Source organism: Cajanus cajan, chromosome 11 (genome assembly GCF_000230855.2).
Source record: "Cajanus cajan strain Asha chromosome 11, NIPB_CcT2T_4, whole genome shotgun sequence".
NCBI classification, from domain to species: Eukaryota; Viridiplantae; Streptophyta; class Magnoliopsida; order Fabales; family Fabaceae; genus Cajanus; species Cajanus cajan.
In genome coordinates, this window is record NC_138527.1 from 25707641 (window position 1) to 25779729 (window position 72089).

General features: G+C 33.6%; 4 protein-coding genes across 4 annotated transcripts; 2 read left to right on the plus strand and 2 right to left on the minus strand.

Annotated features, from left to right (window-relative positions):
- The first annotated feature begins 13602 nt into the window (after positions 1-13602).
- On the plus strand, positions 13603-14052 carry LOC145953473 (uncharacterized). Its single transcript, XM_083067432.1, has one exon. The coding sequence runs from the start codon at positions 13603-13605 to the stop codon at positions 14050-14052; it is 450 nt and encodes a 149-aa protein (XP_082923558.1).
- A 6465-nt stretch (positions 14053-20517) lies between these two features.
- LOC109797613 (cytochrome P450 85A) lies at positions 20518-27626 on the minus strand. Its single transcript, XM_083066592.1, has 9 exons — positions 27403-27626; positions 23065-23383; positions 22823-22972; positions 22065-22310; positions 21875-21961; positions 21663-21741; positions 21438-21547; positions 21217-21341; positions 20518-20798 (listed from the first exon to the last, which is right to left on the minus strand). Exons 1-9 carry the CDS (start codon positions 27585-27587, stop codon positions 20708-20710), a joined length of 1392 nt encoding a protein of 463 aa, XP_082922718.1. The 5' UTR covers positions 27588-27626; the 3' UTR covers positions 20518-20707.
- Positions 27627-44000: 16374 nt separating this feature from the next.
- Positions 44001-51920, minus strand: LOC109796264 (cytochrome P450 85A). Its single transcript, XM_020355947.3, has 9 exons — positions 51493-51920; positions 49209-49527; positions 48883-49032; positions 48248-48493; positions 48063-48149; positions 47852-47930; positions 47573-47679; positions 47354-47478; positions 44001-44608 (listed from the first exon to the last, which is right to left on the minus strand). Exons 1-9 carry the CDS (start codon positions 51675-51677, stop codon positions 44518-44520), a joined length of 1389 nt encoding a protein of 462 aa, XP_020211536.3. The 5' UTR covers positions 51678-51920; the 3' UTR covers positions 44001-44517.
- A 14294-nt stretch (positions 51921-66214) lies between these two features.
- LOC109797305 (cytochrome b5) lies at positions 66215-71352 on the plus strand. The gene is made up of 3 exons (XM_020357301.3): positions 66215-66372; positions 70693-70759; positions 70875-71352. The coding sequence occupies exons 1-3, from the start codon at positions 66286-66288 to the stop codon at positions 71096-71098; spliced, it is 378 nt and encodes a 125-aa protein (XP_020212890.1). The 5' UTR covers positions 66215-66285; the 3' UTR covers positions 71099-71352.
- The last annotated feature ends 737 nt before the right edge of the window (positions 71353-72089 follow it).

The window sequence follows — 72089 nt, forward strand, 5'->3', positions numbered from 1 at the left end:
ATTATTTACGTCGGACCTCCTAGGGTCTGACATAAATTTTAACATCTACGTTGGCTATGCATTGTGTCCGACGTAGATGTTAAAATTTACGTCAAACCCTACTAGGGCCGACGTAAATAATCCACACCCATTAATTAAAAGGAAGTTCACGCAATGTAGATTTCAAAAATTTAAACCCAAACTCATCTCCCGCGCGTTGTGCAATGGAGGCCAGCGAGAAATCCTTCCGCCTCCTCCTCAAATCGTGGCTCTTCCTCACTTATGTCTACTTGTTCATCTACATCTTGCTCTCTTTCGGCGTCATTTTGTACAACAAGGTACCCATTTTCCCTTATCTTCGTTTTCTTCACTTGACAATGTTTTCTCACTGAAAAAAATGGATTTTTTTCATGTCTTGGGGCAGTGGGTTCTTTCGCCCAAATACTTCAACTTTCCCCTCCCCATTACGCTCACCATGATCCACATGGGGTTTTCTGGGGCGGTTGCATTTGTCCTCGTGAGGGTCTTTAAGGTAACCCATCTTCTTCTACTTACTACTTTCTTTGTGCATTCTGAGTTTCTGAAGCTGGAGAAGGAAGTGGCCAAGTTCATGTTGTAGCACGGGCCGTTCTGGTTGGAGAACGGGCCGTTCTCCATGCAAAATGGGTCATTCTGCTTGGAGAACGGGCCGTTCTCCAACCAGAATGGCCCGTTCTGCTTGTAGTCATTTTTATTTTTTATTTTTTAAAATTTTTTTATAACTTTTTACGTCGGACCTTGTAATGTTCGACGTAAATTTACGTCGGTTTTCGCACCCCGACGTAAATTTACGTCTCCCGCTTCGACGTCGGTGGTTTTTCCGACGTAAAATCCCTAAAATAACTGACGTAAAATGTATATTCTGTACTAGTGATTGTTCATTTGTAACTAGTATACAATATCAATTGATCATGTTATAATTTTTGGTTTCATTTTGCATTTAAAAAAGATTTAATTTCTTAATGTATTTTTATAATTAGGCCAATTTGGCCCGATGACCTAGCACAGGTCAGGTTAGACCCAAAAGTGACAACTCAAAAAGAATATAGGTCAAGCAAATCTAATCGAAAATAAAATTTGGTTCGTATAAATTAATTAGGCTAAACTAGATCAACTTGACTCATTTAACATCTCTATACGTGGCTATACAAAAATATCTCTTGTAAATGAATCTTTTTCTAATTTAATTTTTTTTCCACCCAAAAGAAAGTATGAATTAGAATGTATTTGACAAAATACTAGAAGAACTTGTTTGATTAAAATAAATTTATTTGATATACAAATTTATTTTAGTATAATTATTAACTTATTTTCATAAGTTACTTTGACTAATGAAAATAATTAAATTAATTAGCTTATAAATTATAAATTATTAGTTTTTATTTTTTATTTTTTTTTTATTTTTATTCTCATTAATTTATTTTAAAAAAATTATCTCAAATAATTAAATATGTCATTTTACATTTATCACTTAAAACTTATCATTATTGTAGCTTTCGGTTTAAGCTTATAACCTTCTGTTAGCTTATACACTAGTTTTTACCTCTTAACACATCCTAAATAAAAAAGTAAGATATAGATATAAATAATGTGTTAGGAAAGATATTAATTGGAGGAGCATATAAGTTTGATTGATATGCAGTTTTATTTCAATAGCTTATTTTTATAATAATAAGACTTATAAACAGTAACGGTTCCAAAAATTTTAAATAGTAAAAATAATACTTAAATATTAATTTATAATATTAAATTTATAATTTAACAATTTTTTTACAGATAATTTGTAAATTTTTTAATTAAAATTTAATAACAAATATAAAAAAAAATTAAAATAATTTTAACATCTCAATTTAGAAGTTTTCTCATCAAAACTTTTCCACCATTAAAGGTAGATATCACTGTTGAACAGTTTATATCCATAAGAGCTTCTTGCAAATATGCAAAAATGCAACTACATGTCCACTGAATGTGTAACCCCTTGAATAACTACCCTAATGGAAATGGATCCCCCGACTTTATAGAGGAAAAATTATGGTAACTTAATACATTTAAACTATTAAATTTGTAATAATAAATCATATTGTGACACGTGTACATTTACATCAAAATATATATTATACCATATGGGCCTGAGACCGAGTCGACCGACCCGACTGAGCCAACCGAACACCCGTATCCAAGGACGACCAACCCAGTAACCGACCACACCGACCACTCGTGCAATAGAACGGGTCGGTGTGCTCGGCCCATCCTCAGAACTCCTCCAACACGATTACGAAAGGATTAATTTAATAGTTAAACTGGATTAACCCCCTAACTTTCCGGGGCCCAACTCCTAATCACGGCCCAATAAGGAACACTATAAATAGACCCCCTTCGAGGTATGTAATTAACTTTCAACTACCACATTTATTACGTTGAGCACTTGCTTGAGCGTTGGAGTGTCTTTGCAGGCATACCCCCTTCACATCGGACTACCCGGATAGGAACGAGCAGACCGAGACCCAGGATCAGACCCGCTACAACAAGGATAATTGGAGTGTGTCCTAACACAGGAACATTTGGCGCCCACCGTGGGGTCGAAGAGATGTTTTCAGCCCCTTTTAACTCTACAACTAAGACCGAGATATGGTAGTAACACGCAAAGGACCATCAACATCGACTCAACCGATCCCCAACCCCGAGAACAATCTCGTCATGACCGGCCAAGAACGATACCCATACGGAATGCCTTAGACACAACCGGAGCCTGTGATACAAGAGGTTCGGCCAAACACCGATCCTTCCCAGCCCGACCTCCACGATGACCTGCGCGCATTGCGCGAAGAAATGGACGCTATCCGAAGACAGAGAGAGGCCGACGCCAGGGAGTTGGCCGAACTACGCCGCCAGAACACCGAGCTTCGAAGCCTTAACCAGACATACGTGTCGTCAACTCCTACTCTCCAGGAGGAGTCAGCTTATCATGCCCCGACCGACCACGTAACTCGAACGCCGATCACCTCTTTGGTATTCAACAAGGCTGACACCACTACTCACTCCCTAAGGCACCCGTTCTCTCAAAGAATAATGGAGGCAACCCTACTCGACCATTGGAAGAGTATACCAATCGAGAAGTACGATGGGTCAACCGACCCCGAGGAACACTTGAATGTTTTCTTGACTCAAGCAACCCTCTCCACTCAAGACGACTCGGCTTTGTGCCGAATATTCCCCACTCGCTAAAAGGAAGGGCTTTGAGTTGGTTCACGAGGCTACCAAGCTCCTCCATAGATTCGTTTAGCGAGTTATCGTCCCAATTCACCCTGCAGTTCGCGACGAGCAAACCGTACAGGACGACCTCGCTAGCCTTGGCGGGGGTTCGTCAGGAGAAGAAGGAAAATTTGAGGAGCTTCATGGACCGATTCAACAAGATTGCCATGGAGATAGGCGATCTTAATCCGACTGTGGCCTTGGACCGGCTGATCACCGCTCTGAAGCCGGGGGCATTCGTGAATAGCTTATGTAAGAAACCACCAATCGACATGAACGATCTCCGACGCCGAGCCGAGAAGTATATGCAGATGGAAGAGATTGCGGAGACCCGAAACCAAGCTAGAGCTGAGGAGACCTACAGCAGGAAGGAGCCAGGCCGAGAGCCAATGAAAAAGACGATTGCCAAGCCCTCAAACGCTCGCCCGCTGAGAGGACCGCGCTACACAACGTATACTCCCCTCAATGCGAGCAGGGCTAAGGTATTGGAGCAAGCCCTCGCATCCGAAATAATGGTGATGCCCAAGAGGGCGAACACACCTCCGAGAGCCGACAAAGTTAAGACGTGCCGATTCCACCAAAACCGGGGCCATTCAACAGAAGAATGCTCGACATTAAAGGATAAACTTGAGGACCTCATCAAGCAAGGGCACCTCGGAAAGTTCGTAACACAACAAGATCACCAGGCAAGAGGGAGAGATCAACACCCCCGAGAAGCGCCACGGTCGAAAGACCGACGCCACAGGTCTCGATCAACGGAAAGGAGAGATCACACACGAAGTTCCCGAGAAGACAACAATCGGCCGAGGAAGATAATAAACACAATAGTCGGAGGCTTTTGCTGGGGGAGGTTCCACATCTTTCGCGCGGAAAAGACATCTCTGAGCGGTACGATCAATAAATAGCGTGAATCAACCAAGAACACCGAAGATGCCGCCGATCACCTTCTCCGACCGAGATTTTTGAGGCGTCGATCCCATCAAGGACGACCCCATGGTGATTTCTGTGGAGATGCATAATTGCATTGTGAAGAAGACTTTGGTCGACCAGGGGAGCTCCACCGACATCTTGTACTGGAACACATTCAAGCAGCTCAGGATCCTAGAGGAAAGCCTAGAGCCATACCACGAGCCGCTAGTGGGATTCTCCGGCGAAAGGGTAATGACCAGAGGATGCATTGACTTATACACTCGTTTTGGATTCGACCAAAAATCCTCACGAGAGATCAAAATCCGATACATCCTGGTGCACCTGTTGGGCCGACCCTCCATTAATGCCCTTGGGGAGATTGTCTCGACCCCCCACCTGTGCATGAAATTTCCGTCGAGAGATGGACAAGTGATAACTGTGCATGCCGACCAAAAAATGGCAAGAGAATGCTATCTCTCCAGCCTTAAGGTTCAGCCACTGGCCGACTCCTCGAAGACGAAGGGTGTGAATGTAGTAAGGCAGTAGACGGCGGAGGACATCGACCTCGACCCCCATTTGGGTGAAGAAGAACGAATCGAGCCGGCCGAGGACCTCATGCCTTTTCAATTGGGCAGAACACCCGAACAAGTCACAAACATAGGATCTCAGTTGAGCGGGACCGACTCAAACCGAGTCAAGTGTGTAGTCAGGGATAATCGAGACCTCTTCGCGTGGACGGCGTCAGACATGCCAGGAATAGATCCCAAGTTCTTATGCCACCGACTAGCCGTATGCCGGGACGCACGACCAGTCGCACAAAAGAAAAGAAAGATGGGGGACGAGAAGCGAAAGGCCGCGAATGTCGAGGTGAAAAAATTGTTACAGGCCAAATTCATAAGGGAAGTCACGTACACGACTTGGCTAGCTAACATGTTTCTGGTCAAAAAGTCGAACGGAAAGTGGAAAATGTGTACCAACTACACCGACCTCAATAAAGTGTGCCCTAAGGACGCTTATCCACTCCCTTGCATCGACCGACTTGTCGATGGAGCGTCCAGGCACTCTATCTTCAGCTTCCTCGACGCCTACTCCGGCTACAACCAGATAAGAATGCACCCATCCGACAAGGAGAAGACGACGTTCATCACTGAGAATGCCAACTTTTGTTACCGAGTCATGCCATTTGGACTGAAGAATGCCGGGGCGACCTACCAGAGGTTAATGGACAAAGTGTTCCAGAAGCAAATTGGCCGGAACATCGAGATTTATGTGGACGATATGGTGGTCAAGTCCAATTCTCTCATTGAGCACATAACCGACCTGGCCGAAATCTTCGGCGAACTTCGCAAGCACAACATGAGACTCAACCCCGAGAAGTGCACCTTCGGGGTCAAGGGAGGCAAGTTCCTAGGTTTTATGCTATCAGCGCGAGGCATAGAAGCAAACCGAGACAAATGTCAAGCCGTGATAGACATGCGAAGCCCGAGCAACCTCAAGGAATTGCAACGTCTTTCAGAAAGATTAGTCGTATTGTCCCGATTCCTCCCGCGTTTGGGAGACAAAATTAGCCCAATGACGAAACTCTTGCGGAAGGCCTCGACCTTCTCGTGGAATGAACCATGCGAAGAGGCCTTCGTGGCATTGAAAGCAACCTTGGCGACGTCGCCGATCCTAACGAGACCCGATCCATCGAGCCCGCTCTTGGTATACTTGGCCGTATCTGACGAGGCGGTCAGGTCGGTCTTGGTGCAAGAAAAGGAAGGCACCCAAGCCCCCATATATTTTGTCAGCCGACTCCTGCAGGATTCCGAGACCCGGTACCAACTGCTAGAAAAGGTTGCACTCGGATTAGTGCACACCTCTCGACGCCTACGGCACTACTTTCAAAGCCACCAAGTAGTTGTACACACCGACTGCCCGATCTCTAAGGTCTTGGGCAAGCCCGAACTCGCCGGGAGAATGATGGCCTGGTCAGTGGAGCTCTCACAATTTGACATCACATACAAGCCGAGAGGGCCGATCAAAGCTCAATGCCTGGCGGACTTCATAAATGAGCTACACCCACACGGCCACTTTGAGGAGCAATGGTGGACCCTCCATGTGGACGGCTCCTCAAACTGCCAGGGGAGCGGGGCAGGAGTGATCTTGGAGGGACCGAAGGGGTTAACCTTGGAACAGTCATTACGCTTCTGGTTCAAAGCTTCGAACAATCAAGCTGAATATGAAGCCCTACTCGCCGGCCTAAGACTGGCCGAAGACATGGGAGTGTCGAGAATTAAGTGCTTAACCGACTCTAAAGTGGTGGCCGAGCAAGTAGGCGGGAACTTCCAAGTGAAAGATTGTAGACACCCAATTTCGTTTGGGGGGCACACAAACAAAGAAATGGACCTCCATTACGAAGGGAAGGGGCTTCCGAAGTAGGCAAACAACAAGACAAGACATCAGAAGGCCTAAAGGCCAAATAAGGTGGTTTCAGTAGCCCGGAACGGGCCGTTCCAAAACTCAGAACGGGGCCGTTCCAAAATCGGAACGGGCAGTTCTGAACCCGGAACGGGCCGTTCCAATATAAGAACGGGCCGTTCCAAACAAGGAAAATCTGGAACGGGCCATTCTGGAAGAGGAAAATTTGTGTTACTTTCTACTCTGGAACGGGCCGTTCCATTTTCAGAACGGACTGTTCCAGGGTATGAAATTTACACATAACTGTTGGGCCAGAACGGGCCGTTCCGAAATCGGAACAGGCCGTTCTAGCCCATTCTGATTCCTATAAATTGAAGCCTCGGGCACAGTTCTCAGGGCGGCCAGAGAAATTTCGAATAAGACTCCTGTGAGCACGAAAATTCTCTATCTCTCTCCCTTCTATTATATTTTTTGAGATTTGTGTCGCATCTCTATATTCTCTCTCCCTCCTATTGTATTTCTTGAGATTTGTGAGGCATACTTTAGTGTGAAAGGTCGCCAAAAAGCACCTTTTTCCATATTTGAAGATTAAATAAAGCTTGTTCAAGAGGTATTTCAGCTAATCTTATTCTCTTCCTTTTATTTCTTATCTTTATCTCTTTCTTTTTTATAATAAACGTCATAATGTAGATATTTTAGGGTTAATCGCTTAATTTATATTTTAAGCATGATTTATATTTTAAGCATGTAAATAAATATTAATAAAGGGGATTTAATATTTAATTTATTAATTCTTATAATGTTAACTTCATCATAGGGTACCAATTGAGGGCGCTGTAGGGGTGCTTAATACCTTCCCTACACGTAACCGACCCCTGAACCCAATTCTGGTTATCAAGGCCATAGTTGGATCTTTAAAAAAACCTTTTCTTTTTCCAATGTTTTGAGTAAAATATTGGTGGCGACTCCATGAACCTATTTTCAAAAACCATTAATTAAGGATTAGTCTGGTGTCCGGGCATTCCTTAATTAATGAGACTTTTAAAAGGATGTATAAACCATACGTCGCGAGATCGGAAATTTTCGGGTTGCGACAGATGGCGACTCCGCTGGGGAAGTTTAAAGAGGGTCAAGCCCATTTAATTGATGAAGTTAATAAAATAAAAATAATAATTTAAATATTTTTCCCCTTTACTTTATTTGTTTTATTTGTTTGGCTTTAATATATGTTTGTTTGTTTAAATTATGCATCTGTTTGAATTAACAACTGCACACAAACCATAGCATACAACAGTTCCCCCTACACCCGGGGGCATGAGGGTATTAAACATAGGGAGTGGTTGACGTACGACCGGTCCAAGTTTGGCCTTGGAGCCTGCGAGCCTTGTCGAAAATCACACTCAAGGTGATAACCGGTTACTCTAGCCTGAAATACTGCGACAGACCTTAGAGTTTGCCAGGTGACGGTGACAGAGATACTGGGTCCCTATAATGGGGGCACCTTGGGGACCTTAAGACCAAAGTGAGGATGATTAGAACCGCCCTATACAATGCACTTTTCTTAACAGGGACCACAGACCATGGATTTATACGCGACTGCTTGTGGATTGTATAAACACATGTTTGTTGCATTTTATTTATTCAAACCATTCATTTATTTTTATAGTTTCCCTAAGGTAAAGAAAAACACAAAATAAAAAAAATAAAAATGCATTATCATGCGAGAGAAAACCTAGTGTGAAAATAAAATCTGTGAGAATCATACATCCCTTTTTTTTTTAAAAAAAAAAAGGGGGGCATCATGCATTTTCCAAAATAAAAAAAATATAAAAGAAAGAGTAAAGAGGAGGGACATGCATTCTACATACATTCCTATGATCACAAGGAGATTTCTCACAAAGACTGATGAACTCCAATTAGTGTGACCTTTGTTACATCGTAAAAAATTACGAAAAGGGACACTTTGATCTCATGTTCAAAGGAGTGGCTACCAAGTCTTTGTTGAGAAACCTCCTTCATGCATTATCATTTAAATAAGCTTAATAGGAAATTATCTTATCCCTTAAAGGTGGCTTTTCAACATTCCGTACTCACACGAGCTCAAAAGATAAAAGCTATGGAAGACCTAGAGGAGAGAAATCGTGCCCTCAATGAGGAGCTCGGACAGCTCAAGGAACAAATGGCTAGAATGCTTGAGGCCATGAACAAATTGCAGCACGACAATAGTACTAGCAATGTTGGTAACGCTTCCAAAGATCATCTGAACGACTTGGAAGAAAGACTGAGAGTTGTGGAAGGCCACAGTTTTGATGTTCAAGAGGCTGTAGACATGTGCTTGGTGCAAGACATCCAATTCCCCGCCAAGTTCAAAATCTCTGACTTCCAAAAGTACACTAGAGCCAGTTATCCAAAAGGACATCTAACAATGTACTGTAGGAAGATGGCAGCCTACGTGGATAATGAAAAGCTCCTGATACATTGTTTTCAGGAAAGCCTTTTAGATGTCGCTCTCAACTGGTACATGCAGCTGGATGGAGGGAGGACCCAAACATGGAAACAGTTAGCCGATGCTTTTCTTCGTCGATACAAGTATAACATCGACCTAATTCCTGATAGGTCTGATTTACAAAGCTTGAGCAAGAAGGGCGACGAGTCCTTCAAAACCTATTCACAGAGATGGAGAGAACTGGCTGCGCAAATAGAGCCTTCATTATTTGACAAGGAGATGGTGACAATGTTCATCAACTCTTTAAGTGGACCCTATTATGACAAGATGATAGGGAACACGTCGACCCTTTTTTCCGACATAGTCACTATAGGTGAAAGGGTTGAGCAAGGCTTAAAAAGCGGGAAGATAGGGAAGGCTCCGACGAGTTATGACCCTAGGAAGATCTATGAAAAGAAGAGGGAAGAAGGGGTCCACGCCGTCATCTTTACTCCAAAAAGTCAAGTCACACCACAAGCAAAGCCTAGAGACGACAAGGTAGTAGACAAAATCCCTATCACATACACAGAGCTACTACCCCAACTCCTAGAGGCTTCAATGATAGTTCGACTTCCTCTAACGAAGAAGATGGACCCCCCTTACCCGCCGTGGTACAAACCTGAGGAAAGGTGTGACTATCACTCTAACTCTTCGGGGCACTCCGTGGAGCGATGCAAGGCCCTACAATTCCGCGTGCAAGGACTTATAGTCGCTTGGTGGTTGAAATTTGACACCAACACACCTAACATCGACAAGCACCCATTGCACAAGCATGACGAGAAATGACCTTGGAGTATAAGATTGAGAAATTACTAGAGTAGGGGACTCTCTTTTTTTCAAAAAAAATAATAAATAAATAAATAAATTTAAATTCATGCTCAAAACTCATGACCTTCGCCCATGGTCACGAGTTCAAAATAAGGGCTTGTATAAGTTTTTACATTTATCAATAAGATATGTCATTCCTACAAATCTTTGTTTCATTCCCTTTTCCCTTTTATCACTAAAATCTAAAACAATCATAGTGCCCAAATACCAAAAAAAAAAAAAAAACAGACATGACTAAGGATAATAAAATTAATCAAAGCTTTGAACATCTACGACACATCATCTGAGTCTATGGAGATCACTTCCTCGAAGCATAAAAGGATAAGAAAATGATAAAATGCAAAATCATGAGATTCTTATTGCACAAGAAGAGTCTTACAAAAACATTGACTCAATTTGGTTGATAGAGGAAGCACAAATCTCGGTCCATGAAAGAACTCTCAACACCTGTAGGCCAGGGCAACATCTTTCTCCTTGGTGTACGGACGGGGGCAGTGTTAATCACCAAAGGCACTAGTCCTCCCAAATGCAGACGGTAGGAGGTTTTGTCGAAGCGAAAAAGTCACTTGCAAAATATCACTGGGATGAAAAACCGCAAAGGGCGTCCTAGGCAAAAAAAAAAAAAAAAAGAAGATCAAAAGTTCCCGCTAGGATATGTCCTAGGCAAAAATTAGGGATCTAAAAAGATTAAAAATAGCAAGTGACGATTTTTCAAGTTGAAAACCAAAAGGCGGCTTGAATACTCCTGTAAAAGGCCAAAACTTTTTGAAGACTCTGCCCCAAACTCAGATATGTAGTCCAAGACAATTAGAAGAATGATTATAATAATTATCCAAAGAAATGTTTGTTTAAAAACTTAAACACTGACTTACCTCAACCACATATCTATTCTAAATCATCAGTTTTTCCTTTCTGTCTTGTCCCATCCTAATGACATATATTGTTGATGGTTGTCAAAATTTGGACATGTCTAAAAAAATGAAAATGACCCGCTGGGATGAAAACCCGCAAAGGGCATCCTAGGCAAAAATTAGGGTGAAAAAAAAAGGAGAGCAAAAATAACCCGCTAGGATACATCCTAGGCAAAAGTTAGGGTGTCTAAACAAAAAGAAGAAAAGAGAGAGCCCCAAGACGGTTCAACACATCAAACGGCCAATACAACTAAATGTTGTGCATCAAGCAAAGTAATTTATTCGTGAGAAGGAGAAAGGGGAAGCCACTTCTAAAAACTAAAATCAACATGCATTGCATGCATCCAAAAACATTTCACACACTTAGAAAACTTTCTTTATCCATGGGGTATTATTCAAAAATAAATAAATAAATCTTGCATAAATAAGCATTCAACATTTCTGCATCCCAACAAGAAAAGCCAAGCACAAATTCCAATTGACAGCATCTGAACAAAAGACAAAAGCAACCTAAATTAGAGGCATCACAACACACCTCTTGCCCAACATCCTTGGGACAATATCTACCACAATTCAAGCAAACCAATGAGGGCATCGACAGTTTCCTCAAAATACAACAAAGGTCTGGAGAGACTGTACTCGCATCCCAATCCGGTATACGACAAAGCCGCGAGGGAAAGGTCTGGAGAGACTGTACTTGCATCCCAATCCGGTATACGACAAAGCCGTGGGGGAAAGGTCTGGAGAGACTGTACTCGCATCCCTATCCGGTATACGACAAAGCCGTGAGGGAAAGGTCTGGAGAGACTGTACTCACATCCCAATCCGGTATACGACAAAGCCGTGAAGGAAAGGTCTGGAGAGACTGTACTCGCATCCCAATCCGGTATATGACAAAGCCGTGAGGGAATGGTCTGGAGAGACTGTACTCGCATCCCAATCCGGTATATGACAAAGCCGTGAGGGAAAGGTCTGGAGAGACTGTACTCGCATCCCAATTCGGTATACGACAAATCCGTGAGGGAAAGGTCTGGAGAGACTGTAGTCATCTCCCAATCCGGTATACGACAAAGCCGTGAGGGAAGCTAAGCTACGAAAATACTCCCTCTTTAACAAGCTACAAATAAAAAGAACGCACTATCACAAGAGACACAATGGAGCATCTACTTGAAGATCGAAGATCAGGTGTACAGTTTGTTAGCCTTGTTACCCAATAGAGTATGCAACCAACACTCAACTACTCTAAAGGGCGAGGACACGAGCAAATACACCTATCCAAGAGAAGGAACGTAGAAGCGCCAACACCAAAGAGAAGAGGAGGAGACCCAGATGAAATGTCTACGTCTCTACTTGCCTTTGGAAAAGTAACACATAGCTACTCCAAAGGACAAGTAAAGAGGGGCAGCTGTAGGCACCCAATTTCGTCCAGGGGGCACACAAACAAAGAAATCGACCTCCATTACGAAGGGAAGGGGCTTCCGAAGTAGGCAAACAACAAGACAAGACATCAGAAGGCCTAAAGGCCAAATAAGGTGGTTTTAGTAGCCCGGAACGGGCCGTTCCAAAATCAGAACGGGCAGTTCTGAACCCGGAACGGGCCGTTCCAATATAAGAACGAGCCGTTCCAACATAACTAAAATCAACTAAACATTTTGGGTGGAACGGGGCGTTCCAATACCAGAACGGGCCGTTCCAAACAAGGCAAATCTGGAATGGGCCGTTCTGGAAGAGGAAAATTTGTGTTACTTTCTACTCTGGAACGGGCCGTTCCATTTTTAGAACGGACCGTTCCAGGGTACGAAATTTACACATAACTGTTGGGCCAGGGCCGTTCCAAATTCGGAATAGGCCGTTCTAGCCCATTCTGATTCCTATAAATTGAAGTCTCGGGCACAGTTCTCAGGGCGGCCAGAGAAATTTTGAATAAGACTCTTTTGAGCACGAAAATTCTCTATCTCTCTCTTTTCTATTATATTTTTTGAGATTTGTGTCGCATCTCTATATTCTCTCTCCCTCCTATTGTATTTCTTGAGATTTGTGAGGCATACTTTAGTGTGAAAGGTCGCCAAAAAGCACCTTTTCCATATTTGAAGATTCAATAAAGCTTGTTCAAGAGGTATTTCAGCTAATCTTATTCTCTTCCTTTTATTTCTTATCTTTATCTCTTTTTTTGTTATAATAAACGTCATAATGTAGATATTTTAGGGTTAATCGTTTAATTTATATTTTAAGCATGATTTATATTTTAAGCATGTAAATAAATATTAATAAAGGGGATTTAATATTTAATTTATTAATTCTTATAATGTTAACTTCATCATAGGGTACCAATTGAGGGCGCTGTAGGGGTGCTTAATACCTTCCCTACACGTAACTGACCCCCGAACCCAATTCTGGTTATCAAGGCCATAGTTGGATCTTTAAAAAAACCTTTTCTTTTTCCAATGTTTTGAGTAAAATATTGGTGGCGACTCCATGAACCTATTTTCAAAAACCATTAATTAAGGATTAGTCTGGTGTCCGGGCATTCCTTAATTAAAGAGACTTTTAAAAGGATGTCTAAACCATACGTCGCGAGATCGAAAATTTTCGGGTTGCGACAAAAATCACAACATGATTAAATACTACCATGCCTATCAAAAGTTAAAGGCAAATTTCCAAGAAGTACTGGTCGAGCAGATACCACGTGAGGACAACGCCCAAGCCGACCAGTTGGCTAGGTTGGCTGCGACCAAGAAGTCAGGCCAACTAAGAACAATCATTCAGCAGGAAATCAGTCACCCAAGCGTGGAGGACTAAATGGTAGCAAATGTTGATGTCGACCACCCCGGACAGAATAGCCCACCTGACTGGCGAGACGAAATCAAGACATTCATCAACAATGGTGTCGTTCCCGCTGACCTGAACGAGGCCAAACGGTTGAAAACTCAAGCTAGTAGCTATGTTGTCATTGCCGGACAGTTATATAAGCGTGGTTTCTCTACACCGCTTCTCAAGTGGCTAGACCTCACCGAGGCCGATTATGTGATGAGGGAAGTACACGAGGGGATTTGCGGAAAGCACTCGGGCGCAAGGACAACCGTGTCAAAGCTCCTGCGAGCAGGCTATTACTGGCCGACCATGAACACTGATTGTGTAACCTTTGTAAAGAAGTGCCGACCAACCAGCCGAGCAGTTGCATTGCATCCCCCCCGCATGGCCGTTCGCCACATGGGGGGCCGATATACTCGGGCCCTTCCCGGTTGCTAAGAGGCAATGCAAATTCCTCATTGTAGCCGTGGATTTGTTTACAAAATGGATTGAGGCCGAGCCCTTGGCGTGCATCTCGGCTCACCAAGTCCAAAAATTCTTGTGGAGGAATATCATAACCCGATTCGGCGCCCCGCACACCCTGGTGACCGACAACGACCTTCAATTTACTGACCGAAAACTAAATGAGTTCTTGGCCGGCCTGGAAATACAACACAAGGTTACATCGGTCGAGCACCCACAGACGAACGGCCAGGCTGAGTCAGCCAATAAAGTCATCCTAGCAGAACTGAAGAAACGGCTAGGGAAAACCAAGGGAATATGGGCCGAGCAGCTTCCCGAGGTACTCTGGGCATACCGATGCACGCCCCAATCAACCATGCAAGAAACACCATTTCGCCTGGTCTATGGATCCGACGCAATGATCCCGGTCGAAATAGGAGAACCATCTTTCCATCGAGCCTACTTCGATGAAGCAAGCAACGAGGCCGAACTCCGAACAAACCTAGACATGGCAGAAGAAATGCGCGACCAAGCACTGGTCGTGGCCGAGGCCACCAAGCAACGCTACAAAAGAAGATTCGACAGCAAGGTGAAGTCTAGAGAATTCTGAGAAGGAGACCTGGTTTGGAGAGCTACAGGCGAGGCGAGAAAGGATCCGAGACAAGGGAAGTTCGCCCCAAATTGGGACAGACCATTCCGAGTCCGACATAACCTGAACAACGGAGCATACAAACTGGAGCACTTATCAGGAGAACCGATTCCGAGAACTTGGAACTCCTCGCATTTGAAAGTGTATTATAGTTGATGTAATAGTGCACTCTTTTCCTTGGCCGACTATTTTTTCCCTAAGGAGGGTTTTGGGTCAGCAAGGTTTTTAACGAGGCACTTTAATAATAAAAACTCCAAATTTCGTCATGTTATTTCCTACTATTTATTGTTGCTTAGGTCGCGCATAAACCGAGCACTACGCACGAAAGCTATGACGCCGAGCAATACACGGCCGAACACAAAACGTACACGGTACTCTTTTCCTTGGCCGACTCTTTTTTCCCTAAGGAGGGTTTTGGGTCGGCAAGGATTTTAACGAGGCACTTTAATAATAAAAACTCCAAATTTCGTCATGTTATTTCCTACTATTTATTGTTGCTTAGGTCGCGCATAAACCGAGCACTACGCACGAACGCTACGATGCCGAGCAATACACGGCCGAACACAAAACGTACACGGTGCACAAACACCCACGCTGCCGAGTAAACCTCGGACGACCCCCCATATGGTGCACTCGAGTCCGACAGGTTTCCCTCCCGAGTACCCTCCTCGGCTAAGGACGCACCTGGACCGAGTAACACACCCACAAGATAAGGCCGAGCAAATCTCAGCCGACCCCTCATATGGTACACTCGAGTCCGACAGGTTTCCCTCCCGAGTACCCTCCTCGGCTAAGGACGCACCTGGACCGAGTAACGCACCCACAAGGTAAGGCCGAGCAAATCTCAGCCGACCCCTCGTATGGTACACTCGAGTCCGATAGGTTTCCCTCCCGAGTACCCTCCTCGGCTAAGGATGTACCTAGGCCGAGCACTACACGCTTACATATCGACACCGCGCAACTCTCGGCCAACTACTCGAACATACAAATCTACAGCCTAGCCCTCCCTAAACCGAGAACTCTCATGCGCTCCGCACTCCGCGTATCGAATCAAATTCAAGCCGAGCCCTCTCTAAACTGAGAATTCTCATACGCTCCGCACTTCGTGTATCGAATCAAATTCAAGCCGATGCCTCTCTAAACCGAGAACTCTCATGCGCTCCGTGTATCGAATTAATTCAAGCCGAGCCCTCTCTAAACCGAGAATTCTCATACGCTCCGCACTTTGTGTATCGAATCAAATTCAAGCTGAGCCCTCTCTAAACCGAGAACTCTCATACGCTCCGCACTTCGTGTATCGAATCAAATTCAAGCCGAGCCCTCTCTAAACCGAGAACTCTCATACGCTCCGCACTTCGTGTATCGAATCAAATTCAAGCCGAGCCCTCTCTAAACCGAGAACTCTCATGCGCTTCGTGTATCGAATTAATTCAAGTCGAGCCCTCTCTAAACCGAGAATTCTCATACGCTTCGCACTTCGTGTATCGAATCAAATTCAAGCCGAGCCCTCTCTAAACCGAGAACTCTCATGCGCTCCGTGTATCAAATTAATTTAAGCCGAGCCCTCTCTAACCGAGAGCTCTCATGCGCTCCGCACTTCGTGTATCAAATCGTGTTCATACCAAGCACTCTCTAACCGAGAACTCACACACGTCCCACCGGGTATCAAATCACTGATTTCGAAGCCGAGCATCTTAAAGTCGAACACTATAATGAAACAATCATACCACGCTTAAATCACCGAAGGAATCGCGACATTGGCCCCCTCGGCCAAGTAAGAAGTCGGTTTATTTTAACCCATTCGTAAAAGGGAGAAATTTCATTAATTATGGCCGATCAAAATGGCTACCTCTCGGCCAAGTAAGGAGTTGGTTATTTTAACACCCATTCGTAAAAGGAAAAGAAATTTCATTAATTATGGCAGATCAAAACGGCTACTTACAAAAAACACAAAAGCAGTCTATGCACTAACACTAAAGGCCGAGCTTACAAAAAGGCGCTGACGGCCCGGTTACAAAAAACAACCTACCCTAGCTTCATTACAAAGTCTGATCCCTATTTAGCCGCTTGCTCCGTTGGATTCCCGTCGTTGACTACATCTATAACCAGGTCCCCCTCCTCGGTTGACTGCCCAGGAGCCCGGCTAGACACACCTTGACAGGGAGCTTCGGCATCCGGTTGAGCCCCTTGAGGAAACTCAGCATAGCTCATAAACTTACCACCTAGGAAGTCTCGGCTAACATCAAACTGAAAGTCAGCCAGGACATCACAAAACTGGTAAGCTTGTCGAACGGCGTGCTGGAAGCTGGCATCGTGCTGGGAGAGGATTTGCTCGGTTGCTTCGGCCTCGAACTGCACAGCCGCCTCTTTCAGTCGGGTGATCTCACTTGCAGCAGCGGCAGCTTCGGCCTTCATCTTTTGCATGGCCAACTTCAGGTCGTCGGCCTCCCTACGATAGGAGTCAGCCATCTTCTTCAACTCCTCGGCCGATTCTGTTGCCTTGGCGTTAGCACTCAAGGCATCCTTCACCGTCGCTTCGGCATCCTTCAAGCGGGTTTGGAGCCTCTCGGCCGAGACCGCCGACCTCATCATTACATGTTTTGCCACGAGGGAGGTCCGAGCATTAAGCTCACAGAAGAGCTTATATTCGGCCTCTATTGACATTCCCTCTAAGTATTGGAGTCCCCCTCCGGTGGTAAGGTCAAGACTGACCAAATTCTCGACCTGCACGTCCGAGGCCAAGAAGTTAGACCCTGCAACAACAGCGGGAATGGCGAAGGCCCCGCACCCTGCCTGCTCCAATGATAATTGCTTTGGTCGCTTGGATGAGGAGCTCGGACGTTCCGGCTCTATATTTTGTTCTGCAGCACGCACCCGAGACGTACTACCCTTTTTCTTGGGGTCGGCCAAGGGAATTAGCACTTGAGCAGGCTTATCTCGCGATACCTTGAGGGCCGACCTCGCCGGCGGAACCTTCCTGCTTTCTTTGGCTTCCTTCTCCCTCTTGGCGAGCATAGCTGTAACGTCTAACTTGCCTCCGGCCATTAAACCTGCAACAAAGCAAACCTTAACATCAATTCAAAACACTGCTAAACTACCGAAACCTAACATACATACCTAGCAAAGCCATCTCAAAATGAGACGTCTCAAAAATGTCCAATAGGCCCCGACAGGCAAACCCTTCGGCAACTCGTCTAGGAGGTTGACGATCTCTCTGTCCTCGGCCGGGAGCTTTGATAGGGGGATCGCCTCAAAACGCGTTGGCCGCCTCGTCCAATAAAAGGGGAATAACAGAGAGTTCTCTTGATCATAGAAGCAATCGTTCATTTCCGATCCCCACCGAAATTTAAAAAACCCACTTTTAAATCCCTTATAAGAAGAGGTGAACGCCCGAAGAAAACCACGCTTCGGTACTCGGGCTAGCGAAACCCACTTCACCGGTTTGCTCGGACGACATATATAGTAATACAAGAAAGCTAACGACCGAGGATTGAGGCCAAGGCACAAACACAAGTTCTGAAATGCTTGCATGGCTGCCCAAGCGTTCAGATGCAGTTGGGTCGGCGCCACGTTCAATGTTCGGAGAACTCCCATTTGAAAGTCGTCGAACGGGAGCTCTACGCCGAGGTCCTCGAACCAACACATATATACATAGAAGTAGTCGTGTTCATCGGGCTCCGATTCCAAGAACACAAAATCAGTGTTCGGCCCGTCATCTTCGCACGCCTCGGCAAGAAGTGGAAACTCCCCCTCACCACTCCCGAAACATTTTTCTAATGACACAAAGGTGTCCAATAACGACTGGTCAGACAGCTTCGAGAAATATATCCCGACCTCTCCGTCCACCCATTCATATCCGGGAATCTCAACCGTGCCATAATCAATTTTGGCCTTGGCCCGACCACTAGGCCCAACCACGCCTTTACCCCGATCATCCTCAATAGCCCCTACCTCGTCTCCACTGCCTTCAACGCCACCGACCTCGGCAATTAGGCCCTGTTGATCATTTTCGCCGAGGCCTCTACAATCCACCTTGATAGCCCGTGCCAACGCGAAACCCTACGACATCGACGGCGACACCTCTACAACCTCGTCCCCACTATCGCTAGGCTCGGGATGATCGGAGGGGAACACCACTTCACATTGTAAGGGAGGCAGCCTCGATATCTCACTTGAACCCGACCCCTCTTGATCAGACGCAGCGGCCGACGCCTCTGAAGATGACCAGCTCTTGGCCGAGGAGTAACCCCTATCCATTTATTACCACAAAATAAAAAAAATACAAAATTATACCTTTGATCGGTAAGCTCGGCTAAAACCTTGAACTCAAAGACCTCAGAGAATTTACAGCAAGTGAATTCTCAAAACACCCCCCCTATTTATAGGCAAGGTAAAAGGGGGAGGTGAAAAGACGCCCCGGAACCACAGCCGTTTGATCTAAACCATCCAACGGTCCAGATTAACTAACCGTTGGGTCCGTAACCTCTAGGGCCAACGTGGCACTCAACAATCACCTAGGTCTCGGCCTTTGACCCCAACGTTCACCTTACAATCATCGAGGTCTCGACCATTATCTCCAACAGGTAAGGTCTCGGCCATTATCTCCAACAGGTAAGGTCTCGGCCTTTGACCCCAACGTTCACCTTACAATCATCGAGGTCTCGGCCATTGTCTCCAACAGGTAAGGTCTCGGCCATTATCTCCAACAGGTAAGGTCTCGGCAAAGAACCAACGATCACCGAAGTCTCGACCTTTGTCCTCAACAACCAAGGTCTAGACGAAGACCCAATACTCGAGGCCTCGACACAAACCTCCGGTCACGCTCTGCCTTAAAACACCGCCTAGTAGTGGTCAAACTCATCCGTTATACTGAAGTCTTGGAGACGACCCCGTTAGACGGACATCTTACCACCAAGGAGCCATTACCTAGCCTTCCGGGTCGAACCATAATATCAAATACCTTTAAATCGTTTTCGTCTTTGGCATCCTCAACGCTGCGGGGGTTGTATACCATATGGGCCCGAGACCGAGTCGACCGACCCGACTGAGCCAACCGAACACCCGTATCCAAGGACGACCAACCCAGTAACCGACCACACCGACCACTCGTGCAATAGAATGGGTCGGTGTGCTCGGCCCATCCTCAGAACTCCTCCAACACGATTACGAAAGGATTAATTTAAGAGTTAAACCGGATTAACCCCCTAACTTTCCAGGGCCCAACTCCTAATCACGGCCCAATAAGGAACACTATAAATAGACCCCCTTCGAGGTATGTAATTAACTTTCAACTACCGCATTTATTACGCCGAGCACTTACTTGAGCGTTGGAGTGTCTTTGCAGGCATACCCCCCCTCATATCAGACTACCCGGATTGGAACGAGCAGACCGAGACCCAGGATCAGACCCGCTACAACAAGGATAATTGGAGTGTGTCCTAACACAGGAACATATATTGTACACGTGTCACAATCTAATTTATTTTTATAAATCTAACGCGCGGTTTAAATGCATTAAGTTACCATAACTTTCATATCTTAAAGGTAGAGAATCTGAATCCCAATCTTATACACTTTAACAACCTTATCACCAAGACGTGCCTCATGGTCGAACATATTTCTTCCTATAACCACTCACAACTGATATTAATATTCCACGATCGAAGTTCTCCGGCTTCAAGAATCGCATTCACGCTAATTTCACACTATCTCATTAAAATTAATATTAATATTAATTTTAAAGTTTGTAATTAATAAAATAATTATTTTAAATTTAAAATAAATTTATTAATAAATTAACCTTTTAAAATATCTTAAAATATATATAATAACTTTTTAAATATCACCGGTTTAAATAGTTCACACTTATTTACCTAGCAGGTTCATATGTATTATTGGTAGATACCATCTCAACACATGTTCATTTATTACAAGAGTTTCTATTATTCATGACATGGTATTGATCAAACATTAGAGTTTTGTAAGATCAATAACTTTTTTTCCCTAGTACTTTGTGATCTTTATGTTTAATCCATCTGGTGCCAACACTCTCGGAAATTTTGCTAGCTTTTTGTTTCCCTTTGCTTCCTCCCACCTAAAAAAAGAAAAGAAGAAGACAAACTTTTAGCTAAGAGGGAAACTATCCAAATTTAGATCACTTTCTAGGATGCAAAAATGGGAGGGAAACGAAAATAAGAAGAAGAAAAAATGTTCAATCAAGGGATATTGAACCACTTGCAAGGAACTTATCTGATCAAGTGAGTCAAATTGAGACACACACAAAAGATCCTATATAATTAAAATTGCATTATTTCACAATTTATATAGTCACTCCCAATTATGACCAAGATTATACAGCAAGAGACCTCTCTAATAACCACTTGGCAATCCTTTAATTTGAATATCATTACTCTAACTAAATTTAAAACTATAGCTTTACTCAACATTGAAAAATTAGGATATAAGATAATAGAAAAAGGAAAAAGAAAAAGAAATTATATTAAAAACTCTACCTGTATCTAGTCACAAAGTAGTGAATGAAAAGACTGACTTTAAGCATGCCCCATTCCTTTCCAGGACACACCCTACCTCCTGCTCCAAATAGCATGTTGTGATTATGAGACTCCAACCCTTTCTCCTACATTACATCATATTTTATATTCAGTGTCAAAGTGTTGTCATTATAACACAAGAAGAATTTTAAGGTTTAATTTGTTATTATGAAGCAACTGACCTGCAGCCATCTCCATGGATTAAAAGTAAAAGGTTCTTGATAGAGTACAGGATCAAAGTTAGTCTCCCTTGTGTATACATAAACTCTCCATCCCTTGGGAATGTTAAACCCTAACAAGTGATATATAGACATAATCAATGTTAGCTAATTGAAATTAAAATCCATGTGTCAAAAAAATTAATTGAAGATCTTACTAATCGATTTGATTTAAATTTGAAAACGTACCATTCAATTCTATATCATTAGTGGTCCTCCTCATCACTCCAGCAACAACACTTGCCAATCTCATGGTTTCAAGTATTACCTGCACACAAAAGAATATTTTCATATTTTTTATACCTTTGAAAATTTGGGTACGTATGCAATGAATTGAAATTTTATAAGGTCTTCATTTCATTTTCATTCTAAAACTATAGTCCATATAGATAAAAGTATACCGCACGAGTTAGCCTCATATTCTTGTAGTCATCCCAAGTGATCTGTTCCTCGGGCATTTTCTTTTGTTTGATTGCAAAATGCTCTTCCTGTGGAATATTTTAATTAGATAAAATCATAAAACAAGTACTTAAAATTTAAACCATGGTTTTAATAGCAAAGAGGATAATCAGATAGAAAGTCATAACATACCCTTATTTCCTGAAGAATGCTTGGGTTATCATGTAGGTATTTGATAGCCATCATAGTAGTAGTTGATACCGTTTCATAACCTGAATACAAGATTGTGATGATTTGCTCAATTATTTCATCATCATCTAGTTTGTGTCCACCATTCTCAGTTCTCATAAGTTGATCAAGAATGTCACCATGAGTAGCCGAAGAAGCTCTTCTCTTGGCTAAGAGCTCTTTTAGCATTGGAATCGCTTTTTCCCTAGCCTGTAATAAACGAAAGTGCTCCAATGTGAACTTTAAGTGAAATAAAAGAAAAAGTAGTTGAGTTTTAAATTGCGGCCACAGTTAAAGGTTTTTTTTTTAATGATCTTTAATATTATGAAAAGTTGCAAATGAATGTGAGTAATGTAATTCCAATACAACATTGGAAACTCTAAATACGTTGAGGTTGAAATCAATATAAGAAATTTAACATATAGTAATATAAAATGTTTAAATTTATTTGATATATATTTACACATAATTATAATGCTAATTTTAAATAAGATATAATAATATATATTATATATTATTATAACTTACGTTTACAATTTTTAACAATATATATTCACGTATGTTATATTTATAATATAAGTAAAAGTACTTTTTAATGATCAATATTGTGTCATTATATAAAATGTGTTATTATATAATAGTTTTTTTTATTCAATAGTAATTATAGTCTTAAACCATTCCTTAATACCTTGAAAATATGTAAGTATTCAAGACATAGATACCTTTAGTCCCCGATAATAATTGGTTCCTGGGAATTTAATTGGCAAGGATATTGTTGCTATTGCCATCTTATCAAATGTGGCTTTAAAGGACTCAAGGAAAGAGTTTGGCTCATTTTCTACAACCGCTTTCAAGGAAATAAAGAATGACATCTGAATAGAAAAAAATAAATCAAAGAATGGTTTCAAAACATTAGACCAATGTAGGGTTTAATAAACTCAAGACTTATATGATTATTACGTACCTCAACAGTTTTTTCTTGAAGATCAATTATTTTACCATCCCAATTGTCAAGGTAAGACCTCATGAACTCATCAACTTCTGGCACAAGTCGATCCTTAACTGAAGTTGGACCAATGAGAGATAATAGTGAGCCTCTAATTCGTTTATGTGTAGCACCATGAACCTCAGCAATGTTAGTCCCTAGAATGTTCCTCATGGAGTCGGGGTAGCCAGGAACTAGGCCTTTTGCTTCATTCACGAGTATGTATCTATTGGCATCAGGATCCATGCTAACAACAATAGGAGACCCTAATGCGTGAGTTTTGAAAAGATTTCCATATCTGCAAAGAAGACATACGCCAACAGGTTTCACTCTATCAAATATATTTAATATCGAATTTTGATTAAAAGTTCAATTATAAAAATAGTAAATATAATGCAACTATTTTCAATTATAAGGAAAAAAAATAATTAACCACGATTATAATGTTGTTGAAATTCGTATATATATAAAAAATGAAATTAGCATAGTAGACATTTCCATCCACTCTGTAATAATGAAAGTTGTAATAATATCTTCTGCAACTATAATTTGTCTTTTAAATTAAGTATTAGAAAAAAGAACATCTTGACGTTTCTATTGTATATGATATTATTACATAATAATTGACATTGATAATTTAAAAATTATATTTAATTATTGTATGTATATATCAATGATTTTATTATGGGAATACATTTTACTAAATTATCAGTTAAAAATAATAAATAATATAGTCATTACTATTAATTTATAAACAACAACAACAAACAATATTAATATTAATTGTAAGAGATTAATCGATAGTTTGAAATTACATTTAATTGGTATATATATATATATATATATATATATATATATATATATATATATATATATATTAAGAAGAATATAATAATATAGTATTTAAACAAAACAGTATAATAATATATAAAATAAATATAGCTCGAAAGACAATATAATAATTTTAACGATTAACTCTTGTATATTTAATATGAATTAAATATTTTAGCATGAATTAAATATTTTCAACGAGAAGGTTTTTGAAATATTTTATTTAATTTAATTTTTATCTATCATAATTATTTATAAATTAAATAATAATATTTTAAAATAAATTATAAATAAATAAAATATTTTTTTAAATATAAATTATTTATCATAAATCTAAAATATAATTTATATATTTAAAAATATTTATATGAACTAATTTTAAATATAGTTTATATATTCAAATATCATATTTATTTATATATAATTTATCATAAAATTTAATTATATAATAAATATTATTGTATATTTTACATGATAAAATACTAGTTAATCATTATGACATAGCATGTAAAAAAAAAAAATATAAGTTTAAATCGTAATTATATTTAAATGCAAAAATAAAGTTAAGTTGAAAGTCACACATGTAAAATGATGAAATTATTCAATTAGAACATTTCTATATTTAATGGTGCTTGAATTCATTAAATAATGAACATAAATATATATAATTTTTAATACAAAAATTTATATTACTATTAGTTGAAAAATAATATATTAAATAATATTTTTTATGTAATTAAATTTTGTGATTTATAATTTTTTTTATCTATTATATTTAAATTTATATTAGGATTGTAATTAATAATTAATGTATATATTAATTTTTATTATTTTTTAAAAATACAATGACTTATATATTTTTTTCCAAATGTGTAGTGTATATTAATGGTGTATTTGGTTTTAGAAAATATTTTGTTTTTATTTTTTAATTTCATTTTCAGAAAATAATTTTTAATTTTAAAATTTAAAATTTTAAAAACGTGTTTAGTGTAATATTTTTAATAAAAGTTCATAAAATATTTAAAATATAAAATTTATAAACACATGTTGAATAATATTTTTATAATATATATTTAATATTATTTTTATATAATAAATAGATAGATATAAATATAATTAATATTACATCTTAACTTTTACAAATAAATAAATAAATATATATATATATATATATATATATATATATATATATATTTAATTGATATTGTTTATCTTTAAAAATAAAGTAAATTATACTCTCATATTATGAGAGATATCAATATCACTTTATTTTCTTTTCTTACGTTAAAAATTACAATCTTTGACCTTAACAAATTTCAATATATGGTACTTTATCTTTTTTTTTATAAATAAAAATTCATTAAAGTTCCTTTAGCTTATATATTACAAAAAAAATTATTTCCAAAATTTCATTTACCATTAACATCCCCCAAAGATGTAAATATTATACCATCATTCCTCAACAAATTCAAATATATTATACTTTAACAATTTATCTCTCAATTTACATATTTAATTATTATTTAAAAATCATTATGAATTTTTCTAAAATTAACTATGTATCTTAAAAAAAGATTTTTCAGTATCTTTACAAAGTATTTTTTAAAGATATATCAAAATAAAAATAATATGTTTGTATAAGTAAAATAAAATCAAATATAAATTTTAAAATATTATTAATTCAATGTATTTAATATAATAGTTTTATAAACATTTAAATAAAACAGTATTTTTATTATATAGTTAACGGAATCAAGACACTTTATATTTCTACATGTATTTTATCTTAAGTTGTCTATTGGTATAAATAAGTTTACGTTGTTTATATAGTTTTTTTTTTCATTCTTCATTGATTAAATGCATATTAATTATAGTGTAATGTTGTAAAATTATAAATATTTATTTTCATTATATAATATTAATTATATATATTAAAGATAATATATAAGTATTATGATATTATATAATTGATATTAGTAATTTAATATTTTAATAATATCTAAATAAACAAGTATTTTATGATAAAGTGTTATTTTTATATTTAACTAAAGTAATGCTAAAATATGTATATATAATATATAATTTTAAATAAATATATTTATATTAAAAATATATTATTAAATAACAAAATTTTAATGAGTTAAATTATTAGTAAAATAAAAAGATTGCAAAGATAAAGATGAAACAGTTCAGTTAAATTATTATTAAAATAAAGAGATAAAAAGGTAGTTTTAATTCTATCAAAAGAAAGAAAAAGAAAGAAAAAAGTAGTTTTAACTTTTAAGACAGTTATCAATCGATTTGAGAAAAAATAGGAAAAAAGTTGGTAGGAAAAAAGAATCTGATAATTACCGTGATACCACTGCATTTTCAATTAATTGAAAATGAGATTTTTATGTTTTCAAAATTCAGCTGTTTTCTATAGTAATTTATACCTATTAAACATAAATATTAAACATATAAGTTATATTTTTATTTATGAAAAATAATTTTTATTGCAATAAAATATTATTTTTATTTACTAATAAAATATTTCAAAATATTAATATTTAATTCATAAATAATTGTAATAAATAAAAAATAAATTAGATAAGAAATTAAAATTTTCTATAAATTCTGTCATCGAAGACAAGTCACTAAAAAATAATTTCATGAAAATAAAAGTTTGTGTTTAATATATATAAAAGTTGATATATATATATATATATATATATATATATATATATATATATATATATGAAATAACGTAACTAAAAAAGTATATGAAATAAAAAAAATTTAATGAGTTAAATATAGCAAAATAAAAAAATTTGAAAAGATAAAGATGAAACGTTTCAGTTAAATTATGATTAAATAAAGAGATAAAAAGGTAGTTTCAATTCTATGAAGAAAAAAAGTAATTTCAAAATTGTCAGTTTGCGAAAAAATAGGGGAAAAAGTTGACAGAAAGAAAAAGAATCAAATAATTACTGTGATACCATTGCCTTTTCAGTCGAAAATGAAGTTTTTATATTTTAAAATTCAATTGTTTTCAATTATAATTTATACTTGTTGTAAAAGAAATACATACATACAATTTAGTAAATTATAAGGGCTGGGTTTGTGTCCATCAAATAATTTCAATGGTTAATAACTATGAATTACTTCATGTCTAACGAAATTGGAGAAAATAACAAAATGATTTTTGTTTTGGTTGCCTTAAAATTCCTTCACCATTTTTCACATTAACACTTGAGATTGTGTCCAGAAATAATTTTAAAAAAAATCGCTGCAAAACTATTTTATTAAGGACATAAAAAAGAATGATTGATCAAAGGAAAATAAAAGAATTTAACAAATATACTTTGGAAAGCCTACCATTTTATGATAAATAAAAGAAAAATATGTTGTACAGTGACATTTACAATATCATATGATTAGGAACTATATATCATGTATAATAAATATATAAATTTTTGACAAGAAATATGAATGTATGGTACGTACCTTGATTTGCGACCTTTCATGAAATCTGGACCATGTTTGAGAAATTTGAGAGTCTCACCAATGAAAGGCAAACCCAATGATCCAGGAGGCATTCCTTTCTTTGAGTACTTCATGTTGTTCCATTTCAGCACTACCAAGAATGCACTTATCGTCAAAGCCACTGCATAATACAACACTGTCAACATTATGTTCACCACACAGTATATGGAACACTACACAAGATTAATATATCATACACACATATGTATTATATATATATATATATATATATATATATATATATATATATATATATATATATATATATATATATGTGAGAGAGAATGCAAAAGTGTATTTAATTTGTGGAAAACACAAATATTTCCAGCATTAATTAGGGATGAATATATATTGCATTTATTAATAGAGTTAAAAATTTATCAAAAAGGAAAAAACACTTAAATGTGCTTTGACTTTTGATTCCTTATAGTTGTAGAATTTTATTTATTCAAATTTTAATTGAACAATTTTTATCTTTCAAGTATCGATAATTGATCAGATTTGGTTTCTCATTAGATATCGTAATTATGCGATTGTAGTTTCTCTATCTAAAAATCTAATGATTTTTGTTGATACAATGCTAATGAGTGATATATGATGTATCAATATTTCTAATCAATTTTTTTTAATGTATTTATCTTATCTAATATGTTTATATTTTTGTGTTAATTTATCTATGGATATAACAATAATACTATTGATACTACAAAAAATGTTACATAATATTTGGTTAGTAAATGAGAATGCATATTAATTTATAATTGTCATCTTTGGAACATTGCAAGGACTATGTCTTATAGACAAAAAAAAAAAAAAGAAATATTATATATAATGACATACAAAAAGTGTCACTATAAATACAATATATGTATATAATAATTTATTTGATAATTATACATAATTTTAGTACTAGTATTGATTTTGAATGAGATTTAACAATATATATTATGTGTCATTATACCATATACTTAATTTTTTTAACAATTTACCAACATATATTGTATTTACAATATAGGTAAAAGTGATTTTTAGTGATAACTATTATGTTACTATAAGGTGTGTGTCATTACACATGACAATTTTTTTTTTTGTAGTGTGATATTAATTAATCAATAATATTATAAAGCTAATGATATATATAAATTTTATTTATTAGTAATAATAAATATATATCATTTGATATATGAATTAAAATTATAATTTATGTAATTTAATTAAGATATTTAATATATTAAAATTAATCAATTAAAACTTAAGAGATAAAAATCACACAATTAATACTTAAAGAGATAAAATTACTTGGGACCAACATTGCACCATCAAAGTATGGACAAAAATACAATTAAACCAAATAAAAGAAAAAGATTTTATTATAAAAAGAAATATTATAATAATGACAAATGGAATTGAATATATGTGTACCGAATCTCTAAAGAGAAAGATATTAAAAGAATAATAAAAGCAATATTCAATACAATCGTTAAATGAGATCGATGTTTTTTTCTTCCAGCTTGCATGCAAAATAATCTTCCTCTAATTTTTTTTCACACAAAAAAAATGAAAAACATATGAATTAGAGTGTGTGACAAAATAAGAAACTTTTAATTTCATCAAAGTAAACTTATTCAATACGTAGATTTTTTTTAGTATAGTTTTTAATTTATTTTCATAAGTTAGTTAAATTTTTTTATAAATTACTTTCACTAGTGAAAATAATAAAACTAACTTATAAGCTATTAATCTTATTAACATTTTTACTTTACTTAAAATATTTTTTATCTCAAATAATTAAATATTTCTTATGTTGTTTTACATTTATCATTATCTAACTTTTAAGCTAATTTTATCAAATACTTTCAATATAATCAATCAACTTAAAAGTTTTTTATTTTTCAACTTTTAGTTTAAGCTTATAATGTTAGGAACTGTCATGGTCTTACACTAAACTAAATCAACGACTAATGACAAAACAACTAATTACTTAAGATTTTTGTATATAACAATACCTAAATATATACACAAATAAATGTGTGTGTGCATATGTGTTTGTGTGTGTGACAATTCAACTACACTAGTCACATTAGAGTAGCCCTAAAAGTCTCAACTCTGCCATCAACTATAGCATGGCCTCAAAACCTGACACCAAGTCTCTAGCCCAAGCTTGTCATGCTCTCATGTAAACATAATCATCGAAGTTCAATCATTAGAAATATGTAAAGATAAACTAATGTTTAATAGAATGAACATACAACAAGTATAGAAATAAAAGCATCATACTACCGACTAACATGTAAACCATACACATATCACCTCATGGTCTACAACATAGCAACCAACAAACATCTCAACATGAAATTCAACAATCTTACAAAAGTAAGCAACTTGCAACATATGATATTTCATATTTCACCACTTTAATGTCATTCAACAATCAATTCACATAGCACATGAACACATTAAAACAATACATTATAAGCACACGCCTCAACTACATGCATTGTCACACATTCACCTACAAAAATCGTCTATAACAAAGATAAGTAGTTTAAGTAGTTTAACTCTATCGAACCAATCAATCTTTTTACACCTTCTAGATCAATTGTCAATTGGGATACCAATCCCTACAACATGATTTCTAGGATGTCGTCACTTAAATTAGGAAATCTAGTCCTACTGTTAGATATAACAACTTGGATATGAGTCTACCATGACATTGACATGCATTAACCAAGTCACTTATGGATTCAACTCGCTAACTATCATCGCGATACCGTGCACTTTTCTAGTAATTAGTTAAGGATTTTAACTTTCAACTCCATACCTTATTCCAATATTAACAAAGTACCTAAAAGAGACTCAATACCTCACTCCAAGAGATAATGCCCACTCAAGAAGAGTTTTTCAACAACTAGGTTTGTAGAGTACCACATCAATATTCATACTATAGGATATCCAACTTTAAAAACATCTCTTACTCTATAAGTTAATCAACACCACATGCCTAAATGTCTTAAGCACTCTCAAAATCATCGCCTTAACATTCAACAATTATAATCATCTAGATATATTATCTCAAATCAATATATATAGAACCAACACCTTTCAACATAAAACATGCAATAAATTCATCTAACTTATTTATGTTCATCATATAATCATTCAAACAACAAGTTTTCATAAAGCAAACCACGTCTAGCGTTACACACCTTGCGCCCAATGCCATTGAGACAGGGAGCACTTTGTCTCGCTCATGCTCGTTGTCATTTAGTCCATGTCTGACGTCATGTGCATCACTCCATTAATGCCATTACTATATTAATGCCTGGCACCAATTTAAGTAAAGACATTTCTTTCACCTCACGTACGACCCACTCAAACCACATCAAACATTATCAATTCAGAGATTTTTCTCTCTACTCACATCCAACACTACCAATCATAGTATTTAACTTAGTGATTTACTGATATCACTCGTCATCATCTCTTGTACACATAAGACTTGAACCTCCTCCTTGCAAAAATAACCTCCTAATATACCTACATTTAACCTTGCCTCCCAAACCCCTAATATTATAAGACATGATTTTTATGTATTAACTTCATTCTCTCCCTCGTTATCAGCTAGGTTCCTGTTTCCCTATTGATCCCTTTTCTCCAAATTGACTAGCCTTTTTAAAATGTCATTCTCATTCCCCGAATAAGTTACCCCCTAATGACACCCTCTCAACTTCTATAGTTTCTTTGCCTCAATTGCCTTGTTCTTCCATCAAAGCACATTATTGTAATTTCTAATATTATTATCAATAAGTGAATTGCTAAAAGTTTGAAGTACCGGTCTTACCTCCTTCCTTTTGCTTGCTTTTTTTGTTTGTTGTGTTGGATCTTTGTTCCTTTGGACATTTGAATTATTCGATTTGTTGGCTCATGTTGATGTCTAAGATTAATCTGCTCCATATCTTCCACATTAGAGGTTTGAAACCTGCCTTTTTTTTCACCCATCTTCTCCTAATCTTGACCTTTGAGACATTGATATTGGTGCAAGATAAGAAATTGACCCTCCTTATTGCTGCTACTATATTTGATCATGCTTTGTATGCTCTATCTCCCAAACGAGCTCTATCTCCTCACTCACGTCATCTCTAGAACCTTCTTCTACCACTACATCACCAAAAGATTTATCCTTGCACGAAATGGGTCGACCCAAAGTGAGATTTGACCTTTATCTTGTGCACGTCATCTTTTCCTTATTCCTCCTAAATTCAGCTCTCGGTATAACCTTTCTTTTATTCTCACACTACTTATATTTCTCCTCCATTAGTCGCTCTTATACCTTGGAATGTTGACATACATTTTAGACTGTACTCCCTATGTGTATCTTATCTAATTATTGCTCCAACCTCTTATCATCCATAACACCCTTAAATCTGAAGAATCCATATTTATGCCCCCCCTTGTTCCTTCTATTGGGATAAATTTCTTAAGCCAAATAGAAATTATCCATTAATCGATATTAAGAACCGTTGTCTCAGATTACAGAGTTAATGTTAATAACACGTACCTGTATCCATTGACGTTGATCAAAAGGGTGCAGCGGAATAATCTTTTGGTGCAATAATCTTCCTTAGCCAAATCATTGGATTCTTTGATGAGACTTGATGTTACTCTTCTGATGGGGAGACAGAGAGACGTGTGTTTCTGATTTGGCATATTGGGGACCATGACCATCTTTACGATTTTAAACCTATTAGGGTTCCCATTAACCCCTAACGGGCCAAATCTGGATTTCACTTATTTGAGCCCATATCAGTTTTTTTCTTGTTGGTAGTCTAAAGGCTCACTAAAATTAGATCACTTTTATTGACCCCAACTAAATGTAAATAACTAATATAAATACTACAAATAATATATGTAGCCCACAATAATTATTAGAAATAAAATTTCTAACAATCTCCCACTTGGGCTTTATATTCATTTAAGTATTTATATCACAAAAATCTTTAAGCACGAAATCGTATGTTATTTACTTTTAGACTCCCCTTAAACAATCTGGTCCATCTCATACAATAACAGGGAACCACTGCAACTTTCATCATTATCTAATGTGACTAAACCACAATGATCACCACAATTGTATGCACTCAATGACATAGATCAAATATGGATAAGTGGCATGGAAATTACATGTAACGTGATCTCAGTCATGTCTATTTCCAACTGGTCCAAACTTTATTCTTTATAGAGATCCATTCAAAACGCAACATATATATATATATTGCACAAAACAAGCTCAGAATAGAATTATCAACTTTATTTCTGTAGAAAATCCAAATAATACAAATATGTAGAAAAATTAAAAATAAAGAAGACACAACATAAATGAGACTCCCACTAAACTAAGGTACTATAAGGAATTACACCCATATGAGCAGTGTGCTCATGAAAGACTTTAGGCACCAAACCCTTAGTAAGTGGATCAGCTAGCATAAAATTAATCCCTATATGTTTTATAGAAATTTGCTGATTCTGAACTCTTTCCTTAACAACCAGAAACTTTATATCAATGAATTTTGACTTGGTTGTACTCCTATTGTTATTGGAATAAAGAACTGCAGAGTTATTATCACAATAGATTTTCAATGGTCTTTCAATGCCATCAACCACACGTAAATTAGTGATAAAATTTCGCAGTCATATCCCATGGTTGGATGCCTCAAAACAAGCAATGAACTCCGCAGCCATGGTTGAAGAAGCTATAATAGTCTGTTTAACAAACTTCCAAGAGATAGCTCCTCCAACCAACATAAAGATGTATCCAGATGTGGAGTGTTTACTATCTTGACATCCGGCAACATCAGAGTCTGAGTATCCAATGATCTCTAAACTGTCAGGCTTCTGATAAGTGAGCATATATCCTTTTTTTCTATTCAAATAGCGCATTACACGCTTTACTTCCTTCCAATGTTGCATCCAAGGATTACTTAAGTATCTGCCCAAAACTCCCACTATAAATGCAATATCGGGACGAGTACAAACTTGAGCATATATTATACTTCCCACAGCTGAAGCATAGGGAATCTTTTGCATCTCATTTCTTTCAAGGTCATTATTAGGGCACTGTTTGAAGCTAAATTTGCCTCCCTTGGCTGTAGGGGTATCTCCTGGTTTTCTATCTATCATGCCGAATCTATCTAAAACTTTATCGATATAGTTCTCTTGTGATAACATGATACCATGAGAACGATCTCTTAGTATCTTAATACCTGATACAAAAGAGGCTTCACCAAGATCTTTCATTTCAAAATTCTTTGTTATAAATCTCTTGGTTTCTTGTAATAAGCCTATATCTCTGCTGGCAGACAGTATATCATCGACATATAACACCAAGAATATATATTTACTCCCACTAAACTTATGATAAACACAATCATCAACTATATTTGCCTCAAACCCATATGAGGTAATAACTTGATGGAACTTGTGATACCATTGACGAGAAGCTTGTTTAAGACCATAGATGGATTTCTTTAGTTTGCATACCATAGACTTTGAGTCACTAGACACAAAATTTTCTGGTTGCATCATATAAATCGTTTCTTCAATGTCACCATTTAGAAACGCAGTTTTAACATCCATCTGATGGAGCTCTAAATCATAATGAGCTACGAGTGCCATTATTATTCTAAAAAAATCCTTTGAAGAAACTGGGTAAAGGTTTCTTTGTAATCAATGTCTTCCTTTTGAGTGAAACCTTTAGCAACTAAACGAGCCTTATATCTCTCGATATTACCTTTTGAATCCCTCTTGGTTTTAAATATCCATTTACAACCAATAGGTTTCACACCTTCAGGTAATTCAACGAGATCCCGAACATCGTTGTCTTGCATAGATTTCTTCTCATCCTTCATGGAATCAATCCACTTTTAAGAGTTAAAACTGCGCATAGCTTGACAGAAGTTGATTGGATCATCCTCTGTTAAACCAATACCATCCTCATTTTCTTGGAGAAACATAATGTAATCATCTGAAATTGCACTTTTCCTTTCTCTAGTGGATCTCCTTAATGACACTTCTTGAGGTTGTTGAGCTTGCTCTATAGGTATTTGAGGGAGAACCTCAATATTGTCTTGTCTTGGGACAATGTCAGGAATAACTCCATGATTGTGACCTATTACTGGGGTAGGTACTGGAATAGTAATAGGCACGAGGACTTGATCACTGTCAATGACAGGTTCTTCATCAAAGATAATATTTCTTATGTTTTCTTCCTTCCCAAATTCAACATCCTCAAGGAATCTTGCATTCCCCGTCTCAAAGAATGATTTAGTAGTGAGATTGTAAAATTTATAGCCCCGAGAGAATTCAGGATAACCAACAAAATAACAGCTAACAGTCCTTGACTCCAGCTTGCTTTCATGCGGCCTATAAGGACGCGCTTCAGCCGGACAACCCCAAATGTGTAAATGCTTTATACTTGGCCTTTTACCCGTCCATAGCTCATAAGAAGTTTTGTTAACTGCTTTACTTGGTACCCTATTTAGGATGTAAACTGCAATCTTAAGGGCTTCTCCCCACAATAACTCTGGTAAAGAAGAATGACTAATCATACTTCTCACCATATCCTTAAGAGTCTTATTTCTACGTTCTGCAACACCGTTCATGTTTGGTTTCCCAAGCATAGTATATTGAGGAACGATGCCACATTCCCTTAGGAAAAGCGCAAAAGGCCCTGGACGTTGTTCACCTGATCCATCATATCTACCATAATATTCACCACCACAATCATATTTGACGGCCTTAATTTTCTTTCCAAGTTGAAGCTCAACTTCAGCTTTAAAAGATTTGAAAACATCTAGGGATTGAAACTTCTCATGAATTAAAAATACGTAGCCGTACCTTGAATAATCATCTATGAACGTAATGAAATATTGTTGCCCATTCCAAGATGCCACAGGGAATGGTCCACAAATATCTGTGTGAATTAATTCCAAAACGTCCTTAGCCCTTTCGACACCTAATTTTCTAGAATTTGTTTGTTTACCCTTAATACATTCAACACAAACTTCAAAGTCTAAAAGGTCAAAGGGTTCAAGAATCTCATCCGACACAAGCCTCTGAATTCTCTGTTTAGAGATATGGCCTAAACGCTTATGCCATAAGGTGGTTGAGTTCTCATTTATTTTACGCTTCGTACCACGAGAATCAATGTGAAAATTTTCTTTATTGGAACTAACTACATCTAGTAAGTATAAATTATCAATTAAAGAACCAGAACCAACAATATTCGAATTTTGATAGAGGCTAAATTTATTATTTCCAAATGAACAAGAAAAAACAAATTTGTCCAAACTAGAAATAGAAATTAAATTTCGCCTAAAAGACAGTACAACAAAAGTCTCAAATAAATCCAAATGAAATCCAGTTTTTAACTATAATCTAAATGTTCTAATAGCCTCCACTGTGACCTTGTTGCCATCACCCACATAGATAAATCTTTCATTATCACTTGGCGGTCGACTCCAAAGGCAACCCTACATGGATACACTAATGTGAGTAGTAGCACTAGAATCTACCCACCAAGTATCATATGGTACAAAAGCTAAATTAACTTCAGAACAAACAAAAGAGAGAAAATTACCTTTCTTTACACGCCAAGAGGCGTACTTAGGACACTCTTTCTTCATGTATGTTAAGTCTCAATTTTACTTCTTTTTAGATGAGACTTATTGAACAATTCCACTCATCCTCTGAACCATTGCAATATAATTGTTCTCCTTTTGGTTCATTTTGTGTGCAGATATAACTAACCCGAATTCATCTAACAATACCTTAATCCACCTCATTTTTGTGTAGGTATTGAGTGAAGAGTGGAAAGTTGAAGATCCCTTGGATTGGAAATATAAGAAGCTAAGGAGCAGAGCAGGGTGGCTGCGTCGGGCGCAAGATGACCCGCGCCGGGCGCAAGATGACCCGCGCCGGGCGCAAGATGACCCGCGCCGGGCGCAAGATGACCCGCGCCGGGCGTGATCGAAACAGAGAGTGATTCAAAGTCTCTGGAAGACATTGCGCCGGGCACAAAAGGAATTGCGCCGGGCGTGTACTGAGGCAGAAAATGCTTAACTTTTTGAAGGCCCTGCGCCGAGCGCTACGTTATGCGCCGGGCGCGTAAACCTTAATCTGACTCCCAAACTCGTATTTGAAGGAATTTTCGGGGGTTTTCTTCCTCATTCACGCGGGGGCGCCTCCTTGGAGCGGTAGAAGGGATTCACCGAGCTTGGGAACGTTCGTGTGTGGATCTTTCCTTCGGTTCTTCACTTCTCCTTTCATCTCTATTTTGTATTTACCCTCATTGTTGAGTGGTTCCACCCATTTTTGTGGGGTTAGATGTAACCAACGTACTCTATTGTAATCCTTACGTTTTTAATGATATATATATGTATTGTTTCATTCTTTGTTGTGTACGTTTCTACGCTTAATGCTTGCTTTGGATTGATCACCCTTTGCATGATTTAAGGTTCCATTGAGTATTGGGAAATACCATTGAAACTAGTTCTGGAACATATGCCTAGTAGAGATTGTATCTAGGGATAGAGCTTGACCCATTAGTAGTCTTAAACCCTAGCCCGTAATGCGGGTGTAGATATTGGGTACTCAAGGGATTGATAGTCAATGTCCGCACCTAGACTCTTTCTCTAAGAGATTAGGTTTGAGTAAACTTATGGGTTGACTAAGCAATGTATGTAACAAGAGATTAAGGATTCATTAGTCTGACGTTTGGTGAAATCTAACCCCCACAACCTCACAAAACCATTATACCATTTCTATCCTTTTCCACTCACAAACCAATATTTATTTATAGCTTTCATTCCAATAGTCACAACTTTGAATTCACATGACAAACTATGAAATTGGAATTATTCTTTAGTCACGAATAGTCAATAAATGCTTATTTTACCTTCTAATCCCTGTGGATACGATATTTTTACTACTTGAACGGCCGGTATACTTGCCGTGTTTGAGACCGTTGATAGAATTAAACGAATTTACAAATATTAACAAAAGTGTTTCAACGGAAATCTCAACAATGTGCCCAAGCTTCTTGCAGAAGAAGCAAGTAGGTGTGTTCTCATCCTTTTTGACTTTCTTTTGCTGAGAAGTCTTTTCTACATCATCCTTATTATTCTTTCTCTTCCTATTCTGAGAGCTTGATGCTAAATGAGCACTTTCAGTCTTTTCTCTTAGTTGCCTTTCCTCCTCTTGCACACAGTGAGAAATCAATTCATTCAAGGTCCATTTATCTTTCTGAGTATTATAAATCACCTTGAATTGTCCAAAGTGTGTAGGAAGGGAAATCAAAACTAGATGCACGAGCAAGTCATCAGACAACTCTAACTTTAGTGCTTTTAGTTTTGAGGTGAGATTAGACATTTCCATAATGTACTCCCTTATGTTTCCTTTACCTTTGTATCTCATAGAGATAAGTTTAGCAAGCAAATTGCTTGCATCAACTTTCTCATTACTGGTGAAATACTGCTCAATAGCATCAAGGAAACCTTTAGCATTTTGGCTCTCAGATATAAAGCCCCTCAAAACTTCTAGAACAGATCGCTTCATGATCATCAAACACATTCGATTTGAGCATTCCCACTTTTCAACCTTATCCTCATTCGGGTTTTCCGAAGTTGGAGTGGGTTTCTCAGCCAGAAGTGCAAGATCAAGATCCATGCAGCCAAGAATTATCTCAACTGCTTCCTTCCAGGCCTTAAAGTTTGTCCCATTAAGCATGGGTATACAATTAATTTGAGCAGATAAGTTAACACCACTAGCAACAGCAACTGTAATAGAACATAGATAAAAAAAATTAATTTAATTACATGCTCACAAAGTAAAATAAAATAAATAAAACATGCAAATTATTTACATAATAGACCCATTACAAGATACCGAGCACAACATTAATTCTTTGTCTTTGGACATACAAATTAACATGTTAGTGGTACTCTCAATGCAACAATCAAATATTAACAATTAATTCTGTCAAATAATAGTCTTTCTTTGGACCGACTATTATTCACATGATTGTAACTTTATAATTGTCACATATTTATCATCACAAGCATGTTATTATTTGGCCAAATTGTGTCTTCCTTTGGGATGAGCACAAATTGCATAAATAATCTCATACTAACATCTATTGTAATTTTAATCAAATTAATTTCTATAATAGGGATTGCTTTGGCAATATATTACATCAATTTATTTAATTAAAAAAAATTACCAAAAAAATTAATTAATAAAGAGGGTCTATAATCTGCCAACATTCGCACTCAAATTTGATATATAAAAAATATCAATTTTAAATTTGAACATAATATCAATCAAATTTCAAGAAAATAATTCTTACGTAAATGCCATTAAAAATTTGATAATGTGGAATTTAATATATTGATCATATAATTTTCCCAAATATCATTTAATATTACAACAATGATTTTGACAAAAAAAGAATTTCCACTTCTGGTGGTACTCAAAGGATCAAACATAATATTTATATTATATTTGTGTCTTTATCAACCATTTTCCTTTTCACTTTTCATATTATTTTCCCACTTTCGATGAGAAAAATATTCTTTTATTTCATTGTTGCACAATTAACTCACTTTTGATAAGAAAATATTCTTTTATTGCATTGTTGCACAATTAACTCACTTCTGGTGAGAAAATATTCCTTTATTGCATTGTTGCACAATTATCTCACTTCCGGTGAGAAAATTAAAAAAAATCAAAAATTTCTTCATTTGACAATGTCTTCTGGATCATTGCAAAATTGTTACATATATAAATATATAACATTCACAGAAAATTATACAATTTCACAATACAAAAAAAAATCTCTTTAAGAAAAATTCAATTTTTAATCGATCTCTTTATCCGTATAATCAATTAAACCAAATTCAAGCAAAAAAAACGACCAACGCATTCAAATACACGTATTGTCAATGAAGAAAGAAAAAATTTTCTAACAATACGCTTTAGAACCCCATAACCTAATAACAACGGCAGCTTTGATACCACTTGTTGGGATAAATTTCTTAAGCCAAATAGAAATTATTCATTAATCAATATTAAGAACCTTTGTCTCAGATTACAGAGTTAATGTTAATAACACGTACCTGTATCCATTGATGTTGATCAAAAGGGTGCAGCGGAATAATCTTTTGGTGCAATGATCTTCCTCAGCCAAATCACTGGATTCCTTGATGGAACTTGATGTTACTCTTCTCATGGGGAGACAGAGAGACATGTGTTTCTGATTTAGCATATTGGGGACCATGACCATCTTTACGATTTTAAACCTATTAGGGTTCCCATTAACCCCTAACAGGCCAAATCTGATTTCCACTTATTTGGGCCCATATCAGTTTTTTTTGTTGTTGACAGTCTAAAGGCTCACTAAAATTAGATCACTTTTATTGAGCCCAGCTAAATATAAATAACTAATATAAATACTACAAATAATATATGTAGCCCACAATAATTATTAGAAATAAAATTTCTAACCTTCTACTTGCAATTAATTAAGACCTCCCAAACTTTTTTCCACCTTTGGAAAATTTTCCATATATAAGTCCATCACCTTATATTCCTCTAGGAACCTCAAGAAGAAGAACGTAGATATATGTCTCCACCTTGTGAACACTTGCCATTGTTGAGTCCTTCGTATGCTCTCTCCCTCCCCGACTTCACTTGCTGTCTAATTGTAATCTTCATGGATTACCGTATTTCTTCCATTCAAAGGAACTTGACCTCAGTATCTCTGTCTTTCATTTTTTTTTTTTACAATTTATAACACTTCCTCCTCATGCCCTCAACCCCCGAAACCTTTGCTAAAGACCACACAGATGCAATAAAGCCACCGTGATTCAAGAGAGTTTTTCTATTACATCGTAAAATATCATAATCATGGATTCATGCGATAAAGAGCCTAAATTAGTGTTGGTATTATTGTGCGTAAGGGAGTACCTACACTAAAAGGACGTTGTTGCGTGTCATTTTTTTTATTTACAAATTTTATCAACATTTTTTTAAGGGTTGTGGTGAATGATGAATTAAATGACATAATTCAAGAAGGGTGGTGAATCGAATCTTTTTTAAAAGAGTTTTTCCTTGGATCTTTCAAAAACTTTTCCTCAAAAACCACTGTTTTCACTAAAAAAAATAGGTAATTACACTAGAGTGCTGCTCTTTTATAGAGAAACTATTGCATTTCTGTAACATTTTGTTTGAAATTTTCAATCTTACCCAATCGACTTGTCAGAGAAGAAAAACAGAGGTTTAATGAAAGTTAAAACAGAGGTTTTCTTAAAATATAGCAATCTGTTTAGAAGTTCTTTTCTGTAGGGCTTAAATAGGTTATATAGGTGTTTGAAGCAAGTTAATCTATCATGATTAAAACTTTAAGTAAAGTGATAAAATATGTAAAGATTTGATCTTATTTTCAAGTTGTAGAATCTACTCTCAGCTATGAATGTTGTTCCTATTTTAATCGATTATATTGAGAATAATTTATCTTAACAGGAATAGATTATCTCCGGGTTGTAGCTCTCCCGCGCCTGCAAATTTCAACTGTGGTGGATAAAAAACTGGAAAGGTACATTGACACTTTTATTTCCATTGAAATTTCACTTTGATTGATCATAATCATTAATACATGCTAGGTGATGAGATCAAGTTTAATTTTCATTTTGCTCAATTGAAGTATAGTCAGATTTAGCATGGGAACTCCTTAGTATGTATGAATTTGACATGATATACTGAATGCCTTTTAGAAAATAGAGATATCACTGAACACATCAATGGTTATTCATATTGTAGGTATGATTCATATTTTGTCTATTTATGTTCGGCTAGAAGAAAATAGTTTTTCTTTTTGTACATTTCTTTTTGGCATACCTGTTAGTGCATGCGGAATAGAGCTTATCAACTAAAAGTATGAGTCTAACAGTGAAAGTGTTTTCATTGAATTGCTAATAAAGATTTTCTGCACTAAAGGAGAATCTGTTTGATGGCAGAATAAGACTATTTAAAAAAATCAAAAAATTGATTAAATAACTAATGGAATAAAGATAATGACATAAATAAAATATTTCCCGCAAATATAACTTATGCTAGTACCTCTGTCCTCTTTTTTTTGCCTATTTTTCTCTCCAATTTTAAAATTAAAAAACAATTGAACAAATGAAAATCTCCCCCAACTATACTTACACATACAATACTCTAATCCTTATCACCTTCTCCTTCAGTTCCTTTGTTCCCTAGTTGCTGTTAAGGGATCTAAAATATTTTTAGCAGCTGGTGATTACTTCATGCCATTCAATGAAAGTATTTAAAAACATTCTTAGAAATAATTGTGATAATAAAACAAATTTTCATATATACTAGGAATCATGATTTCTAGAAAATCATCATTCTTATACATGAAAAAAATTGTTGTGTACCAAACGTACTCTTAAGTGAATTTTTTAAAAATTCTTTGAATGCAATTAATTTTAAAAAAATTCTAAATTTTTAATTTTGATTAATTCAGTACCCCTAATCCAACAAGACATGCATGGTTATTAACCTTAGTACATGTTTTGTTACTTTTCTTCATTTTTACCTTTCCTTGGGTGATGGTTTATGCTTTGAACATAATCCTCTAAAAGTGAGCATTCATTTCTTTGCAGTTTTGTGTTCTTATTTTTCAATAATCTGTTTTGAACTTCTTTTTTTACCATTAGAAAATATTGTTATATATTCTATATATAAAGCAAGTATGCATTCATATGATTCTTTTATGATATTGAAGATGTTTATGCTTATGAGACAAAGAATCTACTGACATTGTCACAGCAGGCTCTGATTTACTACAGAAATTGGACTAATTGGCTTAAATAAGTAAATTAATTTACTTATCTAGGATAACATTAAACAATTTGTATTTTATAGGATGAAGGGAGTGGACATGACATGCCAACACCACAAGGAGGATCTTCATTAGATAGTAATGTTTATGGAGTTTGACATTATTATTGTTTTTTTTAGACATGATGAACTCATGAATTTGAACCTATGTTTTTATATTTGAAGCAAGATTAATTTTGGGACAATTTACATATTTTACTTTTGAGCATTGATCATGAATTTGATTTTGAGTATGTTGGATATGTTTTAAAATTGATGGATGTTAATGTCTTAATAATAAAAAAATATGTCATGCTAGACCTATGACTAGATGTTGGTTTGATTTTCTTTTATAATGTTAAAAGTTGTTAATTTAATGTATCTTTAAGTAATTATATTTGAACAAGAAACATACAAAACACATAAATATTATTATAATTATAAGTATAATTTATTAAAATAAGTGATCCTATAATTTGACAAGTAAAATTTTTATTTATAAGTTACTTGAATTAAATAACAATATAATATAGTCATTATTAATTTTTAATGATTAATATGGTTAGTGATAATTTTAAATAATAATTTGATAAATGTCTAAAATATACAATATTATTTGTCAATTTATAATAAAAATGTGCTTTTAAAATAATTCCAAATATATTTATAAAAAAAATTACCGTAAAATAAATTGTATTTTTGACGGTTTAAAATTATTAGAAAATGCGAGAAATGACAATCTAAAACCACCAGAAAATGTAAACAACCAAAAATAATAATAATTTTGTGGAGGTTTTAAAATTGTCAGAAATGTTGAACTGGGTAGAATTAAAATGAATATTATGGCGGTTTTGGACCGCCAGAAAATGTCAAACAAGTCAAACCAAAATGCATTTTGTGGCGGTTTCAAACCGCCAGAAAGAGATTGAATTTTCTGGCGCACAAAACCAGCGTTTACAAAATATCCGCCACAAACGGTTTTTGGCGACCGTAGATCCGGCGGTTATTAATGACGCCGGTAATGCAATTTGTGGCGGTTTTTAACCGCCAGAAACCACCAAAATAACTGCCACAAATCACGCATTTTTTTTTGTAGTGTTTATTGTGTCAAGCAATTGATCAGAATACATGAACATCTAGTTAAAAATCCATTCCTTCAAATTCTTTATATTGTTGCAAAGAGACGATAACCTTTATATTTGATTCGATATGCTCCTTAAAATTGGTCATTAGAAATACACGTACATACAAACTTATTGGTAAATTTGAAAGTCAAAGTCACATAACATGTAAAATGACAACGAAACAAATTACTTTAAATTATTAGTTCATCCATTCAAATATGAAGTTAGGATGTATTTATTCTAAATAATTTCGTTAGTTAAGCTTTTCTTACATTTTATTAAATAAAAAATAATAGATATATCTAACCAAAAAATATCACTTTAGAAGAAAAATTAAATAAAAGAGTAATGACTCTATGAGACATTATTATTGTCGCAAAACTTGAGAATATAGTTTACTCGTACATTCTGTTTTGTTAACATATTGTTCATTCATGTGTTAAAATGTCTAATAATAAAAATATACTCAAGAAGACTTTACTGACAAATATAAAATCTCTACAAAAAGTATATACCATGTGTAACAGCCCAGCAACCCGCATGTGGATATTGTCCGCTTTGGCCGCAGCCCTCACGGTTTTGCTTTTGGCAATGGCACGCATGCCACCCCAAAACGCGTTCACACAAGGAAGGTATCCACACCCATATATATGGCATGCTTCGTTCTCCTTCCTAACCGATGTGGGACTTCACACCATGTTGGATTATAGTAAAGAGATTAAATGTGAATATACCATAAAATTATGATGTAATAATAAACTTACATTTTATAATTTAAAGAAATCACATTTAAAACTAAATCAATCATAAAAGAATATGTTTCAACATACCTTTTAATTATTATACCACCAATTTAAATAGTTCTATTGTTTACTCGCACATCATGGCTTCATATCTAGTTACTAATAGATAACATTTCAGAACGCATTGAATTTAATGTAAGAACTTCTTATACAAGTTCTTGACATGGTATGGATCAAATATTTGAATTCTGAAAATCAATATCCTTTCTCTAGTACTTTGTGATCCTTACGTGTAGTCCTTCCGGTGCTAGCACTCTCGGGAATTTCAAAAGCTTTTTGTTTGTCTTTGCTTCCTCCCACCTGAAAAGTGAAAGATATATTCTTAGAAAGATATTTTGATTTGGATATTGGAGTTTAATTTTCTTTTTACCTTTTTATATATTCTCTTAATTAATTTAACTCGACTATTTCACTTTTTTAAAGTTAATCGAGTAATTTTTTTAATATATATATATATAGAAGAGGTAAGAAGTGATTTCTTTTTTGCTAGTGATTATAATTTTATTTGAATACATACCAGTCCTTGTTATGACATAAAAGAAAATAAAGTAAAAAAAATCTTATCTGACCTAGTTAGTCATGAAATACAAACAAAAGGGATTCCATTTAATTAAAATTGTACTATTTTACATGTAACACTCAGTTTTTTTAAAAGATGGCATTTTCGTAATTATTGATGGCATTTTCGTAATTTTAATAAAGGAATAAGGGTATTTCTGGGTGTCGGAACGGGCCGTTCCAAATGCAGAACGGGCCGTTCCAAAAAAAGAAATATGCTTGTTTTTAAAGACCCAGAACGGGCCTGGAACGGGCCGTTCTGGTATGGAGAACGGGCCGTTCTGGAAGCAGTACGGGAGCGTTCTGTTGAGATTGAGAACGGGTCGTTCTGGTTTCAGAACGGGCCATTCTGCTTTTTGGGAACGGGCGTTCCGATTTTGGAACGGGCCATTCCAGTTAAGAAATTTGCCCATGTTTGAAGGATTCGGAACGGGACGTTCTGAAATCAGTACGGGCCGTTCCGGGTGCGTCAGATTGCCTATAAATAGGGCCAGGGGGGTGAAAATTATATACTGAGTGAGAAGGTAAAATCTTAGAGAGAGAAAGAGGAGAGAGAGAGAGAGAGAAAGAAAGAAAGAAAGAAAGAAAGAGAGGGAAGTAAGAGAGAATCCAGAAGAGGAGACCCTGCCCAAGTTCCAGCTCCTGCTTATCTAGGTAAGGGGGGAGTGAGAAACCTCGCTCAGGAGTGTGGGGATAATTGTTGGATAGTTTGTTTGTCGGATTGGCCCCCAATCCCTTGTCGTTGTTCTGTCTGATTTTCTATTTACTCTACTTTGCTCTTTGTTGAAGGTGTCGTTGTTCTGTCTGATTTTCTATTTACTCTACTTTGCTCTTTGTTGAAGGTGTCGTTGTTCTGCTTGATTTTCTATTTACTCTACTTTTCTCTTTGTTGAAGGTGTCGTTGTTCTGTTTGATTTTCTATTCACTCTACTTTGTTCTTTGTTGAAAGTAATAAATAAATATGAAATTAATGTTAATAATAAATGAGTTTTAATATGAATAAGAATGTTCTCTGAATCTCTGTGAATACCTATGCGGACCTTATGAGGAGTATTTATGACATGACCATGGAAATATGGACAAATGACATGAGACCTAAGAATGGACTATGAGACCTAAGAATGGACTATTGAGACAAACTATGATTATGAGACTATGACAAATGAGGACATGATGTACTAAATGAAATTCTGTAATAAGTTGAATGTTGAGTTAATGAAATAATGAATGTGTGACATGCATCATATGCATATATTACTCCAGGTGTGCCGCTGAGGCCGCATACCAGTGATGTAACTTGCTAACGAGGTGTACCTTAGGGTCACCAGTGATGTAACTTGCTAACGAGATGTACCTTAGGGTCACCAGCGATGTAACTTGCTAACAAGGTGTACCTTGGGGTCACCAGTGATGTAACCAGGTGTACCTTAGGGTCACCAGTGATGTAACCAGGTGTACCTTTGGGTCACCAGTGATGATATGTGAAACTTCCTTATGGCGCCACATGCATGCATTTATAAGTCAAGATCATGACATCATTGCATGATAAATGAATATATATGTGATATTGATGATGTATGTGTATTGTTTATAAGTGACTTATATTTGTTGTGTGTGTGGGGGTGCTATCTAACCTTTATTTCTGCACCTGAAACTGAGTGAGATGTTTCTCACTCCCTTGTTGCTTTTGTATGTGTTTAAATTATGTTGCAGGTGATCAGCATCATGAGGATGTTGGTGATGAGGCTTAAAAGCTTCAATTGGGCATGCTCTGATAGGATGTGACATCGGGGCATAGTTATTTTAGTTTAATATGTTATTGTTTTAATAACTTTAGTTTCTCTTCTTTTGTAATTTCTAACGAAGAGATAACGTAGATAACATGTATAATTCAAGGAAAATATATGTTAAGAATTGTAATTTGAACGTTCTTGATAAAAGACCAAGATGTACATTTTTGTTATATTTTTTTATTATATGATTTGGGAGTATAAATTAATTCCTAACCAGGAGGCACTGCCACCTTTACTGGAGTTAATTTATATTTCCTTTATTATTATTTGTATATATATGATTTCTTGTTTTACACTAAATTGTATTGAAAATCTTAACTTCTTTTCTTTTATAATTTTTACACTGGAGTTATGATTTATGAGTTACGAATGTGAATCTTCTACCTTGTTATATTTGAAATATTTGTCAACTATGAAAGATTTTATTTACCCAAAAAGAAGAAAAGAAATATTTTATTGTTACATTTGTTGTATATTAATAATGGGGTAGAGGGTGTCACATTACAGATTATATAATCATCCTCAATTATGACTAAGATTATATAGTGTAGGAGACCTCCTTAATAACCACTTGGAAAATTCTTTGATTTGAATATCATTACTCTAACTAAAATTTAAAATTTACATCTTTATTCAACTTTTAAAATTATGATATAAAATAATTTATAAAAAAAATCTATACTAAATACTTTACCTGTATCTAGTCACAAAGTAGTGAAGGAAAAAACTGATTTTAAGTATGCCCCATTCTTTTCCAGGACACACCCTGCCTCCTGCTCCAAATAGCATGTTATGATTATGAGACTCCAAGCCTTTCTCCTACATTACATAATATTTTATATTCAATATAAAGTGTAGTAGTCATTATACACACAAGAAAAAAAATGAAGTTTGCTATTATCAAGCAACTAACCAGCCATCTCCATGGATTAAAAGTAAAAGGTTCTTGATAAAGGATGGGATCAAAATTAGTCTCCCTTGTGTAGACATAAATTCTCCATCCCTTAGGAATGATAAAGCCTAAAAAGTGATATATATATATATATATATATATATATATATATATATATATATATATATATATATATATATATATAAACGTAGTCAACATTAGCTAACTGAAAAATTGAAGTGACAAAATAACTAAAATTAAGTTATTTCCTATCGATTTGATTGAAATTTGAAAACGTACCATTCAATTCTATATCACTAGTGGTCCTCCTCATCACTCCAGCAACAACATTAGCTAATCTCATGGTTTCAAGTATCACCTACACACACACAAAAACATTTTCATTTTTTTTCTACCTTTCAAACTTTGGGGTGTGCAATGAATTGAACTTTTCTAAGATCATCATTTGATTTTCATTCTCAATCTATAGTCCTTATAGATAAATGTATACCGCACGAGTTAGCCTCATATTCTTGTAGTCATCCCAGTTGATTCGTTCCGTAGGCATTTTCTTTTGCTGGATTGCAAAATGCTCTTCCTGTGGAAGAAATAAAATCATAAAACAAATACTTCAAAATTAAACCATGGTTTTAATTCTAAAGAGTGTAATTAGATAGAAAGCTATATATAACGCACCCTTACTGCCTCAAGAACACTTGGGTTATCATATAGGTATTTGATAGACATCATTGTAGTAGTTGATACCGTTTCATAACCTGAATACAAGATTGTGATTATTTGTTCAATTATTTCATCATCATCAAGTTTGTGTCCTCCATCCTCATTTTTCAAAAAATGATCAAGAATGTCATCATGAGTAGTCGAAGAAGCTCTTCTCTTGGCTAAGAGCTCTCTTAGTATTGGAACCACTTTTTCCCTAGCCTGTAATCAACAAAAGTGCTCCAATGTGAACTTTATGTGCAATGTTAAAAAAAAAAAATACTAAAATTAGTCGAGTTTTAAATTGAGGTCACAATTATATTTTTTCTGTGATCTTTAATTATGAAAAATTGTGAACAAACGTGATTGATGAAATTGCAATACTACTACTCTAATGAAATTTCAGTCATCAACCATTTCTTAAAACCATGAAATAAGTATTCTAGATATACATACCTTTAAGGGTTTTTTTTTCATCAACAAAAGAATTTTATATTAATATAAGTACAAGTACCATAAACTCATATACAGGAGAACAGATTATATAAATAATTCGTTGCATTATCCTTGGTTAGAGGTAATTTATATTTGAATAACTATAAATTACATACCTTAAGTGCTCGAAAGTAATCCGTTCCAGGAATTTTAATTGGCAAAGATATTGTTCCTAATGCCATGTTATCAAATGTAGCTTTAAAGGACTTGAGGAAAGAGGTTGGCTCATTTTCTACAACCGCTTTCATGGAAATAAAGAATGCCATCTGAAAAGAAAAACAAATCAATAAAGAATGTACAAGTGTGATTGTTTTATGAAATTAAACTTTTGATTGTTCCTTTGACAGATTAACATGATTCAAAATAGAACGAATTCAATCTTCTTAAAAAAAAGTGCTTTAAAGGGCTTAATCAACTCAACACTTATATGATTATTACATACCTCTACAGTTTTTTCTTGCAGATCAATTGTTTTACCATCCCAACTGTGAAGGTAAGACCTCATGAAGTCATCAACTTTTGGCAAAATACGATCCTTAACTGCAATTGGACCAATGACAGATAATAGTGAGCCTCTAATTCGTTTATGCGTGGCACCATGAACCTCAGCAATGTTAGTGCCTAGTATCTCCCTCATGGAGTTGGGGTAGCCAGGAACTAGGCCTTTTGCTTCATTCACGAGTATGTATCTATTGACATCAGGATCTAAGCTAACAACCATAGGGGACCCTAATGCGTGAGTTTTGAAAAGATTTCCATATCTGCAAATGAGAAATAATTAAGCGAACAGGTTTGGCTTTATATTTACATGATGGAGATAAATAGGAGAAAAAAAAAATATGGGATAATTAATATTTGATCTTCATAAAGAATATAGCTAGGTTTAGTTTCATTCTCAACTAATTTAAAATTATAAAAGTTTGCAATCTTACAAATAATACACGACAATTTTGGAGGAAGTCTTAACTCCAAGAATATTTACTAGTTTTTTAGAATAAACTACTCTAGGCTTATCAATGTGACTTAAAAAGCTTTGTCAGGTAGTATTTTTTAGAGGAAGTATTTACTAGTTATCTCAAGTGGTATCCGTCTAGGATACTATATTTATACATGTAAGTGATACTTCTAGTTTTCTTATAAATCTTTAAAATAAGTATTTTATATATATTTTTAAATGGTCATTTAAGATTAAAAATAGTAATTTTAAATTTTAGAAAGATGAAAATTAAAGAAAAATAATTTATAAGATCAAAATGAAAATTTTCTAATTTTACAATGATTAAAAACAATGTTCACAAATTTTAAAAAGATTAAAAAAATTACTGAGAATAAAATCAAAAGTCAACCATTTTACAAAGATTAAAACATATTTAAATCTTTTATTCTCAAAAAAAGTCATTTTAGATCATCTTAATCTTTTTATTTTTTGTCTTTTCACATATATTATAAAACCTAGTTTTTTTTTATAATATATTTAATATATCAATCGACCTCTTAAGTTTTTTGAAAAACTTTAATTAGATCCCTAAACATAAAAAAATTATAATTTTAATTAGATCCCTAAACATAAAAAAAATATAATTAAGTTTTTAATTATTTATATTTTTTTTTGTGATCGAGTCCTTGTAGTTAATATTTTACAGTTTCAATTTATCACAAAAGTATCAATTTGTGGTGATTTTTTTCTAAATTTAGGGACCAAATTATAAAAATTGTAATAGATCAAAGATCCAATTACAATTTTTGTTAGTTTATGGTCATAATTGAAAATTCTCAAAAAATTTTACACATTCAATGATGTTTTAGTCTTTATAATAATATTTATATTGCAAAAATTAATTTTTCTAATTTATGAAAAAAATATCTTGATATAATATATATATATATATATATATATATATATATATATATATACACATTTGTATGGAGGAAGTTTTATAAAAGTTTACAACAAAACACAATCTCATGTAAAATTATAGTCAACTATTAACTTTTTAAAAAATTTCTAATGAGATTAAATAATTTATTTTATCTTCAACACAAGTCTGCCTAAAAAAATATGAAATTCAAAAGATTTAAATCATTCTCGGTATAATATCTAAAACATCCTAACATATAATTTTATAAATTCAAAACTATAAGAATAGAAAAATAAATTAATTTTTAAAACTTTTATGTTCTCATTGTTAACCAAACAAAAAAAGTTGCATCCCTCCTCCTCCATTAAAATATCTCTCTTTTTTTTTTCTAAATAAACAAAAATTTTAATTCCTTCCTTTCTCTTCTCTTTCCTCTATTAAAATTATTCCCCTTCTCTTTTATCTTTCTCTCATTTCAACCACTTAAAACTAATTATATCATATTTTCATTAGAAGAAATTAAATTAAATAAACTAAATTAAGTTTTTTTAGTCCTTAATTTTCTAATATAACGATGACGTGTTGAGTTTGCATCTATCCAACAATTTCTCTGGTTAATAATTATAAATTACTTCATGTCTAACGAAGTTTATGATTTTGTGTCTACTACTTCAACTTTTCTTCTCTAATGGCTTTTCACATTAACATTTAAGAATGTGTCCAGGAATTATTTAAAAATAAGCACTGCCAAAGTATTTTAGTGATTTAAGAAAGAATGAAAAGGAGTATATATAAAACAACACCTTTTAACGATTATACTTGCAAAAGCTTAACATTTTAATATGAATGTATATGGTTAATTCGTACCTTGATCTGCGTCCTTTCATGAAATCTGGACCTTGTTTAAGAAATTTGAGAGTCTCACCAACAAAAGGGAAACCCAATGATCCAGGAGGCATTCCTTTCTTTGAGTACCTCATGTTGTTCCATTTCAGCACTGCAAAGAATGCACATAACGTCAAAGCCACGACATAACACAACACTGTCAACATGATGATGTTCACTACACAGTATATGGAACACTAGATCGGATGAATATATCATACACACATGTGTGTATATATATACATCTATGAGTGTTAGGATGCATAAGTATATTTAATTTGTTCAAAAAAAATATTTCTGGCAATAATCTGAGATGCATACATTGCATTTAATATGAGAGATAAAAATGGATGAAAGAGGGTAAAAAAATGGAAAGAGTTTTTTTTATTAATAAAAAAATATTATAACAATGGTATTAAAGATCAAACTTAAATTTTTATACATCTACACCAACTCTCCTTCCAAAGAGAGATATTAAAATAATAATAAAAGGTTCAATTTTAGAGAATATTTTTTTTGGTACAAGAAGGTAAGAAAAAATTTTCATTATGGAGAATATGATAATATGCTGTGCAATCATTAAATTAATTTTAAAAAACATTTTCAACTCAATCACTTAGCTCAAAAATTTTAGCATGTAGCTTATATGTTTTAACAAGCTTATATTAGTTTTACCAAACACCATAAATAAAAGAAAAGTATAAAAATATGAATTACATTAAATGTGTTTGACAAGATATTAATTGAAAGAACATATAAGATGATTTGACCAAAATAATTTTATTTGATATGATATAACAACTTATTTTAATAATTTTTAACTTATTTTCATAGCATGCTAGCTTATAAGTTATTAGTGGGGTGAAATCATGGAAGATCAAACTTTGTTAGTCAACACAACAAAATTATTAAGTTTGATTCTGATTTATTTATTTATTATAGGTATTTTTATTAAAGTATGGTTTGACCTATTTAAGAGTCTAATATAAAAGTCAATTTAAGAGTCTAATATAAAAGTCAATTTTCAATATCCATTTTGTATAAAATTTATAAATAAGTCAATAGAACTAATTATTAAATACATTATATTAGTAATTAATAATTATATATATTAAACATAAATATTATCTCATCCTAATTATAAGCAATATACGATAAATCATCAACATCAAGAGAAGTAAGTAATATGATTAGTTTTAATTAATCATACCATAAATTCAAGTTCTATTTCAAATATATTATTTATTTTAAGTGATCGATATATTTAATGTTAGTTATAAGTAAATTATTAATAAATGAAGGATATAAAAGAAATTTAACTTAAAATAATTTTAAAAAATAAAAACTAATAATTATTGCTTATAATTATAATCAGAGATAGTATTAAATTAAATTAATAAATATTAATAATTTATATTAATAATTATAAATTAATAATAATTCATAAAGCTTGTCTTATCAAATTTACTAAACTTTATAAAAGTCTAAACTTTTTATTTAAATAGACTTTCTAAAAAGCGTAAGTCCAAATTTTTTAATAAACAAGTCAACCAAAGTTAGGTCACAATAATAGATCAGGTATTTATTATTAGAAGTAATGACTAATCTTTGTAAAGTGCACACAAGATAAATATTTCTCTTCGAATATAGTATATTTCATTTATATACAAAATTATGATTTGAACCACACGGATAATGTGACAAAGACACAAGTTATTATCCCTTGCGTTAATCAATATTAGTATGTCATCTTACTTTTATTGACCCTAAACCCTAAACCCTAAACCCTAAACCCTAAACCCTAAACCCTAAACATACTAATATTGACTAATTATGTCAAACACTTATAACTTAACTAGTTAGCTTATATGCTATAGGCAACTCACATTAGTTTTCACCTTATGTAAATTTGTATCTCTTAAAATATATTTTCAAACTTTCTGTTAAAAAAGAAATGCTTTTGGTCTTATATATATATATATATATATATATATATATATATATATATATATATATATATATATATATATATATATATATATATGTATATATATATATATATGAGGAGAGATCCATTTACTCTAAGAGTAAGTCTACCTAAACTTATTTAACTCAATAACACATGTTGTAAATCAAATTTCAACGTTCAACCATTAAATTAAAAATTCTTAATGCATAGATCAAGTTTTCAAAACTTAAAAAAATTGAAAATTATTTGATGTTTCATTATATAAATGCAAATCATTGTATAAAATATTTTTATGTTTATCTATTAATTTGAATTAACGAAACAAAGTATCAAATATTTTTCAAGAGTTACTCTTGGAGTCATTTGATCCCTCATATATATATATATATGTGTGTGTGTGTCTGTGTGGAGAAAAGATAAACACTAGTAGGGGGTTGAATAGTGTGTATCAAAACTCGCACGTACATTTTTTGTAGTGGAGTAGTAGCTTTTGTCACATGACATGTGAATAGTATAGTTAAATTAAACATTGATATTTTTATACTAGTTCGTCTCAACTATCAAGACTATGTCCAGTTATTAATCCAACCAAATTGAGTTTCACTATCTTTAAACAAAAATACAAGTATTCTTTCAACAAATCACTTTTACTTCAACCTTGAGTATTCTTTGACTTGTCTCTTCAAGCAACAAGTTTCTCTAGGTTTAACAACCAAGTATTCTTTTATAATCAACCTTTTCCAAGCTCAGAACAAATATTCTTTTTCAAACAAACCTCTCCAAGCTCTTTATAACAATAGTTATGAAGGTTACACGTGTTGTGTTCGTCTCACTTAGACGTTATACAACCAGTATAGAGTAATGATTGTTTACAAGAAAGAATAAATTTACAAAGAGTATGTTTATGTACAAGTGTATCGATATGACCGTTGCAACATTTTGAGTCCAGCTCACAAGTTTACTTCGTCTATCTTCATCGTCTTTCCTTATGATGGCAAGTAACTATTTGACACATTTAATGTGAACATTAAATGCATTTCATCAAATGGTATCTCTTATTTGATTAAGGAGGATACTTATCAACTTTTCATACCAAATAGAGTTTGTAGAAGTAATGTTAATGCAATGCAGTAGTAGTAGTGACTTTATCTACTTTTCTCTGTGATTTTAGGTATCTTTGTTCTTGGTTTTAAGGAAAAATATGATCTTGTTCTCTTTTAACAAATTTGTGAGTTCCAAGATAATCTTTTTTCGATCTGCTAAAGAATGAAACCTTCAAGAAGTTTTTTTCGTTAGTTTTAATAAATAATAAGCATTTAATGTTTATGAGATAGATTTTATACTTCGTCTAATTTATATCATTTTATACTTGATCTGCATCTTACACTTTGTTTAATAAGTGATTTCAAAGATATTTTTCAAAGACATTTTTGAATACATTTTCTCTTATAAAAGTATTTTGTTTGTTGGCATTAAAACTCTAAGTTCAAGGGATCCAAGATTGTCTTTTGACTTAACAATCTCATCCTTTTTAATGATGATAAAGAAGTTTTTGTATTTTTGAAATGTCCATTTTTCTTTGTCTTAGAAATATTTTGCTTTGGTAAGAAAAAAAGATTTTTGTCTTTTTGAAATGTTGTTATCTTTCAAAAGGTAATTTTCTTAACAAAAAATTTTGCCATTTTTCAACCTTGAAGAAAACAAAACTTTTCAATTGCCTAAGACATTTTTCTTAAAAACATAGAAGCAATTTGGATATGTTTTTATCATAGTGATGTAAGGCACACATCTAAGGCGTTGTAAGATCATTCAAGCAAATTGATTTTTACGAGTACATTCTTTTAAAGACGTGTATCGTCTCACATTTATTTAGTTATGTCATCATTCGAAAATAGCATTTGAGACCAACTAAGCTATTATATCAAGTCAGTTAAAATGATATTTAATGATCCTTTGAGCATGTTAAACTAAGTGTGCGTACAGATCCTATGAGATATAGACTTTGCATTTAAAACCTAAATCAAACCATACAAGAGAGATTTTATATATGACATAGCATGCTTGTTTTTATCTCTTTCTTATTATGCATATCTAAGCATATTGAAGTGTATCAGAGCATATATTTCTATCTTAGATGTCAAAGCATATATAATCAAACCATATGCATCTACCTTAGGTATTATATGCAATACATGGGGACTCCCCATAAAAATGTGCATGATTTGATGAATATAACTAGCTTAAATCATAGCAAATACAATGTATACTAATTAGAGCATATTGTTTAGAGAAAAAAAAATTAATCTAAGCATTAAAAAAAATTTAAGCAAAATAATAAAATATTTAAGACTTAATTACTCTCCCCTTTTTCGTATTAGCAAAAGCTAATCTAAGGCATCCTCCATGTCAGATCTCAACTCAACATTTAGGCGAGATAACAACTTGTTGAACTTTCTTTCAGTGTGTGTTTGAGTCTAATGAAACGTCAAGCACCATGAATCACTACAAGAAAAATCAGGATTATCTACGGAAGAAATTCGTAGATAAGCATGAAAATCTGTAGGTAACTGTCAATTATATATCTACGGATTATCTATGGAAAAAAATTCGTACGTAATAAGGTCGTAGATAGTGTTACCTACAAAATTTTTTCCGTAAGTAACATTATCTACGGACGTTATCTATAGAATTTTCCGTAAGTAACGTTACCTACGAAATTTTCCGTAGATAACATTACCTACGGAATTTTCCGTAGATAACGTTACCTATGGAAAATTTTCCATAGATAACTCACGAAAGTTGTTATTTACGGATTTTTTCCGTAGATAACCTTCGAAATTTTTTTGTTTAATTTTAATAAATTTATTAATGTAACAACCCTCATATTTGGCCTCTCAAGGATGCTATTTCATGATACTTCACTTTTCAATGTGTTTTGTCCTTACTGCACATTTTCTAAGAAACTTCCCAAAAGGTCACTCATCCTTATATTATTCCAAGTCAAGCACGCTTAAATGTGGAGTTCTGATGAGATAAGATACCGAAAAGCAAATGCATATTATTAGTATAAGTAGTACAAAATAATTCATTTAAGTTATCCTCAACTATACAATCTCATACTTATACTATTTTTGGATCCCTCTCATTTTGGTATGTCCAAGCCGCTATAAAAATATATATAATAATTATATTACCAATAATAATAATTATATTATATTTAATTAATCTTTATTCATATATATATATATATATATATATATTTACTTGTATAATTAATAATCTACTTATTTCTATTTAAAATTAATATTATGATACAATTTAAATTATTTATTATAAATTTAAAACTTTAAATAATAATTTATATATTTTAAAATGATAATGGTTAATAACACCGGTGTAAATCCAACCATTAGATTGAAAGTTCATATCACTTTATATGTTTATATCAAATTTTGTTAAAATTGAACAACAACTTGAAGGTAATCAAAGTGTTCATATTTTAGTATATTTTGAAATGTATATATTACGTCAATTTTGTTTTACAAGAATGAAGTATCAAATCATCTTGAATTAATATAAAATTTTGTATATATGAGCTAAGAGTAAAAAAACTTTCAATCTAACGGTTGAATTTATAAAATTCACATTTAATATAAAGTTATTGAACAGTGTAATACTTAGCAAAAGTTACACTGGTATTATTATAACATTTCTCTTTTGAAATATTATTTTTATAAATTAAATTTTAACATTTTAAATAAATTATTAATTAACTTAATATATTTATTCATCTTAAATCTAAGATATAAAATTCAAAAAATGTATTTATTCTTGTTTTATTTTCTAGTTATCTACCATTGATAAAATACTAATTTAAAATCTTATCTAATTATATTATAATATTTTCATATCAAATTTAATGTTACTTACCGAAAATTCTGTAGGTAATGTTACCTACGAAAAATTCTGTAGGTAACGTTACCTATGAAATTTTTCACAGATAACGTTACCTACAAAATTTTCCGTAGATAACGTTACCTTCTCTTTTAAAATATTATTTTTATAAATTAATTTTTAATATTTTAAATGATTTATTAATTAATTTAATATATTTACTCATATTAAATCTAAGATATAAAATTCAAAAAATATATTTATTCTTGTTTTATTTTCTAATTATCAACCATTAATAAAATACTAATTTAAAATCTTATCTAATTATATCATAATATTTTCATATCAAATTTAACGTTACCTACAAAATTTTTCGTAAGTAACGCTATTTACGAAATTTTTTGTAAGTATCGTTACCTACAGAATTTTTCGTAAATAACATTACCTACGAAATTTTCTGTAACTTACCTTCTCTTTTAAAATATTATTTTTATAAATTAAATTTTAACATTTTAAATAAATTATTAATTAACTTAATATATTTATTCATCTTTAATCTAAGATACAAAATTTAAAAAGTTTATTTATTCTTGTTTTATTTTCTAATTATCAATCATTAATAAAATACTAATTTAAAATCTTATCTAATTATATCATAATATTTTCATATCAAATTTAACGTTACTTACGAAATTTTTCATATAAGGTAACGTTATCTATGGAATTTTTCGTAGATAACGTTACCTACGAAATTTTTCATAAATAACGTTACCTATGGATTTTTCTGTAGGTAACACTACATTCTCTTTTAAAATATTATTTTTATAAATTAAATTTTAACATTTTAAATAAATTATTAATTAACTTAATATATTTATTCATCTTAAATCTAAGATATAAAATTCAAAAATGTATTTCTTCTTGTTTTATCTTCTAATTATCAACCATTAATAAAATACTAATTTAAAATCTTATCTAATTATATCATAATATTTTGATATCAAATTTAACGTTACCTACGAAATTTTCCATAGGTAACGTTATCTACGGAATTTTCTCATCCAATTTTTATTTACGTAAATGACCCATTTCACTTATCACGTCTCATCATATCTCATGTCACATTATTTTTAAATTTTATTTTAAATTTCAAAATTGAATATTATACTTATATTTAAATTTTTAAAATTGATTTTATTATTTAAATTAAATTTATTAAATATAGATAATTGAATAATGTAATTTAATAATTAATATATTGTTTTTGTATTAATAATTATCGATAATTAAATTTGTTATTAAATAAGTGATAATATTATTTTATTAAACATTAATGATATTATGTATTAAGTACAATAATTATGACGGTTACATCAGTAAAATGAAAATAACTTAAAAAAACAACTTAACCAAAATTCAAACATAGTAGATGAATAACATAAACCCTAAACTATATAACATTAGTTGTCCAAATTCATTGCTTGGTCCAGATATCTTTCAATCGTTTCCATTGTAACGTCTAATCATATATAATATTAAATATAATATTGTATATATTTATATAATATTTATAGATTGATAACACGAATATATTATTAATAATAATATACATAAAAACAAAAGAAGATTTTGTGAACTTGTTTACTTACAATTAGTTTATAATTACATCACATATTAAACTAAAAATATTTACAATAATGTACATAATTATAAACTACTTATTTCTTACACTACTATTGCAATGTTTACATATTCAGTTGATATAGATTTACTATAGGGTTAATATGATTTGTTGGGGGTAAAAAAGTAAGTATTATTTGACCATCTATAACAATAGGTTCTGATGAGTTGGTGAAAAAACAAAAGTTGATAGTCCTATGCCTTGAAATGTTATAGCATTTGCGGCCGCGTCCATAGCCCAACTAGTACCCGGAAAGACAGCAGTGATAACAGAAGTGAAAGGGTTTGGCAAGGTTAAAAAATCCATCTGTTTTCCATTATAATTATTAAATATTTTAAACAAGAAAAATAAGGAGTGAGAACAATTATCCAATAAATATTAACAATTACATAATATGCATAGAAATATTTAATACTAATAAATAGGTATTAATTCTTCTTATTATAAAAATTTGAATTATATTTGTAATGACTAGTCAGGATAAATGAGCATGATAATAACCAATAACTAAAGGTTATTTCACCTTAAATTTTTACTCATTTAAATTCCTAAGGTAAACCTTCAAATAAAAATTAATTCAAACTTTCATTCTTATGGCCATAGAATAATATTTATCTTTATAAATGCATGAAGAAATAACAACAAGACAAGTTTAAGATATTTTAACAAAACTATATCATAGTTAATATTAACATAAAAATAATTATGCTAAATAAGTTGAGTATTTTTCATTATTTAGAATTTAATGAAATATAGTTTACGTAAATGAAATATATTAAAGAGTGTCACTCAAATAAATGACAATGATAATCATTATAAAATAATTAAACAACATAAACTATGAACACCTTCTTAATTATTATGAGTAAAAATTATCATAGATTAAGCAAATAAGTGAGGTTAGGGACACCTACAGACTTTTATGGATAGATTCTTTTACAGGCCCCAATTATACTAGAGAGTATTTACATTCGTTTCAGTACTTTTAGATATTGATCTGAATAATAAATTATTTAATTACTATAATATATAAAAATATATATATAAAGTCATGGTATGACTTGAACATGTGACCTAGAACTTATGGTTCTTATACACAACTACACAAACCATTAAACTATTCCATTTTATATGTATATGGTATTATATAAATTATAATATATCTAATTTATTTTACATGTAATTATAATAATTTTGTTATTATAAAAATATTATAAATATTTATAATATAATTGAATATTATCAATATATATATATATATATATATTTTAGTCTACTAAAAATATAAAATTTTATAAGATAATAAATAAATAAAACATCAGTATTTATCTATTTATTTTAAATATAGTAACTAAAAATCTTAAAAAATATTATTCTAAAAGATTATAATAAAATTGAATAATAAATATTTCTACTTTAATTTGTTCTTTTTTTTTTGAAATTTTTTTACTTTAATTTGTTGAAAATATAAAAATCATAAGGTATCAAAATAAGACATTTATATTTATTTATTTTAAATATGATAACTAAAATTTTAAAATTATTATTTTAAGAATAAGATAATGATCAAAAAATTCATAATATTGTATCAAGGTTTCAGAATATTACATCCATCCCATGTAATAATTCAATATATGTCTTCGTTGCTGACAAACGTATCTCCATACTCAATGGAGAAAATTTGTCCATCATAATAAATAGTGGTCGAAACAGTTAACGACTCCATTAATTGAATGTTTCAATCTAATGCATTTTAGCCTTTGTTACAAAACATTATATAGAACTAAAGCAACATGCTTGCAAGCTAATGTGGACAAATACAAAGTCATTAGATTCCTGACGCTCTAGGACCAAGACAATTACACTCTGCGTAAAGCATTAATTTTCTAACGCTTTGAGACAAAGCAATTGATGACACACTGCACAAATTCATTGGGTTCTTAACGCTCTGGGATCAAGGCAATGACACTCTACGTAAAACATTAATTTTCTAATGCTCTGGGACAAAGCAATTGATGACACTGCACAATGTCATTGGATTCCTCATGCTTTGGGACCAAGGCAATGATACTCTACGTAAAGCATTAAATTTCTGACACTCTGGGACAAAGCAAATGATGACACTCTGCACAAAGTCATTGGATTCTTGACGTAATGAGACAAAACAATTGATGACACTCTACACAAAGTCTTTGGATTCCTGATGCTCTGGGACAAAGACAATGGGACTCTACATAAAGCATTTGATTCCTGATGCAATGAGACAAACTAATTCATTACAATAATATTAATTATCTCAAATTTTTTGCACTATATATAAACTACATACGTTCTAACCCTAAACACACAACAAAAGATCAATTCTCTTCAGCTATTGCATTCTTCAATTTCGTTGCTATTGTTCTTCAAGAATGTCTTCTTCATCTTCAACTATGTTGTGGAAAAACACCTCCATAGGTCAAATGAAACTCATCTTATGATAAGTTAATATATGTTGCATAATGTTTACAATTAATATTATTCATTATTAACATTTCAATCCTACCATATTTCACTAGTACAAAAATCACTTTTAAAATCGGGGTTTTAAAATCGGTTAAAAAGTAACTGATTTTAAAAGTGATGCGGTGGCAATTTTGTAAATAATGACACTAATTTTTAAATCGGCTAACTTTTAACCGATTTTAAAAGGTCTCTACGCTATTTTTAAAATCGGTCATTTAAGAACCGATTTTGTATGTTAAATAGCCAATTTTAAAAATTGCTACTTTTAAAATTGACTATTTAAGAACCGATTTTGTATCCTACATACAAAATTGGTTCTTAAATAACTGATTTTAAAAATGTCAACGAGAATATATTAGTCTTTCTCGCTTCATTCCTTCCCTCCATTTTAAAAATCATTTTTGTATACTTTCCCTCCATTCCTTTCTTTAGTCTCTCTCGCGCTCTGATAAGAGTTGTATCTATGTTATTGTGTTGTTAAGTTATGATTGTGTTGTACGTTGATCCTGTTGAGGATGATGATAGTGTTGTTATGTTGTAAATTGCTTGATTAGCAACTTGTGTTGTAAATATTTTATTATACTATTTTAGTATATATATTCCAGTAGTATGTAGTGTTGTTTCGTAATGTGACGGCCATGGCGGGTCGTTACACGCTTCATCTAAAGTCTTCAGCTTCTCATTTTCTTTGCAAGACTATCAAGGTAACATTCTCATTCTCTTCTCATCTCTCTAGTTTTGTTGTTGCTTTATTCTAGGTAAATTTCGAATCTGGAACGGCCCGTACTGCAAGTAGAACATCCCTTGCTAGTTGTAGAACGGGTCATTCTGCTTGCAATACGGGTCGTTCTGCTTGCAGATGTGCGGCTACAGATCCCTCTACCCTCCATCTTATTCTTCCTCTCATTCAAATCAGTCCCATCTTCTTGGTCAACACCCTTTGCTATTAGCCAACGTCCTTTTCTTCTTCAATGTGAATTTTCTCTTCTGCCTCCTTGGCCTAATCCAATCTAGTCACTAGGTACACTACTTTCCTCTTCCCTTTCCTTCACTTCACTCATATATATATTGACATGTAGCTTTTGGTGTTGGTGCAGATGATTGACCCATATTGGACAGTGATACTGGTGATGCTTGTTCATTACTATGCAAGTCACCCTTTGGGTGAGTATAACTGGTTGAGGTCTAGGGTGATGATATTGCTGACTTGGGTGTGGAGCATTAGGCTAATCCACAACTGCTTTAGGCGAGAAAAGAGGATTGGCTTTTCACTGATTTGAGTCAACAGTATGGAAGGCATTGGTGGTGGGCTTCCTTTTTCGCCATCTACATCCCTCACCAGGTTACTTAATTAGTTACCATTTCTTGCTTTTTACATGCACGCATGAGGCATGAATAATTTGTAAGTTACTTAACTTATTATGTACACATTTATGCATTACATGTATTTTAAAAACATTTTGATTACATATATGGTTGACATTTACCAACTCTTGTCATTTGTATGTAATTTGATCCATTGAAAACATATGAATTGTCTGGTATTTTATTAATTTGCAGGTTTTATTCAGAGATCCTCCTAAAACAAGTTAATTATTTTAAAAAAATTAACAACTTTTAACATCGGTCAACGACCGATGTTAAAAGTCCAACTTTTTAAAATCACATCTTTTAAAATCGGTCAGATAACCGATTTTAAAAGTAAAAAATGACCGATTTTAAAAGTGTTTTTTCCACTAGTGTTTGCAGACAACAAGTGGTGAAGTAATTCAATCTTACTATCATTCCATGCCTATACCTAACCCAAGAATTGAACATTTGTTGGAGGTTGCTGGCTTTGGCGAGGTTGCCAAAATTAGACATTTTAAAATCGATGATAGTCTAATACCATCTTTGGTGGAGAGGTAGAGACTTGAGACACATACTTTTCATCTCCCAATTGGTAAGTGGACGGTCACTTTGGAAGATGTGGCACTACAACTGGGTTTGATGATCGATGGCAAAGCAGTCACAGGACCAACTTTCTTTGACTCGGATGAATTGTTTTATGAGTTGTTAGGCTTCGTACCTCCGAAAGGGGAAGCTCTAGTTGGCTCAATCATAAAACTAAAATGGTTAAGAGACCATACAATTGCACTACCAGATGAACCCGCTGAACAACAATTGCACTAATATTGTAAGGCATATATCTTATGGTTGATTGGTGGTGCCATTATGTCAGACAAGTACGGTAACAGACTTCACTTAATGTATTTACCACTGTTGGTTGACTTGGAATGTGCAGGACGATATAGTTGGGTTCTGCTTGTTTGGCACATTTGTACAGAGAAATGTGTAGGGCGATTTATCCATCGTCAAAGAAAATGGGTGGATGTTCTATACTTTTGCAGTCTTGGACTTGGTATTATATGCCCTTCATCCAACCAAGAGTTCAACGAAATATTACATTTCCGTTAGCATTGAGGTATGAATTAATTTATATACCATTTTAATACATCGGACAACTACATTCCACCTAAAATTTTATCAATGTACAAATTTTTTAGATGGTTTGGAAGAGGGCTAAGATTTATAAGCACGCCCTATAGAGACTTATTTGGCTATAAATTAAGATATGACAACATGAATCATAACGAGATAATATGATGTCAAATTCTCTCACAGATACTCTCTTTTATTCAATTAATTTATACCCTAAACCTTTTTCTTTTTCAGTTTCTGTGGATGCCATATAGGGAATTTTAGTCCTCACTGCCAACACATGCTTATAAGGATTCTAGAATATGGACTTCTTGTACTACTTTAACTTCATTTGTAGTTCTAGTCTGGCATCAAAGTGACAGAGTCTGCAATTTGGCTTGTGGCAACCAATCCCCAATGAAGCCCATAATCTTGATAAAATGCACGAAATAGACATGAGAGGACATAGTGACACCAACTAGGCTGAACAACATAAAGACTGGATTTCTATTTGGAAAGACAAACGCAAACATGTTATTTTTGGGGAACCGCTTCAAGGGTCTCTCCAACACACTCTTGAGTATTTGCAATGGTTTCGTGCTAATTCAAAATTATTTCTTTTTAGCCAATATTCTTTATCTCGTGCATCCACTTCTAGTGCGCAACTCCCAACAACTATAGGATTTCAACAACTTTTCCAACACCATCACAAACCCCAGTGGCTGGAGATAACCACCCACCTTACAGTGTGGAACAACATCCCTAGTCTCTTTCAATGAATCCACCATTTCATGCGCACCATAAATAATTCATGTACACCCTACCATCAACAACAACTCCAACAAGGGACTTTATGAGCAATCTTTTTGGCATCAACGTACACACGCCACAAAGTGCATATGATTACATGCAAAGCATGAATTTTCCTTCATTTTCTTCTTATCACTCTGAGGTCAGTGGAAGTGTTTCGCCGAATCCGGCCAAGGATACTATTCATATAAAATACAATGAGGAGCAAGTTGAACCACAACAACCACGCATTGGTCGTCGAAACCCAACAAGGAACCGACAACCTCCAAGGTGTGAAACTGGTGGGCATAAACATCATTAAACTACCTTGTTGTTATGTAATTTGGTGAATTGTAATTGTGTTTTGTTCTTATTTATTTGATTTCCTATTTTGTTGTTATTTTGTTCTTATTTAAAGTTGTTCATCTTAATTAAAGTATTATTTCATTTCCTATGTCTCAAATTAAAGGAAAATAAAAAATAAATTAAATTTTACATATTTATAATTTTAAAAAATGATTTACTAAATTATAATATTAAATTTATATATTTTAAAAATATAATTTCATTATTAAAATTATATTATTCTTTATATTTTATTTGTAAATTTTTAGTTAAATTATCTCTATTATTTTTAAATAAATTTCTTTTTTAATAAAAGTAAATAAGTTTTAACATTATCTTTATTTTTAACATAAATTTAAAATATTATACATAAATTTTAAAATTAAAATTAATTATAATTTTTTTAAAAAAAATAAAAAATAAAAAAATGCTCAGGTGAGAAATTAGTTACTAGGTAATCAATTTCTCAATAGAATTTAAATTTTTTTAAGAAATTTCATTAAAAAATCGGTTACCTAGTAACTAATTTCTCACCTAAACCTAAAAACAGATTATTTAGGTAAATAAAAATTAGTTCAGGTTATTAAAATAAATAAAAATTAAAAAAATATATTTAAAATAAAGTCGATTACAGGAGTTACATTCTAAAATTATTATGTGTTTGTATAAATGTGAAAGATAATTTTACAATAATATCAAAACTCTTATTTCATAATGTTGTTATAAAATAAAATATTATAATAGAAGATTAATCTTCGAATCTTTGTTTATCTTTTTTTAAAAAGTGAAATAGAATGATGTTGTAGCTTTACATTGAATGCATAATTCTCTTTAGATTTGGATAGTCATTCATCGTTCAAGTGAAAGTAGAAGCAAATTCAAAAGACAATAAAAATATAAAATAAATAAATAAATAAATTCATGAGGGTGTGAATAGCAATAACAATATTGCCTCTATGGCTTCATTTGCAAAAGCACATTTATAGAGGGACTCAGTTGCAATTTCAGAGAACTTGTCTGCTCTAGCATTCACAACTCACACATTAAGTACGATTTGTTGCGTTGAAAAATACTCGACACAATTCGTAGTTCATACGCTCCCAATTTTCTCTCTCTGGCAACAGAAATTAACATGCCAACCCTCACCAATTTCTACGCCATTGAAGAGTTATCTCAGCACAACACCAAAGACGATTGCTGGATCCTCGTTGATGGAAAGGTACCGCCTTTTCCTCCATCTTTGCTTTCATGTAAAAGCTTTCTCTTTCTGCTTTTTCTATCACTCGTCGTTTGTGATTGTTTGAAGCTGTTGTTGTGGGTGTCTTCTCTTCCTTTCCCTTTTCCATGGCATGTGATTGAAGATGTTATTTTTGCTTTCAACATTGGGGAAAGTAACATTAGGGCTTCATGAAATTTTTTTGCCTAACTTGTTTGAAAATGTTCACTATTGTTTTGGATTTAGACGAGTGTATTGGTTATTGTTGTTGAAATATTACTACTTTTTCTGATTTACCTAGCCTTTCTCTCTTCTGTGTGGATTTTCGTCATCTTCCATTTTTCCAGTAACAAGCAACTAGCGAGTTTCGGCGCTTTGTCCATGTTTTAAAATTTAAATTTAAATAAGAAAAATATCAAAGGAAATATTAAATATATATTTTTATTATTAACTAGTAGTCTAGTTTCTATCAAAAATAAAACTAGTAGTTTAGTATGTACAATAAATTAATATTTACTTAATATAATTATGATTTATAATAAATAAATATTTTTAAATATATAAATTATATTTTAGATATCACTTTAACATGTGTTGATCATATGGGGTGCAATTATGTTAAATATTGAGAAAAAAAAAATTTGGGTGAGTTGCAAAGTAGTGTGTAATTTACATATCCACAGGAGAAGAGAGGGAATATTTATAAATTATAATGTCTAATCGAGAAAGTGAGTCTCCAAATTGATATTCGTTTACAACGTAAGAATTCATAATAAGTATTTATTATGTTAAATTGTAATAACTTAATGAAATAAGACTCTTATAATTGAGGGAAAATTATGAAAATAAATTATTTGGATCATGATACTTCGTCTCAAAATTCAAAATTTAAAAATTAAGAGTGAAATTATAATAATCGTAAAACTTGGTTTGTCTTAAAAGAAAGATATCTTCAATTTAGTTTGTAAACATTTTAAATTCAAATCAAATTAAATTTGGAATTAGATTTAAGTAATAGTATTTGAAAGGAATATAAAAAATTATAAATAAAAAATTAGATTAAATTACTCCAGCCAGGCAAAGTCACATTGCTTATACGAGGAGGAAAATAACTCACAAAAATAAGGAGTTACACTTATAATACAAAGGTAGATCACTTGTATTCTCATCATTATCGCAGTTGTTGTAAATAGTAATCATATCATCTCTGATTTTTCAGCTACTTGGTTTTTGTTTTTTTTGTTTTTTTTTTGTATATAAATGAACTTATAAATGCATGACCTCCTAACTATCTGAGATGCTTCCCTATTAATATCATCTTGTTCTCTAGGGAACTTAACAAATCTTTGGAGAATACACATATCTTGTGTTTTAGTTTGTCTGACTTTTGAAATCTCTACAACATTCTTTTTTGAATTGCCAAACATTGTATATGCTAAAGCAGCACAGGACTGTACATCACTGAAACGAATGAGTAAATCAGTTACTTCTTTGAAGAAAGAAAGAAAGGCTATGGTAGTCATATATTCTCTCTATTCCAAACCTTTAGTTGTTTAAGGTTAATGCACATGAACTAAGAAATATTTAATAGATGTAAATTTGGATTAAGAAACTCTTATTTAATGTCTTATTATCTCAGGGAATGATTGATAGAGAAAATACCTATTAAATAGTAGTATAATTGAGAAAAATGCTGATGTTGGTTGTATTTTCTGTCTGTATTGAACTGGATTCACTTGTTATCATCTTCTTCATGATTTAGAAATTTTAGAATAAAAGGATATTTGGATTCTTATTGTTTTACAAGTGGTTTTATTGAAATTTAGGAGTACTACTATTGTTCTCAGCTTGTACTGGATGTGAGTAGCACTTGAACTATAATATTATATTAGTTTGAATAAGAGTATCAGGCTATTGTTTTATGTCCTATTTCTCATATATCATCACTGCCATAATACTATTCAGAGTCCAATTATTTATTTTTATTTCTATTTTTAATTTCTTCCGAGTAGTACCTTCCACCTTTACCTGTGTCCATACTTTTTTGTGCCAAGTTTCCAAATTTTGGAACTTCCTTTTGTTTGGAGTCCTTCTCCCCATAGTGCATGGTTGTCTCCATATTTTGGCGACATATTCTGGCCTAAGCATTTTAATGTCCTTGATTGATTAGGTGTCTTTTTCTTGGGTTATGTTGTCTACATGGTCTTGCATGGATTTTGATATAACTCAGTTTCAACTAAAATAGAATGAATCCTTATTGAAAGAATGAAAAAATCTCGCTTACAAGCATAGAACCAGCAAGGTAAGTACACTCTTACACGCTACAGGCAGTTTGAGGGGCCTGAATTCTCTCCCTCACTACTCTCCAATTACCATCCTCCCTCTCACTTCTGTTTCCCATTTGCTATTAATTTCTCTAACATAGCCTAACTACAGATAAGAAGACAGTTACCACTGCAGTTAGTTCAGTTACAGTTAGTTGTTGGTTGTGATCCCCTAATGTACAGTTACCCATTTAATAGGGGTGTGCTATCAGCACCTCGAGGTCACCCTGCACATTACTCCTCTGATGTTACACCTGAGCTGGGACAGTCTCCAATTCCAGTTTAGGTGGCAACATTGGAGGTAAAGGTTGTACTAGAGCACCTGTTTGAGACAATACATGAATCATTCGGTGGATACCACTCTCCTTTTACAAGTCTAATTTATAAGCAACTGAACCAATACACTGCACATGAATTTCTGTCATCTGTCCATCTATCTACATCAGCAAAAGTGATAGTAGACAAAGCAGCAAAGATCTTCAAGCAGGAAAGTGCATCATCAACCACAATTTTTAGACTCCTGATTGGTATTAAATTTCAAAATTGTTCCTCATAAAGTTTGATACCCAATTTGCCTGATCCTCCTCTAGAAATCACTGTTCATTGATAAACTTAAGGCTCCTTTGATCAGTTTTGATAATGAAATGCCTTCCTAGCAAGTAGTGCCTCCATTTCTACACTGCTAAGCACTGACATAACTACCATCAATTCTCTCATACATATTTAGCTTGGCCCCTTGTTGAAAACACCTGAATTTTACATGCAATTGGTCTCCTTTCCCAAATCAAAAACACCCCTAAATTGATGGTTAAACCTAGTTTGTTAGTTAATGAGTCACTTAGTGTGTCAAGTGGGTTTATGTTAAACCCTAAACCCTAAACTGATTGTTAACCCTGGTTAGTTAGTTAATGAGTCAGTAAGTCAAGTGGATTTATGTTAGAAAGAAGGGGGATAGGCCTACAATTAGTTGGCCCCATTTATGATAGTTTCATCTGTTATAATCTGTAAATCAGTTACTTCGTATAAAAGGGGGATATCCGTATGATGTCTACACTCTACAAACTTTTGGAGAGTTAGAAAGTTTAGAGGAGTGGATCCAGGCCTCCTGAAACCTGTGCAGCAATGTGTCTTTTTCATAGGGAAATCTTGCCCTATTATCAATAAAACTATTATTTTTCACTCTTCTGTATCAATTCTTATCAACTGATATTAGAGCCTTCAGTCATGTCTCCCAACTGCAAATGAGTGATGTGGGTGGTGATGCCAGCATGGCATTGTTTGCCCAGGACTAGTGCACAGCCAACTCGTATAGGCGCCGGGATTGCAAAGCATGGTGGGATGTTAGGATTCAATTGCAAGGTATGGGTCTTGAGTACCAAATTGGAAGTATGAGATTCTAGAGTGGGATTTATAAGGCTTTGGATTCTCCAATTTCAACAACTAGCTTTTATGGTGTGGTTCTCCCAAGATTCTTATCATAAACCTTTGATGGAAGCATCATTTTCAAGGGTGAAAGTCTAGTTGAAGTCAGACGTGCACAATACTGGAAGAGCAACCATCTATTGGTTAATTGTCAAAAGCTTCATGCACTTCTGGATCCCAAATAAACCCAGTCTTCTTAAGCAACTCAGTTAGGGGCTTATTCCCTTGTAGGTTTAGGTTACTGTAATTTTTGTACCCTACTTGACTATCATTATCAAATTTTGGCTCTGGCTTGTATTACGTTATTATTCCTGAGTGTGGTTCTTACAATATATATTGTTTGGCTTTTATATCTGTTCCAATTGGCTTGCTATATTCTTTTCCAACCACAAGCTGTTGACCAAGCTTCTGTTTTCCTCAATCCAGACTCGTCTTTTTAAGGTTTTTGAATAAAAAATTCAACCCCGTGATTGTTCTTGCTGCTTGAAGCTTCCAAATGCTTTCCACCTATGTCTTTTCTAGTTGTCTCCTTCTTTGCTTTTCTTTTTGTTGACCTTTTTTTCATTTGCCAATGCAGGTATATGATGTGACACAATATTTGGATGATCATCCTGGTGGAGATGATGTAATCCTTGCCACAACCGGTACCTTCCTATATTTATTTTATTTCACTATGAACTGGATGCAAAACTAAACATGGACAAATTCATACAATATCAGAATTCAAAACCTGAATGAACCTTTGTATCTTCTTTGAAGGGAAAGATGCAACAGAAGAATTTGAAGATGTTGGCCACAGCAAAAGTGCAAGAGAACTCATGGAGCAGTATTGTATTGGTGAGCTTGACACATCACCTCCAATTTCCACCAAGCAAAGTTATTCTGAAAAGTTGATGCAGCTGACAAAGCAATACTGGGTTGTTCCGGTAACCGTTGTTGGTATCTCAGTGGTAGTTGGTTTCCTATACTTACGTAAGAAGTAGCATTACACAAGTCTGCAGTTCAATTTTTGTCATTGTTGCAACCGGAATGCATCATTGCAACAAATTTTGAATCAATTTGAAGGATAGATGTTATAAGAAAACTAGATTATTTTAAAATAGTAATTGATGATATGCATAATATTACATTGAAAGATTGATCAAAGAATAGATGATGAAACATGTTTCTTTCAGTTTTATTGATTAATTTGGAGGTTTATTTTCTTACAAAATTAAGTGGTTCCTTTCCTTATTTATTTTTGTCTGTCTTTTGTTCTTATCATTAGCTATTTTACTTTCATGCATGCATGATTCTGGAACCTGAAACTGTTGTTTGATCAGTTTCATTTTTTGGATTTTGATTGTTTATTAATGATCTGGTATGCTCAATATATCTCTTTTGCATGGTTCCATGTGACAAAAATAAAATTAAATTCTGCATAATGAACTAATGTCGAACTATGTTTCACCTTTTGATGTCAGTAAGACTTTAATTCTCTATAAGACTATAATGGACCGTTACATTACTAAATCTTTTGTGTGACTAACAATCTATTGCTTCATACAAAGAACCGATGGAATCAAGGTGGGAGATGATTGGGGATTTCTCCATGCTTGATTCCTAGCTTCTTCCTTGTATCCAAAAGTCAAAAGAAATGCACAAAAATGGAGAGGATAAGGAGGATGAGGTGCACCACTCTCAAGGAGTGATACACAAGAAAGGAAGTTATTGTCACCAGGAGGATTTCTTTGATGAAAGAACTTAAGGAGTGAAATTCTTCATAGAGAAACAAGAGACTTTGAGAGAGAGAATTCAGAAAATATTCTCTAATAATGATTCAAAAACAGTATAAGGCTTTAAATAGAATTATGTAATTTATGGAGCAAGCTAGACTAATCATGATTTAAAAATGAATCAGGGTTGCTTAATCATGACTAATTGGAAGTCCAATATTTGAATTCAAATTTTTGGCTCCAACTCCCCCATGTGCTC

Excerpts from the sequence above, each read along its gene's own strand:
- LOC145953473 (XM_083067432.1), top strand. The coding sequence starts at position 13,603 with ATGGTAGCAAATGTTGATGTCGACCACCCCGGACAGAATAGCCCACCT.
- LOC109797613 (XM_083066592.1), bottom strand. The coding sequence starts at position 27,587 with ATGTTGACAGTGTTGTATTATGCAGTGGCTTTGACGATAAGTGCATTC. Across the intron at positions 23,384-27,402 it reads ATGAAAGGTCGCAAATCAAG|ATATGGAAATCTTTTCAAAA; the intron begins GTACGTACCATA and ends TCTTCTTTGCAG. Across the intron at positions 21,548-21,662 it reads TAATGATATAGAATTGAATG|GGTTTAACATTCCCAAGGGA; the intron begins GTACGTTTTCAA and ends ATCACTTGTTAG.
- LOC109797305 (XM_020357301.3), top strand. The coding sequence starts at position 66,286 with ATGCCAACCCTCACCAATTTCTACGCCATTGAAGAGTTATCTCAGCAC. Across the intron at positions 66,373-70,692 it reads GGATCCTCGTTGATGGAAAG|GTATATGATGTGACACAATA; the intron begins GTACCGCCTTTT and ends TTGCCAATGCAG. Across the intron at positions 70,760-70,874 it reads TGTAATCCTTGCCACAACCG|GGAAAGATGCAACAGAAGAA; the intron begins GTACCTTCCTAT and ends TCTTCTTTGAAG.
- LOC109796264 (XM_020355947.3), bottom strand. The coding sequence starts at position 51,677 with ATGTTGACAGTGTTGTGTTATGTCGTGGCTTTGACGTTATGTGCATTC. Across the intron at positions 48,150-48,247 it reads GTGTTCTTGAGGCAGTAAGG|GAAGAGCATTTTGCAATCCA; the intron begins GTGCGTTATATA and ends TTTCTTCCACAG. Across the intron at positions 44,609-47,353 it reads TACTTTGTGACTAGATACAG|GTGGGAGGAAGCAAAGACAA; the intron begins GTAAAGTATTTA and ends TTCACTTTTCAG.